Genomic DNA, 55,015 nt, shown 5'->3' on the forward strand with positions numbered 1-55,015 from the left:
GCTGATTTCACTGCTTGCAAAATCCCACGATTTTAAGTGTTTGATATCTCTGCATCTTTACTTCCTTCTTGATGTTGTACCCTTTCTTTCTAAAAGTGGAAGACGTAACGGTGTCTATAGTAACTAGATGTACTTTGATTACATTATGAAAAACGATAGATCAGATGTGCTTGTGTTTTAAAAGAGACAAAAGGAAATGTCTTACAATCCCCCTTTGACAGAGTGGTTTGTAAATGTTGTGTATAACGGTGTACTACGATGGTCTCATTTGTATTTCTGTATACACTTTGGTTATCCTGTCATATCTGGGTTTTATAAACCACGTTTATTTTTAAAACTGTCACCCTGGCTCTGGCTTTTTTATTTCTTCCATTACAGAGTAATAATAAGAAAAAAATACTTGTCTGTACCGAGATCTCCTAATGTTGAACATAAACATACTCGGGTGAGGAATTTTGTTTGCAAGTTCTTTGGAAGGAAAGTACAGATGCAATGTTTGACTCCCATACCTTAAGTTCATCAGCCCAACACAATCAAATGAAAGAAAAGACCAGGCTTTTCCAGGCAGTTTAGGAATTCACAACTAGGTTGTTTATTTTCATGATAACTGACAGGATAAATGTTATACATTCTTTTTTAACACTGATTTTGTTTATTTTAGTATGCAAAATGATGAAATCATGAATATGATACATAATTCCAAATGTTCCGTAAAATTAACACAATTGAATCAATTGTGAGCACTCGTCACCCTGGCAAATCATCCATTTTTAGATTAGTCACAAGACAAAAAGGAAATGACCCGAAAAAAATAAAGAATTGGGATGCCAGCAAACACTTAGATCCATGTAAATGTTCAATTTCATTCATCATATTCATGTAAATGCATATATAAAATGTGTACAGTTGTATATGCACATACAGTAATGCAATTACTTAAGTTGAGCTTACTGTACAAAAGACATGAGTATGACACATTTTTTCTAACCATTTCTCCCAGTACTTCAGTATAAACATATACAAACAAAGGCCCTCTGGCTTCAGAAGCTAAAAACTACAACGGACTTAGAAAAAGAGACATTCACATTTCTGAAACAAACTCAATGATTTTAATCTCCCGTCCCTCTGCTTGCACTGCGGACTGTGTGAACAGAGAAGCAACGTGGCTGAGTCAGGTGAAGATCTCCTGTGTTCCATGCTGGATTCCCCCAGGATGCCCCTGTCTCTCAGTCTCTCTCCATGTGTGTGTAGTGAGTGTGTGTGGCCTCTACGGAGAGGGAGGTTTCCTACTGTAATGCACCTGGTATCTGTTGACAGGCAGGCCTTTGACCTGTGTGTTGAGGCAGGTGGTCTTGCAGGGGATCATGTCCTCCTCCTCCTCACCTATGAGCCAGTCGTGGACCGAGCGCTCGGCCGCCGGGGTCACGTGCTCCACCAGCCAGCCCTGGTGCCACTTGTCAAAGCGCTCGTGCTGGTTCACAGCAACCCTGTGCTGGGACTGGGGGAGAGAGACAGAGGGGAAGAGCCTGTCATGGTCAGACCAACAGACAGTGCCTTAAAAGGGACAACATTGCACAGTGGAAGCACTGGATGACGAGTGCCATGACGATGTATAACTGATGCCAAAACAAGACATAACACTTTAAACATGTTGGAAGCAGCTATAACTATAAATACCTTTATAGAAATATTGTCCCTTCTCTAGTTCAATGCCCACCTTAACTTCTCTTCAACTCACACACGTGCAATCCCAGACATAAATTGGTCGTAGCTACCTTCCTGGCTTTGACCAGCGCTCCCCGGCGGTACATGTAGTCCTCAGAGTTCATGACGAACACCATCTTGTGGGTGTTGAGTTTAAAGCGGCAGTCCAGACTGCCAGCACTCTCCACTCCCAGCTGTCTGTGCCACTCCCGTCTGCAACGCATCGCCTCCACCTGGCGCACCTGCCAGCGTCTGAAGTGCCTCAGGTTCCTACACACACACACACACACACACACACACACACACACACACACACACACACACACACACACACACACACACACACACACACAGGGGACAGTCAGAGTATATCAGAGGGAAAATACTGTGGTTCAAACAGAGGACCACAGTGAAGCAAGGTACAGTAATATTCAAATCAGAGCCTGATATGCTTGGACTCATTTTGTGCTTGGCTGTTATGGCAAGCAGAAACAATCTATCTGCACTGCAGTGCTTTTGACAATCATTAGTTAAGGCAGTGAAATTACAAAATGTGAAGACGCAGGATTGCCGTGTAACGTCTCGGGAATTCAGGTGGCATCATATGACGGTCAATATATGGACATCACAACCAAAGTTAATTGCGTGAATCTCTCACTTACCTGGGCAAAAATACCGGTTTGAAAAAGTAGCCTTTGTTCTGCGAGCAAAGCGTTGACTCTGTCCCTACAAACTGTTCCATATAGCTGGACAGGCACTGGACAAGGAGAGAGATGTGTCCATATCAAAACAATACCATTACAAAAGGCCATATACTCAATCATAAGCAAAGCTTGATGAGTTGGTTATTTGATTCAGCTGTGTAGTACTAGGGCAAAAACCAAAATGTGCCCCCAGGGGGGAGTTTAAATATCACTGCCCTAAAGCAGGGTTTCCCAAACTATTTAGCGGGGACCCCAATTTTTTCCACCAGAATATCAGGGGACCCCCCTTTTTTTGCAATAATTTCTCACGGCCCCACCAAAAAAAGAATGACATCCTTAAAATCTGTATATTTTTACATCTAGAAGTACCCTTCAATTTATTACATTTTAATCTCTCATCAAAATAAACCAATAAATGTACTTTATCACATTTTATTTTTTAAATTATCTTTCTCAAAAACATTTGTATATTGTCCAATACAATAATCTGTACTCTTACTTTTTGGTTCCAGCCACTGAAGACCTATTGAGACCTCCAGTCAATAAAAATAAAAAATTGTGTGTGAGGGGGGGGGGCGACCCCACTGCCGTTCCCAACCCCAACTTTGAATACCACCACCTTGTGGTACGGCAGGTTGCCATACAAGGCCAGTCTATGTTCATGTCCAAAAGGGAATACTATGACATTCTAAAGGTGCTAAAAGTGCGACTGTCCGTACGATTCTTTACCTGTACATCCAATGGGTCATCAGCCTGGGCCTCCTCTGTGTCCAGCAGCTCAATGGTCAAGGTCACCTGGCCTTGGTTCTGAATGAACATTACCTACAAAATAATTCACATCCCAGCAAGCCATTAAACATCAATGGTTTCAGAATGCACAAAATCTCTATTACAACAAGCAGCAGCTGAACTCCTACCAACTATGAGCAAAACCATCCTACTTCAACCAAGTAAAATATACCTTCACATATACAAGGCTCAGCGTTTGTCCTCCCAGGGCAGGCCGTTACCTTAAAGCAGTTCTCCTCAGCCATGACCCTCTCCGACTTCCACTGGTAGCTGGTCTCCCAGGCTGTTCTCACACACTGGGACGACAGGTTAGCCCCCGCCGCGCCCCTCTTCCTCTCGGCCAGGTACAGCTCAGCCACCTGAAGACACACCTCATCACTCACCAGGTGCTGCAGCTGCAGGAAGAGAGAGAGAAATGACATGCATTCTGAGAACAATCAAACACTTCAGGATCGCTATATTATTGAGGTAAAGAATGAATAGGCAGTTAACGGATATGCATTTGGTTCTGTAGATTATGAAAACGGGCAACTAGAGACACCACTGACCTGTCTAATGATGTTCTGGATGAGCTTGTCGATGGTGAAGCCAATGTAGGCGTGGATGGTGAACATCTCCCGCAATGTGTCCTCATACTGTGTGGACTCCAGGTTCCCATCCAGAAGACTGCGCACCATATCCAGGAACGCTGGGTAGTACTCCTCCAGTTCTACCTCACCTGTAGAGCAAGTTCACAGGTCATTGAACAGACACTAGCTAGCTACAGAACTTCCCTCTAAAAAAAACATGGCAAACTTGAGCCCAATGTTCCCTCTCCTGTACACAGATACACAAACAAAGGCAGGCTACTAGATATGAAGGACGTTAGATCTGAGAGATTCATACTGGGCTGTTTGAGGCGGAGCTCCATGGCCAGGTCCCGGCACTCGGCCATTAGAAGCCTCTCACGGTTCTGCTCTGCCCGGTGGTCCAGCAGTTGCCTCTCCGCCTGCCGGTACACCCTCAGCAGCCGCTGGCACAGGGTCTGGTGAAGCCGCAGGAAGAAGTACCAGTTGTTGTTGACGAAGAACAGGTTGTAGACTCCGTCCAGCTCCTTCTGGTGCTCTGCCTCAGGGTCTCTTAGGTCCACCTTCTCCCCTCCCACTGGAGTCAGGCTATGGGACGAGGCTACACCCAGCTCCACTGTCTGGGGAGAGGCGCAGCGCCGCCGCCTCGACTCCCCGTTCTGCTGCTGATGCTGATGTTGCTGACTGCCTGATGTTGCTACGGCTCCTGGTATACTGCCACATCCTCCTCCTCCCCGGTCTCCTCTCTCCTCCACCTCCTCGTCCGTCCAATCCTCCGTCTCGCTGAGCTCGCCGCGGCGGGAGAAGAAGAGGTCGGGGACAAAGTGCTGGATGATGCGCTTGATGTGGTCCTTGTCGTCCTTGTGGATGGTGGGCTGGCGTTTGACGTGGTAGATGATGAGAGAGGCGGCGTCCTCCAGGATCTGCTTGTCCTCGTAGGTGAACACCATGTGGGGATCGCTGACCGCTGGCGCGCTGCTCCCGTCACGCCCCTGCTGGCCCACGCCCCCCTCCTCTGTGCTCTGCTCCTGACGCTGAAGGGGACAAACGCACAGGTTAGACAACATAGGAGAACATCTCCTTTCTAAAGAACCTTTAATGGATCGGTCGGGCAACTACAAAGGAAGTGGATTGAGTCAGAGTACACACCTCATCATAAACACTTTCAATCTCATTGAGCAGGCTTTTGGATCGAAGGGCCTTCATGTCATTCTGCTTGAAGTTGACCCCCTGGTGGTCCAGGGACTTGAGGTAGGCCTTCTCATACTGCTCCCTCCAGATCTTGTTGAAGCCCTGCTGGGCTTCTCTCCACTCCTCCTCCTTTGCTTTCAATCTACAGACACAGCAGAGAGGACATCAAAGAATTAACACACACAGAGAGATTCACATCGGTCAAGTAATTTGGGTCAAATCTCTGCATGTGTACGTGTGTGTACCCTGACCTCTTGAGCACCACAGGCACGGCAGTAGCAGGGCTCCTCTTCAGCCCCTCTATAATCTCAGGGGCCTTGTCGCCGTAGATACGGTAGATGGCTCGGCGCTGGATGACCTCAGAGGTGCCTCCCAGACAATCGTCCAGACGGAAGCGGTCCTGGTCCTCAGGCGACAGACGGGACAGCTTCTTCTGAACGCTCTCCAGGACCCGGATGGTGGCCAGGTTAGTCTCCAGGACCACATCCAACTGGAGGAAACAGGAAAATAACTAGGTCCTCAAAGGTGATTCTGCAGTGATGCTCTGGGTAGATAAGGGAGAACAGTCTGTTTGCATGTAGTTGGTGGCTGTAGTAGTACTTCTGACATCTCGGCTTACTCACCTCAAACCTTTCGTCCTCACAGCGATGAAGCTGCTCCTCATATGGAGTTTTCTTTGAGCTCACAAACGTAGAGTCCTCCGACCACGAGGGGAAAGAAACCCAGGTGTCATTCAGCACCTGGAAATACACCATTTTAGTTTTATTTTAATTGTCAACACAACTGAGAACATTATCATTGATGCCAACCAGAAGTCGTTGATGGGCGAAAAACAAAAAAACGGACACTCAATTCTGATTGATCTGCAATAATTAGCCCATCCTCAACCTCCTGATAAAGATATCAAAATAAAAGCGTCAGCTAAGATTAAATCTGAATAAATGTGGAAAATCACAAGGCCCTGGAATGCAGCAGCTCAAACAAGACATGCATGGAAGTAGATTCACAGCTATTGGAACAATAGTTACAACTTTGTAGTGTCTCCAACTAGACTCATAAAAGGGCTAAACACTTGATATAGAAATCAGAGGTGCTGGAATGGCAAATCTTACACACACATACACACACAACTCCTTTCATTTATGAGCACCTCTTTGCAGATAGCAGTGCGACCGCTGCACTTGGGCTGCTGGTAAGTCTTGGGTAGTGCTCTGTAGCTGGATCCCAGGCGCTTGCAAGAGGCATAGTCGACCTCCCTGCCCCCACCTCCTTCCATGTATCGGTCTGACAGGCCAGACACTGAATGAGAGAGCTCTTTGTCCCCCAGAAAAGACTTGAACTGGGTATATAGCTCTGGAAACTTCCTGGAGGAAATAATGAACATGTTCAAATTAATGAATGGCTCAAGAGGAGACTTGGCAAAACATACTGCCCTTCATACAGTACAATAATATCATTATGCATTTATTTACTGAGAAAGACATCTGTGACCGTTCTCTCTGAAATCTCCCACAATCCACTTACCCCAGAAAGGGAGTGACAAGCTGCAGCAGCTCTGCTCCCGAAACCACTTCCTGGTTAAACAAAGCAATACAGCGGAGGAAGTTCTCGTATACCTCCCGACTTTTGAAGAAACGGCGAAGCTGCAACAAATCAAAACACTATTATCGTCATTGGTGACCAAGGCTTTCATGATATTTGTCACAGCCAAAACACATGATGGAATAATTCCAACGCGGACACCTGGGCATTACCTTGTCAAAAAATGTGAACTCCCGCAAGACTCCATGCTTCCCAACTGAGGCAAAGGACTGGTCTTTGGAGCATGAAAACTTCATCTTTTTCTAAAAAACAAAAAAACATAACCAATCACATACAGTATAGGTCTTCTAGGAAAATAGTGACTTGTATAAATGTGTGATTAAGTCCAGACCTTGAGCAGCGGTGTCATGTGAGGCAGCAGCATGGGCCTGGGTCTCTTCTTGCTCTGTTTGCTCATGTCCTCGTCCTCTGCCCTCTTCAGATGGTCTTTCCCAGTCAGGGAGCTGCCAGTGAACTGAAAGGACAACAATGTAGGAACACAAATTGCACTGAAAGTGAACTGATCACAGAAAATGACCATGGGCAGGATGCTCTCAGAAAGGGGAAAATACTGACCAGTGATCTCTTAGCATCTGGTAAGAACTGTCCAAACTCAGCCAGTAAGTCCTCTTGGCCTTTGAAGAGGCTGGCCACTTTTGAAAAAACTTCATCCTCTGTCATTCCACTACTACCATGACCCCGGCTCTCCTTGACCTCAAGCTGCTCTTTCTGAAAAGACAAAAACAGAGAATTATTCCATCGGAGAAATCATGATATGATACACACTAATCTGCTACAATTTAAAGTAGCCTTGATGCTAGCAAACAACTTAACTTTAAGCAGACTTCACTTAAAGACTTCAGACATCACATATCAAACTAATATATTGTTTTCAATTGACAGAAAAACAAATCAATTACCATATTGATGACACAGTGTACCTGGTAAGTGTGTAGTATCTCAAGGAAGGATCTGTAGATCTCTGGATGGTCTAGGAAGCGGTTTTTGATTTTGTTGACATAGCTGATAGCACTGTCAAATTCTACTGGGCTGGGCTCTGAGGCAGGGGGGGACACTGAGGAGGACTGTGGCTGGGATGGGCTCTCTCTGCTGGGGAGTGGCAAGGACAGTCTACTGGGAGGCTCTGGGGGCCCTGAGGATGAGTAGATGCTTTCAGGCGATGCCACAGCTTCACTTTGGGCAGATCCAACTTCAGCAACAGATGAACCTGTGGCACTCACAGCAGGGCTTGTCATACTCTTCCCCTGACCTGGGGACACCTACCAAAAAGGGGCACTTACTGTTAACATAAATTAACTTCACAACATCCATCATGTGTGACCAGTGTGGTCTGCTATGGTGGAAAGGTTGTGGCAAACTCCACTTATATATAGGCCTACTACCAGTACTTGGTATAATGGTTGATTAATAAAATTGAGTTACAAATGTTGTGCATAGGCAGCCAGTATTAGAGTTTAATGCAAACCAAAATCAATACACATTTAGTGGGACCCACCTGGGCAGAGAATGGGGACTGGAGGAAAACCACACCATTCTTGGGAATCTCTATCCGATACCCTGGGGGCAGGAAGGCATTGAATCCTAAGACGAGGTCCGGGTGGCCATGGAAGAGCTGAGACACACGGTTTATAACACCCGGTGTGTCAATGCTATGAAGGAGAGAAAGATTTTAAGCTAATTTCGTAGGAACAGAGGAAGTGACCTTAAACGAGAAAATATGCTTCCCAACATAATTTAAGAGTAACTTCAACAGTATAAAAAAATATATACTGTATGTATCAAGAAATGGCAAACGGAAATGCTATACCTTTGTGATTTGAATTCTTTCATTATGTCAAGAAATTTGTTGTATATTCCAGGGTCATTCCCAAATCGTATTTTGACTTGGTCCAGGTATGATAGGGCATCTTCAACCTTAAGGGAAAGAGAATGGTGTGAAACCAAATGAAAACTCAGAGCATATAAAAATGTTATTTTTTTTCTCTCCATAAGATGCTAGATATTAAGGGTTCCAGGTTAAAGACCGATCATCAACAAGAATGCTAGCGTGTGAGTGATTTTATCACTGTTATTACACATTCACAAACAGGGGGAAATGAGTTATGTTGCTCCTCAATGAAGTCATGAGCTGAACAATTTATGGTATGATGTCTTAACCATAACTCATTTAGCTATCCATCCAACTCCCTAACACCATTTGCAGTTACACTGCAAACAATAAGCAGTTAACTAGGCTGAGGAAGAGATTACATTTTTGGGGGGGCTGTGTTAGCTATATCACATCGGAACACCTTGGACGCATTGTAGCTAAAATCTGGTCAACAAGGAAAACGTAGTTAAACTGCATGGTTAACGTTAGCTAGCTAACAAAACCGATGGTTCTGTACGGCATATGATCATCGATTTTAAAATCAGCAATACGAATAAACAATACAATATCTAACGTTAGCATGGCGTATTGAGAAACCCCTACTCATAAACTAGCTGGCAAGTTATCAAACGAGTAACGTTACTGTATGTCGCCTAACGTTAGTTAGTTGTCGGATTACAAACCAGCTAGCAAGCAATAGCGCGTATTTAAAGACAGGTCTCCCATTTTGTGCCAACAAACACCATCCCATTCTAGACAACTTAAATGTGACTTTTTTTCTGGCATTGCGGGCAGAAAATGTGAACAAGGAACCCCAGATGCCCAAAGTTATCCAACAATGGAAAGTAGCTAACTAACCAGCCAAAGAAACTAACATAGATATATGTTGTACTGTGCTGTATCTGGATGACCCAATGAATGATTATTAAAATCGTGTCTAACGCAATTGAAGAATCCAAGTTCTGGCGTCAGTTAACCTGCACTAAAGTACTGTTGATGCGACATTCTATTCACAACACCTTTATGGTGAACTGGCTAGCAAACAACTCCTGAGCGTGAAGAGAAAGACCATATCTGACGAACACAAAATGGTTCTGAGGAAGACTTTTCCCTTTTTGTTCCCGTCTCTTACCTTCAGTTTTTGAAAGTGCTGTTGTTGCACTTGCTTTTGTACAACATAGGCCTTGTCTTGAATTTGGTTTATTTGTTTCGTGTTGCTGTGTGCCTGAATTTTCGCCATGATCCCGGAGATAGTAACAGACATACAGCCACTACTTGGTTGATTATACGCTTTGGTATCTGGTTGTTGGCTAGCCGACAAAAATCTTGCCTTCGTCGGAAGCTAGCTAGCTAGCAACCCTTAGTTGGCTGGCTAGCTAGCTAGTAGATAACGTTAGCCAGAAACAAAATAAGGAAAATCCAGCCAAGTAACAATTATGGGAATAAGCTACGACTCGATGCGACTTTGATTAAAAGTCATTATCGGTCCAACAAGTAACTACTGCTGGTACGCTGTCAGAGTGAAGCCTCTGAAAAAAGCTTTGAGACAATGGTTGCTGATTATGATATTTTAAATAAACTATCGCCTGTCTCTTTAAATTCGGCGGCAGCTGTGCAGCCAGTCTTGGCGTCCGGGAGCAGAGACGGAGGAAGCGGCGAGACACCCCACTCCCTTATTTTTGCTGGATACATTACCGTCAAGGAACTAAACCGAGCAGACACAGCTGCTATTGCATTGTTGACTATGGAAGAACCACCCCGTTAAGCAGACCAGAACTGACCGTTTTCTTCCAAAGGCAAACGGCCTGAGTAAAAACTCTTTATTTATCCACCATCTTTGTCCGGAAGCACAGTCAGAGAAATTCCAATGCGCAGACGCATGGAGAAACGGGTGGAGCTTCACGAGCAAAGTAGGGATTTTTCTCCATCCTCCTTACAACAGTACAGTCCTTGTTAAATTTTCACACTGACTGGAGGAAACCTTTTTACAGAAGTGTATACAAGTTGCACGCAGAACTTGAATATTTATACGAATGTTAAAGCGTCTATTTGCATAGTTTGAGATGCGAGCACAGAATTTGACGGCCTGCCACTCACCAACACAGAATCAACCGGGAGGGAAAGTAATGGGCGTGCCAACAATGCGCATCACACAGAAGACCAAGACCTTAACATAGCTAGTGGCCTACTACAATACACACAGGATATGTATTAGATACTTTATTTGTAAATACAGACATACTTGGCATAGCACATTCATACTCTATACATTCTGTACATATCAGCTATGCATATTCGATTACTTATTGTTTTATTGTACTGTGAATTTGAGGTAGCACAAGCATTTCGCTGCACAAACTATATCTGTTGTGTGTACCCGATGAATACAATTTTATTTGAGAAGTATTCATACAACTCCAACCATCCAGACTGAGAAAAACCATACCATGGACAAAGTGGTCCTATTTATGGAATAACAAGCGAATTTATTTCAACAATCTACTCCTATTTACTTTTGTGTATGTATTGACGATATAACTACTAACATAACAGTCTTGTTCAAATAGGATTACATTTGTGATTGAGTTTAACAGTCAAACTCTAAGAAAAAGATAAAGTGCAGGCAAAGTTGATTTAATGGCATAAAGACAACAGCAATTTACTTGTGATATACACGGCACAGCTAAAATTATGTGGACACCTGCTCGTCGAACATCTCATTCCAAAATCATGGGCATTAATAGAGTTAGTCCCACCCTTTTTTTCTAACAGCCTCCTCTCTTCTGGGAATGCTTTCCAGTAGATGTTGGAAAATTGTTGCGGGGACTTCCATTCAGCCACAAGAGCATTAGTTAGGTTGGGCACTGATGTTGGCCAATTAGGCCTGGTGGGCAGTTCAAATTCATCCCAAAGGTGTTTGATGGAGTTGAGGTCAGGGCTCTGTGCAGGCCAGTCAAGTTCTTCCACACAGATCTCAACCAACCACTTCTGTATGCACCTCTCTTTGTGCACGGGGGCATTGTCATGCTGAAACAGGAAAGTGCTTCCCCAAACTGTTGCCACAAAGTTGGAAGCACAGAATAGTTTGCTGTAACAATTTCCCTTCACTGGAACTATGGGGCCTAGTCCGAACCATGAAAAACAGCCCCAGACCATTATTCCTCCTCCACCAAACTTTACATTTGACACTATTCTTTCATGCAAGTAGCATTGTTATTCATCCGTCAGACTGCCAGATGGTGAAGTGTGACTCATCACTCCAGAGAACGTGTTTCCAATGTTCCAGAGTCCAATGGTGGCGAGCTTTACACCACTCCAGCCGACGCTTGGCAATGCGCTTGGTGATCTTAGGCTTGTGTGCGGCTGCTCAGCCATGGAAATCCATTTCATGAAGCTCCCAATGATCAGTAATGTGCTGACGTTGCTTCTAGAGGCAGTTTGGAACTCGGGTAGTGAGTGTTGCAACCTAGGGCAAACGATTTCTATGCGCAACTCGCTTCAGCACTCGCCAATCCTGTTCTGCGAGCCTGTGTTGCCTACCACGGTTGGGCTGTTGCTCCTAGACATTTCCACTTCACAATAACAGCACTGTGTTGACAGGGGCAGCTATAGCAGGGCAGAAATATGAAGGGAAAAAATGACTTTTTGGAAAGTCACAGGGCTCTTCAGTACGAGCCATTCTACTGCCAATGTTTGACTATAGCAATTGCATGGCTGTGTGCTCGATTTCATACACCTGTCAGCAACGAGTGTGCCTAAAATAATCGTATCCACTAATTTTAAAGGGTGTCCACATACTTTTGGCAATGTAGTGTACATTGAATGGCAAAAAGGAGACGTGAAAAACTAACAATATAGTAAATTAACCTTAGCGGGAATACAATTGTAGTTTTAGACAAGTATTGTTGTCCATCTATGCACTTGTCTATTTTCCATGGAACTCATTAAGAAGCCTTGGCTGCAAATTTCCACCTCTGTAGCCACTGCTGAAAAGTCAGTCCCCCCTTGCGTATGTCAGGCAGAGCAAACTGAGAAGGCTGATCCCACCTGGAGACAGAACAAATACATGAATTGTCATTCGTCTAGCTGGTGAATAATATTGAGGTTTAATAAAAAAGGGAGCTCTATGTGGGAAAGATTTGATGGGAACACTTACCAATAGGAAATGGCTGTCTTGACCTGATTCCCGTAAGAAAGGCCCTGTGAGCAGCACTGGGTGAGCTCCCAAACCCTGGGTAACAAAGACTGAAGCAGCTCCTTATCTTCCTCCAGGACACGTAGCAGGAGGGCTAAGAAGAAATAAAGAAAATGGAGATTAAAGGGAGACGAAGATATCAGTCAGACATGTAAAACTGAATGGTTAACCAGGTAAAGAGCAGTGATAGTGTGATTGGAGTCTGATTTAATGGCATCTAGCTATCCCATTTGTTAGTTTGCAGCTTTGAACTCTATAGAAGACCTGTACCTTGTTGGTCAGGTGCAGGTAGCAGCGCTCCTTGCTTCTCTACATTTGCTAAAGAGGAGGAGTGAAATTGCAGCAAACGACGCAGAAAGCGAAGCTCCAAATGCTGGGATAGAGCTTGCGAGTACAGTTCCTCAGGGGCCTGGCAGAGAAACAGAGAATATATAAATAAACAGGATAAGAGCAAAAAGCAAACCTCTAGGTACATAAATGGTCATGGAATAATCTGTTAAGACTCACCCTGTACATTGGAAAAGCCATGCTTTGACACAGATTGTGGAAGGGCGAGGAATGCAAGCGATGGATAGATAACCACGCAGCTGGAATTCTCTGCTCGCTGAAATTTATAGCAGATGACAGAATTTAAACATCGGAAAAATCTCCCTCTGAGCATTTTTTCTCAGCCAGACCAATGACAAAAAACATGCTTTATTTTAATTAAATAGGCAAGTCAGTTACGAACAAATTTGTATTTACAATGACGGCCTACCAAAAGGCAAAAGGTCTCCTGCGGAGATGGGGTCTGGGATTAAAAATAAATAAAAATATAGGATAAACACACATCACGACAAGAGTTAACACAACTGTACATAAAGAGAGACCTACAATGACAACACAGCATGTTAGCAACAACATGGCAGCAGCACAACATGGTTGTAGCACAAAACAGGGTACAAACATTGTTGGGCACAGACAACAAAGGGCAAAAAGGTAGACATCAATATATCACACAAAGCAGCCACAACTGTCAGTAAGAGTGTCCATGATTGAGTATTTGAATTAAGAGATTGAGATAAAACTGTCCAGTCTGAGTGTTTGTTGCAACTCGTTCCAGTCGCTAGCTACAGCGAACTGAAAAGACGAGCGACCCAGGGATGTGTGTGCTTTGGGGACCTTTAACAGAATGTGACTGGCAGAACGGGTGTTGTATGTCTAGGATGAGGGCTGAAGTAGATATCTCAGATAGGGGGGAGTGGGGTCTAAGAGGGTTTTATGAATAAGCAACAACCAGTGTTGAAGGGTATACAGAGATGCCCAGTTTACAGAGGAGTATAGAGTGCAGTGATATGTCCTATAAGGAGCATTGGTGGCATATCTGATGGCTGAATGGTTAAGAACATCTAGCCGGACGAGAGCACCCTTACCTGCCGATCTATAAATTATGGTCGCCGTAATCTAGCATGGGTAGGATCGTCATCTGAATCAGGGTTAGTTTGGTAGCTGGGGTGAAAGAGGAGCGATGACGATAGAGGAAACCAAGTCGATTTAACTTCAGCCTGCAGCTTTGATGTGTTGAGAGAAGGACAGTGTACCATCTAGCCATACTCCCAAGTACTTATATGAGGTGACTACCTCAAGCACTAAACCCTCAGAGGTAGTAATCACACCTGTGGGGAGAGGGGCATTCTTCTTACCAAACCACATAACCTTGTTCTGAACACCTTCAAAACAAAGGTTAAGGGCAGAGAAAGCTTGTTGGACACTAAGAAAGCTTTGTCAGGGAGGGGCAAGCTGAGTAGAAGACTATCATCTGCATATAAATGGATGAGAGAGCTTGAGCTGTTGTTGATGTAAATTGAGAAGAGCATGGGGCCTAAGTTGGAGCCTTGGGGTACATCCTTGTTGACAGGCAGTGGCTGAGACATCAGATTTTTTGACTTTATACACTGCACTCTGAGGTAGTTAGCAAACCAGGCCAAAGAACCCTCAGAGACACCAGTATTCCTTAGCCAGCCCACAAGAATGGAATGGTCTACCGTATCAAAAGCTATGGCCAAGTCAATAAAAAAAAATCAGCACAACATTGCATAGAATCAAGGGCAATGGTAACATCATTGAGGACCTTTAAGGTTGCAGTGACACATCCATAATCTGAGCGGAAACCAGATTGCATACCAGAGAGAATACTATAGACAAAGAAAGCCAGTCAGTTGATTATTGACAAGTTTTTTCAACACTTTGATAAACACGGCAAAATAGAAATAGATCTCGCTCTTTAAATAAATGACGAAGAGTGGCTGCCTTCCAAGCAATGGGAACCTCCCCAGAGAGGAGGGACAGGTTAAAAATGGTCAGAGATAGGCTTGGAGATTGTAGGGGCAGCAACCTTAAAGAAGAAAGGGTCTAAACTATCTGACCCAGATGATTTTTGGGGGTCAATTTTAAGGAGTGCCTTTAGCACCCCGGACTCAGTGACCCCCTGCAGGGAGAAACTTTGTAGCTGGGCAGGAGAAAAAAAAAAATAGGGAGGAGCATCAGGGCTAGTTGCACTGGAAATGTTGGATGGGCAAGGATGCATGGCTGAGTTTAAATGGAATCCTGACTAATTTAAGTGGTGATTAAAGCACTCAGCCATGTGCTTCTTGTCAGTAACAACCACATCATTAACTTTAAGGGACATGGGCAGCTGAGGAGGAGGGTTTGTTCTCCAGGTCTTTAACCATTTTCCAGAACTTCTTGGGGTTAGACCCACAGAGAGAACTGCTCCTTAAAAAAATATCTTTGGCCTTCCGGATAGCCTGAGTGCACTTAGTTCTCATTTGCCTGAACAAGAGCCAGTCAGCCTTATGATCAGAAGATGTCAACTCACCCATCAAACACCAACAAATGGGAAGCTCTTACCCTTCAATGAGCCTGCGATCAAGTGTTACTAGTGACACGTTTCCAAACTGTCTGGCCTCCTGGGACACAGAGTTGCGAAGCCTATTGGCTGCTGAAAGAACTTCACCAAACTGGGGAGTCAGTTTTCCCTGGACAAACTGGCCAATCTGGGGTCAGACAAGAGAGGAACAGGTTGAGTTAGATGGCCACTGTTTACACAGTATGCATTAGAGTACACAGAAGCATATAGAGGGCCTACCTCCTTGTGCACGCGAGTCAGTTCAGTTTTAGCTGTTGAATTCCCCTTGATCAGACCCCTTGTCTGTTCCTGCCTGACATCCTATGAAGAAAAACATGACAAAAGTGTGTCACACTTATTTAGGTTAACATGTGGCAATTGTGAAATGCTGTGGTGTTGTGTGTGGAAGACAAAGGTAGAAATACAGACTGCAAAAAAACAGTACATTTCCTCACCACAAGCTGTCTGAAGTCCGTGATGCTCTGCCATTGTCTCCGCAGGTTGCGAAGGGCCTCCTGTCTGTCCCTGGCATGTTGCTCCATTTCAACACACTGGTTTCGCACACCATCTCGCACTGCTGCCTGTATCACACACTGCATCTCCAGCTCAAACACTGACCTGGGCAGGAGGGAAACATGTGAGAAAAGAAACCAGAGCATTTTGATGAATTGACATGACTTCATTAGAGGCTGAGCAAGTTTATTAATGACATAACAAAAATGTTGTGAAAAAAGCCAATCTGTAGTGCAGACTTACTGCGCCAGGGCTTGGGTTTGAGACTCCCCGCCAAGCAGCTCCAACTCTGCCTCATTCTTTCGGGCATGAAGCTGGGTCTTCAGCTGTTTAATTTGTGAACGCGTTTGAGCCAGTTCCATCAGACTCTGTTCCACCTCCTCCCAGGCTGACTGCAAAAGGATCAGACACAGATATCAACTACAGCAACAGTGAACTACAGTACTGTTCAAGCCTATGCAGTGTCTTTACCCCATGTTGATATTTTAGTGTAAACTGAAGTGTGTAAAGCACCTGTAAAAGACTCTTAACGGGTGGTAGCTCTTTCTCTTCTTTCGAGATGTCTAACAGGTGATTACTCTCGTAGCGAAACCTAAAACAAAACAGATACATTTGACCTTTAATTCCAATCTATGCAGATTTTTGTCCAGCCACATTTAATATAAAAAAAACAATTTACCGTAATGCGGCAACATCATGAGCCACATCCAATGAGGCAAGCTTCTCCTGCAATGTAATTTCCTGTCCCAAGGCCAGGTACTGCAAGGCTGACAGCACTTGGTTTGGAGGATAGCATCGCAACAAGTCCTGATGAGATAAACATTATAAAACCATTCTCACTCAACTGAAGCAAATATGAAACAGATCGTTATGTACATTGTCGCCGGGAAAATATTTTAGACCCCTTGACTTTTTCCACATTTTGTTACGTTAAAGCCTTATTATAAAATTGATTAAATAAAACATCTCAGCAATTTTGACACAATACCCCATAATGACAAAGCAAAAATAGTTCACATTTTTTAAAATATATATAAAAAATGAAATACCTTACATAGGTATTCAGACCCTTTGCTATGAGACTCTTAATTGAGCTCAGGTGCATCCTGTTTCCATTGATCATCCTTGAGATGGTTCTACAACTTGATTGGAGTCCACCTTTGGTAAATTTAGTTGATTGGACATGATTTGAAAAGGCACACCTGTCCTATATAAGGTCCCAGTTGACAGTGCATGTCAGAGCAAAACCCAAGCCGTGAGGTCAAAGCAATTGTCCGTAGAGCTCCGAGACACTATAAGAGCTCTAGGAGTTCCTCTGTGGAGATGGGAGAACCTTCCTGAAGGACAACCATCTCTACAGCACTCCACCAACCAGGCCTTTATGGTAGTGGCCAGACAGAAGCCACTCATTAAAAAAGGCACATAACAGCCTGCTTTGAGTTTGCCAAAATGCACCTAAAGACTCTCAGACCAGGAGAAGATACTCTGGTCTGATGAAACTATTTGGCCTGAATGCCAAGTGTCACGTCTGAAGGAAACCTGGCACCATCCTTACGTTGAAGCATAATGGTGGCAGCATTATGCTGTGGAGATGTTTTTCAACGGCAGGGACTGGGAGACAAGTCAGGATTGAGGCAAAGATGAAAGGTGCTATGGAGCAGGTTAGGACCTCAGACTGGGGTTACGGTGGGGTTAAGGTGTGTTAGGGTAGCCTAGTGGTTAAAGCGTTGAACTAGTAACCGGAAGGTTGCAAGTTCAAACCCCCGAGCTGACAAGGTACAAATCTGTCGTTCTGCCCCTGAACAGGCAGTTAACCCACTGTTCCTAGGCCGTCATTGAAAATAAGAATTTGTTAGTTAGTTAAATAAAGGTAAAATTAAATAAAAAAGGTTAACCGTCCAACAGGACAACAACCCTAAGCACACAGCCAAGACAACGCAGGAGTGATTCGAGTCAACTGAGTAAAGGGTATAAATATTTATGTACATGTGATATCTCTTCTAAAAACCTGTTTTCGCTTTGTCATTATGGAGTATTGTGTGTCGATTGATGAGGGGAAAATCAATTTAATCAATTTTAGAATAAGGCTGTAACATAACAAAATGTGGGAAAAGTCAAGGGGTTTGAAAACTTTCCGAAGGCACTAACTAGATGCAAACAATGAAACTTACCTCCACAGCACTTAACCAATGCTGAAATACTGCAGTTCTCTGTTCACGAGTCAAGCTGAAGACAGAGAGTCAATGATGATTTAGCAATAGAAGAATGCCATGGATGACTCTGGTTCCTATATAAACCATCTGATAATTCTTACTGTGTGGCAGTGGAGGATGCCATTTTCAGCTCACTCTCTTGTAAAGACTGGAAGAAGAGGAGTCTTTCATCACACAGCTCTCTCACATTACGCTAAGGAGGAAGAGAAAGACGATTAGTCCAATACAAAACCATCACAGATAATATCTTATAAAGCATCATCATAAAACATTAAGTAAAATCACTTACCAGAACCTGAGGCTCTGCTCCTGTTGGGTTGAGATAGTCCCCACTGCTATTGGAGGCTTCATTTCCAAACACCACCTCCAACTCTGCCTTCCTGCAAAACACACCAAAAGCAAAGAATGGATTTGGGCTGGGTTTGCGGCATTAGAATGTATGTATAAGTGTGTTAAGAAATGGTAAGGGTAAACAGAGGCTCTAGCAAGCACACCTAGACAGCTGCTCCAGAACCTGGGAGTGTCCACTGATCTTGCGGGTATCCTCTGAGAGAACCTGGCGCTCATTCATGCAGCGCTGCTTAAAGGCCTGTAAAAGCAGCTCCCTGCGTTGGTTCTCCTCCACCATTCCCCAGCTCCAGTTAATGGACTCTTCTACTCAATACAAAAGAAACGTTACAGCACAACATGTCACAGCAAAAGGGGGCATCAACATATCAGCATACAAACCATGCACAATTTAGGATGTGGAAAACCAAATTATACAGTGGGTTCCAAAAGTATTGACACCCTTGATAAAGATGATCAAAAGTGACAAACAACTCAAATAGGCTCAGTAACGTCATCTTCACAAGGTGAGATTATGAAAGGTATTGAAAACAGAGGTGTCAATTTTGACCCCTACCTTTTAGAGAAAGAAAATATGACTTGTTACAAAATCTTTGAGCAATTGTAGTTGTGTAATATAATTTCCCAATTTTTTTAGAGCATACAACATAGCTCAGTATTTGAATTATACATTTTTTACAGACATTTTTTGCCTATTTCAGACCCCACTGTATGCCTATTTGTTAAAAGGCTAACCTTCAGTAACTAGCTGTGCTTCAGTCCCATTGATTTGAGAGTCCAGGTGGTTGATTTCAGCTCTCAGCTCCTCTATCTGCTCCTGAAGCTCAAGCCGCTTAGCAGCATCACTCTGCCCCGCTACCTTTTTTAACTGCACACAAATACATAATGTAATAAAAATTATGTTCACACAGAAAACATAATGCTAACTGACAGTCTAAAAATGGTGATACTGTACCTACAGTGCATTAGGAAAGTATTCAGACCCCTTGATTTTTTACACAGTTACATTACATTATTTTGACACACAACACCCCATAATGACAAAATTAAAACAAGTTGAGAAATTTTTGCAGATGTATAAAAAACAACAACCCTTATTTACATAAGTATTCAGACCCTTTTCTGAGGCTCAGGTGCATCCTGTTTCCATTCATCCTTGAGATGTTTCTACAACTTGATTGAAGTCCACCTGTGGTAAATTCAATTGATTGGATATAATTTGGAAAGGCACACACGCCTATCTATATAAGTTGACAGTGCAAGTCAGAGCAAATATCAAGCCATGAGGTCAAAGGAATTGTCCGTAGAGCACCGAGACAGGATTGTGTCGAGGCCCACATCTGGGGAAGGGTACCCCAAAATATTCTGAAGCGTTGAAAGTCCCTAAGGACACAGGGGTCTCCATCATTCTTAAATGGACGAAGTTTGGAACCCCCAAGAGTCTTCCTAGAGCTGCCCGCCCAGCCAAACTGAGCAATCGGGGGAAGGGTCTTGGTCAGGGAGGTGACCAAGAAACTGATGGTCATTCAGAGAGCTCTAGTGCCTCTGTGGAGATCAGAGAAACTTCCAGAAGAGCAACCATCTCTGCAGCACTCCACCAACCAGGCCTTTATGGTAGAGTGCCCAGAAAGATGCCACTTCTTAGTAAAAGGCACATGACAGGGAGCCCAATCAATTGTACTGTTATGTTTTTTTTTTGCGTTATTTGTAACTTATTTCGTACATAATGTTTCTGCAACCGTATCTTACGGCAGAAAAGAGCTTCTGGATATCAGGAAAGTGATCACTCACCTCGGATTAGACAAATATTTTTTCACCAACAAGCAAGACTCACATAATATTCTCCAAACACCCAGCAGGGCCGACATCCCAGTTATTCACAAGAGGAAGCGACACAGGTACAGAAGACGAAGAGCCGGATGCCTCGTAAGGACCCACAGAAGGCGAGTAGGAAAGCTGCTGTTACCGTCAATATTACTCGCCAACGTGCAATCATTGGACAATAAATTAGACAAGGTACGATCACGACTATCCTACCAACGGGACATCAAAAACTAATATCCTACATTTCACAGAATCGTGTCTGAATGACGAAATGGACATTCAGCTAGCGGGATATACGCTGCACCGGCAGGATAGAACAGCATACTCCTGTAAGACGAGGGGGGGGGGGCGGTCTGTGCATATTTGTAAACACCAGCTGGTACATGAAAGTCTCTAGATTTTACTCAACTGAAGTAGAGGATATTGTGATAAATTGCAGGCCACACTACTTGACTAGAGTTCTCAGCTATAGAGTTCTTGCCTAGAGTTCTCAGCTATAATTTTTGTGGCTGCTTATTTACCACCACAAACAGATGCTGGCACTAAGACCGCACTCAGTCAGCTGTATAAGGAAATAAGCAAACAGGAAACCACTCACCCAGAGGTGGCGCTCCTAGTGGCCGGAGACTTTAATGCAGGGAAACTTAAATAAGTTCTACCAAATCTCTAACAACATGTTAAATGTGCAACCAGAGGGAAAATTATTCTAGATCACCTGTAATTCTAGATCACCTGCACAGAGACGCGTACAAAGCTCTCCTCCGCCCTCCATTTCGTAAATCCGACCACAACTCTATCCTCCTGATTCCTGCTTACAAGCAGGAAGCACCAGTGCCTCGGTCTATAAAAAAGCTGTCAGATGAAGCAAATGCTAAACTACAGGACTGTTGCTATCACAGACTGGAACATGTTCCGGGATTCTTCCTATGGCATTGAGGAATACGCCACATCAATCACTGGCTTTATCAATAAGTGCATCGATGACGTCGTCACCACATTGACTTTACGTACATACCCCATCCAGAAGTCGTAGATTACAGGCAACATTCGCACTGTGCTAAAGGGTAGAGCTGCCGCTTTCAAGAATACAAAGGGAAGCACAGCCGCGAGCTGCCCAGTGACACGAGCCTATCAGACGAGCTAAATCACTTCTATGCTTCGAGGCAAGGAACACAGAGGCATGCATGAGAGCATCAGCTCTCCGTAGCCGACGCGAGTAAGACCTTTAATTAAACAGGACAACATACACAAAGCTGTGGGGCCAGACGGATTACCAGGACGTGTGCTCCGGGCATGTGCTGACCAACTGGCAGGTGTCTTCACTGACATTTTCAACATGTCCCTGATTGAGTCTGTAATACCAACATGTTCAAGCAGACCACCATAGTCCCTGTGCCCAAGAACACAAAGGCAACCTGCCAAATTGAGTACAGACCCGTAGCACTCACATCCGTAGCCATGAAGTGCTTTGAAAGGCTGGTAATGGCTCACATCAACACCATTATCCCAGAAACCCTAGACCCACTCCAATTCGCATACCGCCCAAACAGATCCAAAGATGATGCCATCTCTATTGCACTGTCCTTTCCCAACTGGACAAAAGGAACACCTATGTGAGAATGCTATTCATTGACTACAGCTCAGCGTTCAACACCATAGTACCCTCAAAGCTCATCACTAAGCTAAGGAACCTGGGACTAAACACCATCTGCAACTGGAACCTGAGCTTCCTGACAGGCCATCCCCAGGTGGTGAGGGTAGGTAGCAACACATCTGCCACGCTGATCCTCAACACTGGAGCTCCCCAGAGATGCGTGTTCAGTCCCCTCCTGTACTCCCTGTTCAACCACGACTGCTTGGCCAGGTACAACTCCAACACCATCATTAAGTTTGCAGACGACACAACAGTGGTAGGCCTGATCACCGACAACGAAGAGACAGCCTATAGGGAGGAGGTCAGAGACCTGGCCGGGTGGTGCCAGTATAACAACCTATCCTCAACGTAACCAAGACTAAGGAGATGATTGTGGACTACAGGAAAAGGAGCACCGTGCACGCCCCCATTCTCATCGACGGGCTGTAGTGGAGAAGGTTGAGAGCTTCAAATTCCTTGGTGTCCACATCAACAACAAACTAGAATGGTCCAAACACACTAAGACAGCCGTGAAGATGGCACGACAAAGCCTATTCCTCCCCAGGAAACTAAAAAGATTTGACACGGGTCCTGAGATGCCAAGAGTCACATCTGGAAGAAACCTGGCACCATCCCTACAGTGAAGTATGGTGGTGGCAGCATCATGCTGTGGGGATGTTTTTCAGCAGCAGGGACTGAGAGACTCGTCAGGATCGAGGGAAAGATGAACGGAGCAAAGTAAAGAGAGATCCTTCATGAAAACCTGCCCCAGGGCACTCAGGATCTCAGAATGGGGCAATGGTTCACCTTCCAACAGGACAATGACCCTAAGCACACAGCCAAGACAATGCAGGAGTGGCTTCGGTACAAGTCTCTGAATGCCCTTGATTGGCCCAGCCAAAGCCCGGACTTGAACCCAATCGAACATCTCTGGAGATACCGTAAAATAGCTGTGCAGCTACACTCCCCATCCAACCTGACAGGGCTTGAGAGGATCTGCAGAGAAGAATGTAAGAAACTCCCCAAATACAGGTGTGCCAAGCTTGTAGCGTCTTACCTAAGACTCGATGCTGTAATCCCTGCCAAAGGTGCTTAAAGTACTGAGTAAAGGGTTTGAATACTTATGTAAATGTGATATTTCAGTTTTTGCATTGTCATTATAGGGTATTGTGTGTGGCTTGAAGAAAATAAGGCTGTAATGTACCAAAATGTGGAAAAAGTCAAATGTTCTGAATACACTATATATCAAATTATCTAGCTAATTGTTACGAAATATTGGGTGTACCTCCTTATCTTGTAGAACTTTGTACCTGAGAGATCACAATGTCAAGGAAAGGATTGTGGGAAATTCCATGGTAACGGAATTACGCATGAACTCATTTTTATTCATTTTAAAATTTATGCCAAACCAAAAAACATTGATTTCAAAGTTGTTTGTTTGTATTTTTTCCCCTTTTTCAACCCCAATTTCATAGAGCCAATTACGATCTTGTGTCATCGCTGCAACTCCCCAACAGGCTCGGGAGAAGCTAAGGTCGAAGCATGCGTCCTCCGAAACATGACCCGCCAAACCATGCTCCTTAAAACCTGCCAGCTTAACACGGAAGCCAAGCCACACCAATGTGTTGGAGGAAACACAGTTCAACTGACAACCCGAAATAAGCCTGCAGGCGCCCGGCCCGACACAAGGAGTTGCTAGAGCGCGCTGAGCCAAGTCCCACCAGCCAAACCCTCCCCTAACCCAGATGACGCTGGGCCAATTGTGCGCCACCTGGTTACAGCCGGTTGTGACACAGCCTGGGAATGAACCCGGTCTGCAGTGCCTTAGACCACTGCGCCACTCGAGGCCTGATTTCAAAGTTAAACCATACAACTCTATGCACAAGGACTGTTTAAACCATTTCTACTGAACAAATTTACCAAAATTATTTTGTGATTGAACCGTAAAGATGTGAAATTTGTTATTGGAATTATGGTAATCTTCCTCATGTTTTTATGTGACCACATTTTCCAAAAACTCTGGGGAGGGTCAGCTATGACATGGTACCTTGAGATTGGGGGAATATTTTTAATATATATTTTTTAACTTTTGGTTAAACTACAGTAAATTAAGTGGATTTACACCCGGTAACGGAATTACGGTTATGAAATTACATAATGACTCCCTGATCTGTACAACACAAATGCATATTTCTAGATATGAATGTAATTTCTCATGTTTCACAAGTATGGACAGTGCTGCACAGCAGAGCACAGTACAATACAGCACAGCAGACTAGGATTCTGTACATGCAGTACAGTTCAGTAGTTTAATATACTGTACTCTACTGTGCTCTACTCACTGTACTGTGCAATCCAAACTTGTGACAAGTCTATGATAGGTTCAGATTTGGTCCAGTCCGTCCGTCTTTGGATATTAACATCAAGGCCAGGGTGGACTGACCAAATTTTAACGTCCATTAACGTCCGGTGTCAGTCAGTGCTCAGTGGGTGAGGATGCTGGTCACAGTAAATGGAAAGAGAGGGGTTATCACGGGTATGTGTCAGTAAGAGCTGACAGAGGTGACATTAACTGGAGAGTGAGAGAAAGGCTGTCCAGACTTGGTTTAAAATGCCAGACAACAGAAAGGTTATCAGCTGAACATAACAGTATGCCCATGTAAGATGGGACAATGGCAGGTGACCCATCTGTGGTTTCTGACTATTATGATTTCCCCATTGTATCCAATTCAGTTGCATTACTGATTTGTGTGTAATTCCAGGAAATACACATTTGAATCACTTAATAAAATCACAAAGAAATATCAGCAAAATCACGAACTAATTGGCAGGTCTATCATTACTTGTTACATCTGTGAACTTTCATTATCCTCCCTCCTCATAAGGGAGAGAAATTATAAAATTACTTAATATGCGTGGGTTTTTGGTGACAGAATTACAATGCACAAGGAAATATTTCTTCAACTTAAAAAAGGTAAACAATTTCTCCAAAACTAAATATAAGTGTTGATATTAGCTGCCAGTGGTCTTTACTTGTGTTTCTATGCATTTCTGATAACTTTTGAAACCATTTCTGGTGGATGTTTTGCAAGACCCATTTTCCATGTTTATCAAGAAATCATAGTCTTTGCTTATGTGTAATTTTTAAGATGTAAAATTATTTTAAAATGTACCTATGCCTCCGTTGCCCAAAAATATAGACTTTAGCTCTTCCTTTGACACCCAATTTGATATGCTCCTTTGAACTTCACATGTTGGAGCTCATGGGTCCTTTTACATGGAAATGCCCTTGTACAAATGTCCATAGAACAAAACCTGTGAGAGTCATATTGGTATCAGAGAAATGAGGCAGTTACCCTGACAACAGAGTCGGTTTCATCTCCCAAGACAATGAAATTAACCGTTGTACATAGATCAAGAGAACAAAACCAAAGGATACCACTGAAGATTTCCACGCATAACCCTGACATTCCTGCAAAGAGAAAGGAATTACATCAAGATATTGGAAAAGCAAACTTATTACAAAACAAAGTCATCGTTGACCAACGAAGTATAGACACATGTTGTAAAAACCTGTCTGCATACCCACCTCTGATTGAAAACATGTTGTGTGACATATCTCCATATTGAGGCTCCTGGGCCAACACATAACCTGAATCAAAACAAACCATATACTTGTGTTAACTCACTGGTTGTCCATATTAGTTAACTTAGTCTGCCACGGTCGCTATGGAAAGCTGTAGCTGTGAAATAGCTAACGTTAGCTAGCTATTAGTCGACCAACTAAACTTCACGATGGTAGTGTGGCGAATAGTGTGGGCAGACGGGAACGCCGAAAAAATGATTTCAGCACCCAAATAGGCCGCAATTACACAGAACAATCGTAAATCGTTGAGTTTAATTGGCTAGACAACTATATTAATGGTTCCCAACAAAAATCAATTAGGAATAGCTCAACAAGGCCAAAAAGTAGCACGGCATAGGACATTGATGAATGACGTCGTTACTTACGTTTTAAAGTAGTTGTCGTTTGGGAGACTTTGGGGTGGTAGATTAAATTCTTCAATCGCCCACCGCTTTAGTTCCCGCAGGAGGGTCCTGTCCCCCATCCTTACCTTAGTCGAAACTAGCGAGGCGTTATCTAGCTAACGACGTTGGAAGGGTAACGTATTTATTTATTCTAAATAAAATGGCTCTGGCTGCCCGTATCTACAAGAAAGCTCGCCAAAAACGAATACTAATCACGTACATATGTTAGCTTGCCAGGTGCCTGTAATAAATGGTAAGCAGGCTAAGTACTTTGTTTTCAAGTGTATGACTGTCAAAAATATCACAAGAAAAGTTCGTCTTTGCTCTGTTAGTCATTTGTTATGATTTCCCATAAAATACTTTTCTGCCAGTAATTTACAAATGGTTCAACTTCCCGCTCGCTCTGCACCATATCCGGTGACTTATTCGATGAGGTTTAACGGTGGTTGGCATCCAATATGTTGCATTACCGCCGCCTACTAGACTGGAGTACAACTCCCTTATACTTTGCTTGAAAAAATAACAAATACCCTACCATCTAACACAACAATTACCCCCCAAAAAACAAAACTAAATGTTTTGAAATAAAAATAACACCACCCCACTACACGATTAAAGCAGGAAGCACCAGTGCCTCGGTCTATAAAAAAGTAGTCAGATGAAGCAGATGCTAAACTACAGGACTGTTTTACTAGCACAGACTGGAATATGTTCTGGGATTCTTCCGATGGCATTGAGGAGTACACCACATCAGTCACTGGCTTTATCAATAAGTGCATCGAGGACGTCGTCCCCACAGTAACTGTACGTACAACCAGAAGCCATGGATTCAGGCATAATTCGCACTGAGCTAAAGGGTAGAGCTGCCGCTTTCAAGGAGCGGGACTCTAACCCAGAAGCTTATAAGAAATCCCGCTATGCCCTCCGACAAACCATCAAACAAGCAAAGTGTCAATACAGGACTAAGATCGAATCGTACTACACCGGGTCCGAAGCTTGCCGGATGTGGCAGGGGTTGCAAATTATTACAGACGACAAAGGGAAGCACAGCCGAGAGCTGCCCAGTGACACAAGCCTACCAGACGAGCTTCGAAGCAAGAAACACTGAAACATTCATGAGAGCATCAGCTGTTCCGGACGACTGTGTTATCACGCTCTCCGCAGCCGAGGTGAGTAAGACCTTTAAACAGGTCAACATTCACAAGACCGCGGGGCCAGACGGATTACCAGGATGGGTACTCCGAGCAAGTGTCATCACTGACATTTTCAACCTCTCCCTGTCTGAGTCTGTAATGCCAACATGTTTCAAGCAGACCACCATAGTCCCTGTGCCCAAGAACAGTAACCTGCCTTAAATGACTACTGACCCATAGCACTCACGTCTGTAGGCATGAAATGCTTTGAAAGGCTGGTCATGGCTTACACCATTATCCCAGAAACGCTAGACCCACTCCAATTTGCATACCGCACCAACAGATCCACAGACGATGCAATCTCTATTGCACTCCACACTGCCCTTTCTCACCTGGACAAAAGGAACACCTACGTGAGAATACTATTAATAGAGTACAGCTCAGCATTCAACACCATAGTGCCCTCAAAACTCATCACTAAGCTAAGGACCCTGGGAGCAAACAGCTCCCTCTGCAACTGGATCCTAGACTTCCTGACCGGCCACCCCCAGGTGGTAAGGGTAGGTAACAACACATCCGCCACGCTGATCCTCAACACGGGGGCCCCTCAGTGGTGCGTGCTCAGTCTCCTCCTGTGCTCCCTGTTCAATCATGACTGCACGGCCAGGTACAACTCCAACACCATCATTAAGTTTGATGATGACAATAGTGGTAGGCCTGATCACTGACAACAATGAGACAGCCTATAGGGAGGAAGTCAGAGATCTGACCATGTGGTGCAAGAACAACAACCTCTCCCCCAACGTGATCATGACAAAGGCGATGATTGTGGACTACAGGAGAAAGAGGACCGAGCACGCCCCCATTCTCATCGACAGGGCTATAGTGGAGCAGGTTGAGAGCTTCAAGTTCCTTGGCGTCCACATTAACAACAAACTAACATGGTCCAAGCACACCAAGACGTGAAGAGGGCATGACAAAACCTATTCACCCTCAGGAGACTGAAAAGATTTGCCATAGGTCCTCAGATCCTCTAAAGATTTTACAGCTGCACCATCAAGAACATCCTGACGGGTTGCATCACTGCCTGGTATGGCAACTGCTCGGCCTCCGACCACAAGGCACTACAGAGGGTAGTGTGAACGGCCCAGTACATCCCCGGGGCCAAGCTTCCTGCCATCCAGGACCTCTATACCAGGCGGTGTCAGAGGAAGGCCCTAAAAATCGTCAAAGACTCCAGCAACCCTAGTCATAGACTGTTCTCTCTGCTACCGCACGGCAAGAGGTACAGGAGTGCCAAGTCTTGGTCCAAGAGGCCTCTAAACAGCTTCTATCCCCAAGCCATAAGACTCCTGAATAGCTAGTCAAATGGCTAACCAGACTATTTGCACCCCCCATGCTGCTACAGCTCTCTGTTATTATCTATGCATAGCCACTTTAACAACCCTGTCTGCATGTACATAATTATCTCAATTACCTCGATACCGGTGCCTCCGCACATTGACACATTGCTTCTGTATCGGTACCCCCTGTATATAGCCCCGCTATTGTTATTCACTGCTGCTCTTTAATTATTTGTTTTTCTTAGCTCTTATTTTTTTCTTAATTTTCATTTTCTAGGTATTTTCTTAACTGCATTGTTGGTTCAGGGCTTGTAAGTAAGCATTTCACTATAAGGTCTACACCTGTTTTATTTTTTTATTTCACCTTTATTTAACCAGGTAGGCAAGTTGAGAACAAGTTCTCATTTACAATTGCGACCTGGCCAAGATAAAGCAAAGCAGTTCGACAGATACAACGACACAGAGTTACACATGGAGTAAAACAAACATACAGTCAATAATACAGTATAAACAAGTCTATATACAATGTGAGCAAATTAGGTGAGAAGGGAGGTAAAGGCAAAAAAAGGCTATGGTGGCAAAGTAAATATAATATAGCAAGTAAAACACTGGAATGGTAGTTTTGCAATGGAAGAATGTGCAAAGTAGAAATAAAAATAATGGGGTGCAAAGGAGCAAAATTAATTAATTAATTAAATACAGTTGGGAAAGAGCTAGTTGTTTGGGCTAAATTATAGGTGGGCTATGTACAGGTGCAGTAATCTGTAAGATGCTCTGACAGTTGGTGCTTAAAGCTAGTGAGGGAGATAAGTGTTTCCAGTTTCAGAGATTTTTGTAGTTCGTTCCAGTCATTGGCAGCAGAGAACTGGAAGGAGAGGCGGCCAAAGAAAGAATTGGTTTTGGGGGTGACTAGAGAGATATACCTGCTGGAGCGTGTGCTACAGGTGGGAGATGCTATGGTGACCAGCGAGCTGAGATAAGGGGGGACTTTACCTAGCAGGGTCTTGTAGATGACATGGAGCCAGTGGGTTTGGCGACGAGTATGTAGCGAGGGCCAGCCAACGAGAGCGTACAGGTCGCAATGGTGGGTAGTATATGGGGCTTTGGTGACAAAACGGATTGCACTGTGATAGACTGCATCCAATTTGTTGAGTAGGGTATTGGAGGCTATTTTGTAAATGACATCGCCAAAGTCGAGGATTGGTAGGATGGTCAGTTTTACAAGGGTATGTTTGGCAGCATGAGTGAAGGATGCTTTGTTGCGAAATAGGAAGCCAATTCTAGATTTAACTTTGGATTGGAGATGTTTGATATGGGTCTGGAAGGAGAGTTTACAGTCTAACCAGACACCTAAGTATTTGTAGTTGTCCACGTATTCTAAGTCAGAGCCGTCCAGAGTAGTGATGTTGGACAGGCGGGTAGGTGCAGGTAGCGATCGGTTGAAGAGCATGCATTTAGTTTTACTTGTATTTAAGAGCAATTGGAGGCCACGGAAGGAGAGTTGTATGGCATTGAAGCTTGCCTGGAGGGTAGTTAACACAGTGTCCAAAGAAGGGCTGGAAGTATACAGAATCGTGTCGTCTGCGTAGAGGTGGATCAGGGACTCACCAGCAGCAAGAGCGACCTCATTGATGTATACAGAGAAGAGAGTCGGTCCAAGAATTGAACCCTGTGGCACCCCCATAGAGACTGCCAGAGGTCCGGACAGCAGACCCTCCGATTTGACACACTGAACTCTATCAGTGAAGTAGTTGGTGAACCAGGCGAGGCAATCATTTGAGAAACCAAGGCTGTCGAGTCTGCCGATGAGGATGTGGTGGTTGACAGAGTCGAAAGCCTTGGCCAGATCAATGAATATGGCTGCACAGTAATGTTTCTTATCGATGTCGGTTAGGATATCGTTTAGGACCTTGAGCGTGGCTGAGGTGCACCCATGACCAGCTCTGAAACCAGATTGCATAGCAGAGAAGGTATGGTGAGATTCAAAATGGTCGGTAATCTGTTTGTTGACTTGGCTTCCGAAGACCTTAGAAAGGCATGGTAGGATAGATATAGGTCTGTAGCAGTTTGGGTCAAGAGTGTCCCCCCCCCTTTGAAGAGGGGGATGACCGCAGCTGCTTTCCAATCTTTGGGAATCTCAGACGACACGAAAGAGAGGTTGAACAGGCTAGTAATAGGGGTGGCAACAATTTCGGCAGATAATTTTAGAAAGAAAGGGTCCAGATTGTCTAGCCCGGCTGATTTGTAGGGGTCCAGATTTTTCAGCTCTTTCAGAACATCAGCTGAATGGATTTGGGAGAAAGAGAAATGGGGAAGGCTTGGGCGAGTTGCTGTTGGGGGTGCAGTGCTGTTGACCGGGGTAGGAGTAGCCAGGTGGAAAGCATGGCCAGCCGTAGAAAAATGCTTATTGAAATTCTCAATTATGGTGGATTTATCAGTGGTGACAGTGTTTCCTATCTTCAGTGCAGTGGGCAGCTGGGAGGAGGTGTTCTTATTCTCCATGGACTTTACAGTGTCCCAGAACTTTTTTAAGTTAGTGTTGCAGGAAGCAAATTTCTGCTTGAAAAAGCTAGCCTTGGCTTTTCTAACTGCCTGTGTATAACGGTTTCTAGCTTCCCTGAACAGCTGCATATCACGGGGGCTGTTCGATGCTAATGCAGAACGCCATAGGATGTTTTTGTGTTGGTTAAGGGCAGTCGGGTCTGGGGAGAACCAAGGGCTATATCTGTTCCTGGTTCTAAATTTCTTGAATGGGGCATGGTTAAGATGGTTAGGAAGGCATTTAAAAAAAATATCCAGGCATCCTCTACTGACGGGATGAGATCAATATCCTTCCAGGATACCCCGGCCAGGTCGATTAGAAAGGCCTGCTCGCTGAAGTGTTTCAGGGAGCATTTTACAGTGATGAGTGGAGGTCGTTTGACCGCTGACCCATTACGGATGCAGGCAATGAGGCAGTGATCGCTGAGATCTTGGTTGAAGACAGCAGAGGTGTATTTAGAGGGGAAGTTGGTTAGGATGATATCTATGAGGGTGCCCGTGTTTAAGGCTTTGGGGGGGTACCTGGTAGGTTCATTGATAATTTGAGTGAGATTGAGGGCATCAAGTTTAGATTGTAGGATGGCTGGGGTGTTAAGCATGTTCCAGTTTAGGTTGCCTAGCAGCACGAGCTCTGAAGATAGATGGGGGGCAATCAGTTCACATATGGTGTCCAGAGCACAGCTGGGGGCAGAGGGTGGTCTATAGCAGTGAGAGACTTGTTTTTAGAGAGGTGGATTTTTAAAAGTAGAAGTTCAAATTGTTTGGGTACAGACCTGGATAGTAGGACAGAATTCTGCAGGCTATCTTTGCAGTAGATTGCAACACCGCCCCCTTTGTCAGTTCTATCTTGTCTGAAAATGTTGTAATTTGGATTTAAAATTTCAGAATATTTGGTGGTCTTCCTAAGCCAGGATTCAGACACAGCTAGAACATCCGGGTTGGCAGAGTGTGCTAAAGCAGTGAATAGAACAAATTTAGGGAGGAGGCTTCTAATGTTAACATGCATGAAACCAAGGCTATTACGGTTACAGAAGTCATCAAAAGAGAGCGCCTGGGGAATAGGAGTGGAGCTAGGCACTGCAGGGCCTGGATTCACCTCTACATCGCCAGAGGAACATAGGAGGAGAAGAATAAGGGTACGGCTAAAAGCAATAAGAATTGGTCGTCTAGAACGTCTGGAACAGAGAGTAAAAGGAGGTTTCTGGGGGCGATAAAATAGCATCAAGGTATAATGTACAGACAAAGGTATGGTAGGATGTGAATACAGTGGAGGTAAACCTAGGTATTGAGTGATGAAGAGAGAGATATTGTCTCTAGAAACATCATTGAAACCAGGAGATGTCATTGCATGTGTGGATGGTGGAACTAATAAATTAGATATTTGGCATATGTGACAAATAAAATGTGATTTGATTTTGATTTATTTAAATCTATTTACTACTACCTCATGCAAACAACTTAAAGGGATGGGACACCACCACTTAACGCACCCTGTTACTCTTCTGATGTCAAGTCTCACACAACCAAATACTTCTCTGCAGCTGCCACCACAACCTCAATTGTCTGCAACATTCCTGCAGTACAGTTGATAACCATTGCTATAAATGCTAAAAATCTAATCTTATTGAAACATATATCACTTGACGGCCTATCCCTCTGTACTGGTACAGATCTAATACTCACACCACTCCTCTCAGGATCCCTCATCCTTGACCCGTCTTCCTCTACTTTCTTCACTGCCTTGGCATATGACAACTTCTGCACTACTCTAACCCTGGAAACCTCAACCTGCCTCTCTCGCACAGGACATTTCTGAGCCCCAACCCCATGGGCACCCCTAAAATCAACAGATACCACTACTTTACCCAATGCTACACAGTCCTTTCTCTTGTCCTTCTGCACTCTTCTCACACCTAGGAACATCCCTGCTACACACTGCTGTCACATGCCCATAAGCTTGACACCTGTAACAACGTAATGTGTTCGGTACAAAAGCTTGTACAGGATAAATTATATATCCTAACATCACTTTTGTCAGGCAAAGACTCAACATCAAAACTCAAAATAACAGACAATGACTTATTTCTCCACTCTCTCTGCATCACACCAAACGACGAGCATCACATACACCGGGAATCTTCTCCTTCAGTTGGCCCTTTTCTCATATCCGGTGACGTTTGCTATTTTATAGGATCAACAGAACGTGCAACGATCTACAACAGAACTGTCAAAGGAAAAGGGATCACAGCCTGCATGCACTCCACTTCCTTCAATAAAAAGTCAACATTATACTCAGTGTCATATATTTAGATAAATCTGCTTATTCCATTCCATATAAATATGTACATATTATGGCAAATAATATCTATATAGGCCAAAACCAGATGGCTGTTGAGATTGACAAATGACAATTACTTGAAATTACAGAAGAAAGAAAATGATATGTATAAGTAGTTGTGTGTGGAAATGAAAACACTAGACATGTTTTGCCAATAGTCTTATTGTTGATTTGTATACATTCTGTTAATTCCCCACATTTTAGTTTAGTTTTTTACGACATACTATATTCAATGTAGTGCTTTGACATGTTTACTAGCAATTTAAAGAAACTGGACTTCCATGATTGTCCCATTATATTATGCATGTTGCCCAAGTCCATACAACAATAAAATATATATTTTTAAATGGCAAATAAATAAGACCTGACTGTAACATCATCAACTCAAAGTTTAGATCTTAACCCTCCTTTAACACAGTTTCATCATAGACATGGAAAAATCAAAACTGTAAATTGAACTGGACAAGAATTGAAAAAAAATCTAATAAAAACATTGATGACAAAAGAAAAAAATCTGTTAATGGTCCAGTTTCAATTGTTTCCACAGTTCTTTCCTCCTCTATGGTAAGATGCCGTGTCCATGTTGGTTCATTATTTTTGCATTATGTTGATGAATGTCCTGTGATGAATTCAAGGCATTCCATCATTAGTCTATTCCTTTTTAAAATGTTTATAATTGTATTTATTTTGATTTATCAATGGGTGCTGTGGCACTACTTCCCGCGGCTATGGCTCTCTGTACTCCACTTCAGACCACACACACCCCCTGCAGGTGACCCTGCAACCGACGCTCAGACTGGAGAGGTATGTGCGAATCATCTGCAGGATCATGAGGTCTCGACTGCCTGATGGCAACTGGTCTGCGTTCCATGCCAAAGAGACTGATGAAATGAACAACCAATATGCAACATCTATAATGTACATTTCCACAGAAGGGTGTTTTTCCCCCCTGAATGATCACCAACTCTAGCAGTGTGTCCCTCTAGTGTAAAAAGCTTTTTGCCAGCTGCTGCATCCCAGATCTGTACGTAGCCTTTGTGAGTCCCGACTGCCACATGATTGCCCCTAAATCAGGAACACACAGCATTAGAGTCAGCAAACCACACAAAAACACCAGATGTAAAAGGTGTTATGGTGGGACTGACAAACTGCAGATTATATGGAGTTGAATTTACTCACTCTGACCAGCCCACGGATGTAACAGAATCTCCCTCCACTGCTAAATCACACAGACAGGTTACCTGGAAAAATAAATCAATGCACTTCTGGGGGCTTGTATAGAAATGAACAGGCACTCCAGAGATAGACAAGTGCCCAAGCTTGCTTAGCACCATTAGAGCAGACCAGTCCACGAGGTTGAGGTAGAAGTCATCCTGTAGTTCTGGAGCATCCAAGACCTTGAATGGAATCTTTGTGATTGTACGAGTCAGCTTCCAGGGTTACAGTAGAAACTTCTGACTGCAAAGACACAAAACAAACCAAATGAAATTAACATTGATTTGTAGTTAACAGTAACCACTCTGCATCTTTACAGAGAGGCTGCCATTTGATCCATTCCCCTTTTACTACTGACAGCAAGTTGAGAGACATTCTGTTGTCCTCATCTAGTGTGGATCTCTAAGCACTGAGAGAGTACTGCACATAAAAGATAGATTTGGGTCAGACCTTGCTCCAAATAACTCCATGTAGCTTGGAAATGAGAGATACAGTGAGACATTCTTACACCAAAGAGACTCATATTTTCTGGTGTGGAGGACTGCAACTGTTTGTCCTCTGTCTGGGGGTCCTTTGTTGATGTCTGCTCCGAGCAGCTAATTTTTCAGCAAAGCAGATAAGACCAGCCCATCCGCTAATAGAGAACCACAGTACATGAATATACACTTACCAAATAGTTTATTTGGTACACCCATCTAGTACCTGGTTGGCCCCCCTTTTCCTCCAGAACATCCTGAATTATTTGGGGCATTCTACAAGGTGTCGAAATGTTCCACAGAGATGTTGGTCCATGCTGACACGATGGCATAACGCAGTTGCTGCAGATTGGACGGCGATACATGCCAGCAGCTCGTTCCATCTCATCACAAAGATGCTCTATTGGGTTGAGGTCTGCGGACTGCGCAGGCCACTCAAGTAAATTGAACTCACTGTCATTTTCCAGGAAATGTTTTTCCACTCCTCAAAATGAGCCGTTTCGACCACACCGGGTTCGTCTGCTGCAATAGCCATCCATGACAAGAACGGACGAGTTGTGTGTTCCAAGTTGCCGTTCGGCACACCACTGTTGTACTGAGCCGGTATTTGTTTGTTTGTGGCCAGCCTTTCAGTTTGCGCAATTATTGAAATTATACACTCACCGGCCAGTTCATTAGATACACCATCCCATTCACGAAAATGAATCGCCCTACAAACCGTGAGTCATTTGGCCATGGCTTGCTATATAAAGCAGGCAAACAGGCATCAAGGCATCCACTGTTCGAGTGAACCTTAAAATTGGCCAAACGAGTGACCTAAGCGACTTTGAACGTGGCATAATCGTCGGTGCCATGCTTGCCGGATCCAATATCTCAAACTGCTGCACTCCTGGGCTTTTCATGCACAACAGAGTCTAGGATTTACCGAGAATGTTGCGACAAATAAAAAACATCCAGTCAGCATCAAACCTGTGGGCAAAAACAGCTTGTTTGAAGAGAGAGGTCGAAGGAGTGCACACTGTATGCCTTTCTTAGGTGCTGGTAATTCCCTATGATGTGGCTTAGTTTGTCATGTTACTTACCTTGGTTGCTCTCGGATGTTGCATCCTTTCTTTTTCCATTCCGACTTGGTGATCTCTCATTTTCCTAAAAACACAAATGACTTTTTTTTTTTATGATCCATGAGCTGACTAAATTTGTCAAATAAAGCTATAGGGAGTTAATGTATCAGGGGAAATCTATTTAAATTCATAGACTTTTTGACAGCATTCCTTTTGATATTAAAAAAAAAGAAGAAAGTATACTGCACATGCTTGGCCATGGAAAAAGTGTCCAGAAAGTAAACATTTTTTTTTACCTGAATACCAAAACATTTATGAGATAAAGGTGCTTAAAGTAGACCCTTTTTGCATACCCCACCATATTATGTGACATCCATGTTTTTATCACTGGAAAAGATAAACGGTTGAGTTTGATATCATTTAAAAGCTTTAAAATAGGGTTGTAAAACAATTGTATAATTTCTTAAAATGAAGCACATTAGTAGTTAAAGGGAAAGAGTCTGCAATGGACCTAACCCTGGTATCTCATGTGATGGCAGTAATCTGTGAGTGTGAGGAATGGGAGGAGTCAACAGTAGGGAGTGATCATTACCCCATAGTATGCACAGTAGGCCAGAGGGAGGTGGAGGTGTCAGTGGATGGGGTAGGCAGGTGGGTGTTTGAAAGGGCAAAGTGGGATCAGTTTCAGGAGTTAAGTGAGCGGGTGATGACTCGGGTGGATTTGAGAGGGGAAGTGGATAGTATGAATACCTGGGTGAGAATAGCGTTAGTGGGAGCAGCTACTGAGGCGATACCTAAGAGTTCAGGGAGGAGGAGGAAAGCAGTCGCATGGTGGACGGAGGAGTGTGGGGCAATGGTGAGGAGTAGGAACAGGGCATTTAGAGTACTGAAAAGGACACAACATCCAACATCAGATTCAGTATAAGCAGGCTCAGGCTCTGGTGAGAACTATTCGTCAGGCAAAGAGGTCATGTCGGTGTCGGTTCTGTGACACCATTGGAAGGACGACACCAGTGGGAGAAGTGTGGGGGATGATTAAGCGGATGAGTGGGGTCAGAAGGGAGTGGGATTATCCAGTGTTGACGACTGGGGAGGATGTGGTCGTAAAATGAGGAGATGGCAGAGATGATGGTCGAAGCGTTTGTCCAAGGAGAGAGAGAACAAGAGAGGAGCATCCTGGAGTGCTGGATAGGAGGGATGATGTAAATGATGTGTTGAATGCACCATTTACAATGGTAGAGGTGAAAAGGGCAGATCTAGACAAAAAATATCTAGAAGTAGACATTACAATGTTGTTAATGTTTCAGCTGCACACAGGGAACATCCTACTAAGGCGCACTTCCTCAGTGCTAACAGTGTAATAACTCTGGTTCATATACACTGCTCAAATAAATAAAGGGAACACTAAAATAACACATCCTAGATCTGAATGAATGAAATATTCTTATTTAATACTTTTTTCCTTACATAGTTGAATGTGCTGACAAAAAAATAACACAAAAATGATCAATGGAAATCAAATTTATCAACCCATGGAGGTCTGGATTTGGAGTCACACTCAAAATGAAAGTGGAAAACCACACTACAGGCTGATCCAACTTTGATGTAATGTCCTTAAACAAGTCAAAATGAGGCTCAGTAGTGTGTGTGGCCTCCACGTGCCTGTATGACCTCCCTACAACACCTGGGCATGCTCCTGATGAGGTGGCAGATGGTCTCCTGAGGGATTTCCTCCCAGACCTGGACTAAAGCATCCGCCAACTCCTGGACAGTCTGTGGTGCAACGTGGGGTTGGTGGATGGAGCGAGACATGATGTTCCAGATGTGCTCAATTGGATTCAGGTCTGGGGAACGGGAGGGCCAGTCCATAGCATCAATACCTTCCTCTTGCAGGAACTGCTGACATACTCCAGCCACATGAGGTCTAGCATTGTCTTGCATTAGGAGGAACACAGGGCCAACCACACCAGCATATGGTCTCACAAGGGGTCTGAGGATCTCATCTCGGGACCTAATGGCAGTCAGGCTACCTCTGGCGAGCACATGGAGGGCTGTGTGGCCCCCTAAAGAAATGCCACCCCACACCATGACTGACCCACCGCCAAACCGGTCATGCTGGAGGATGTTGCAGGCAGCAGAACGTTCTCCACGGCGTCTCCAGACTCTGTCACGTCTGTCACGTGCTCAGTGTGAACCTGCTTTCATCTGTGAAGAGCACAGGGCGCCAGTGGCGATTTTGCCAATCGTGGTGTTCTCTGGCAAATGCCAACCGTCCTGCACGGTGTTGGGCTGTAAGCACAACCCCCACCTGTGGACGTCGGGCCCTCATGGAGTCTGTTTCTGACCGTTTGAGCAGACACATGCACATTTGTGGCCTGCTGGAGGTCATTTTGCAGGGCTCTGGCAGTGCTACTCCTGCTCCTCCTCGCACAACGGTGGAGGTAGCGGTCCTGCTGCTGGGTTGTTGCCCTCCTACGGCCTCCTCCACGTCTCCTGATGTACTGGCCTGTCTCCTGGTAGCACCTCCATGCCCTGGACACTATGCTGACAGACACAGCAAACCTTGCCACAGCTCACATTGATGTGCCATCCTGGATGAGCTGCACTACCTGAGCCACTTGTGTGGGTTGTAGACTCCGTCTCATGCTACCACTAGAGTGAAAGCACCACCAGCATTCAAAAGTGACCAAAACATCAGCCAGGAAGCATAGGAACTGAGAAGTGGTCTGTGGTCACCACCTGCAGAACCACTCCTTTATTGGGGGTGTCTTGCTAATTGCCTATAATTTCCACCTGCTGTCTATTCCATTTGCACAACAGTATGTGAAATTTATTGTCAATCAGTGTTGCTTCCTAAGTGGACAGTTTGATTTCACAGAAGTGTGATTGACTTGGAGTTACATTGCGTTGTTCAAGTGCTCCCTTTATTTTTTTGAGCAGTGTACATATGATTACTGCATGCAATAGCTGTAGGATCGACAGAGGCATTCAGGGGAGTTAGAGGGACAAATTAGCTTACTTACATTGTGACTGCCAACGCCCCTAAGATAATGTACATTTGCTGCAGAATTACGTCAACTCAGCGACACAATGGTAGGGATTATCTGAGCTGGGCTTGGGTCATTGATATGTCAGTCTAAACGAAGCCTTGAAATGCATAGACAGAGTCCAGGATCCAAGATGATTTGGATGGACTCTTGTCATTCCGGTAGAGCACCGTCTGTTTCCAGAAGGTGTCAAAGTAATCTATAAAAGTTGATCCAAAAGAGCTAATCTTTTAGCCCAGTGTGTAATGCCAGTAGCCTGCTGAATCTTTCACACCTGCGGCCCAACATTGGTACCGGACCTGAAATAAATGTAACGCTTTTTGGAATCTTTCAGAGCTAAAATCAGTTATTTTAAAAATTCAGCAGTTCTGAGCTAGCCCTCCTAATGTCATTTGACTCCACATGGACTACAACAGCTGCAGCTCCTGAAGCAGCCTCGTAATGTCCTGTGCTCGTGCCCCAGGATAGCACAGGGCTTTTGCCCTGAGACCCAAGATGTTATTTACCATAGAGCTGCCAATGACGACATCTGGTGCAATGGCTGAGGAGGTCCAGCCGTTCTTCCGCCTCGAGTGGGTTTGCAAACCCCCACGAGGAACCAAGGGCGGTGGGACTCGATGGACCCGAGCCAGCTGCAGTATCCATCGTGGATGATGAATGGGCCGGAGTCTCAGACAACCTCACAGTCCGATGATGGGGAGCTCTGAGGATCTGAATCCGAGGTAGAAGCCATCCGAGAGGGAGACAATAGACAGCAGGTGGGGGCGGGAGGTCCTGTATAACCAAAGTCACTTCCTTGACAAATTCCTTCACAACGGCTCTGCAAAAGATGTTTATAACTAACCCAACATAGTAAATCTGTGTCGTTTACAGTGGGAGCAAATTAAGCATAGTGGACAGAAGAAGCAAGGAGGTTGGAAAAGCCAAGTACGAGCTAGCGAGATCCTATTGGCGCGTCGTAGCATGTATTTGCATATTTCCGTTAGGGAACGCCACTTTCATGAAGTGCGCGTGTGAACAAACTCAATTCGACCTTGCACTTCTTCTAAACCCCAAAAAATGGTATACTGAAAAATATAAATGCAACATGAGCTGAAATTAAAGATCCCAGAAATGTTCCATATGCACAAGAAGCTAATTTCTCTCAAATTCTGGGCACAAATGTATTTACTTCCCCGTCAGTGAGCATTTCTCCTTTGCCAAGATAATCCACCACCTGACAGGTTAGGGTTAGGTGGTGGACCCTAACCCTTAACCCTAACCCTGGCATATCAAGAAGTTGTATTGTATGGCTTTGTGTGGGCGTGCAGTTTGTGGATGTCAACGTTGTGGTGTTATGGTATGGGCAGGCATAAACTATGGAAAACAAACACAAATGCATTTTATCAACAGCAATTTGAATGCACAGAGATACTGCGATGAGATTCTGAGGCCCATTATCGTACCATTGATTCGAAGTCTTCAACTCATGTTTCAGCATGATAATGCATGGCCCCATGTCGCAAGGATTGTACACAATTCCTGGAAGCTGAAAATATCCCAGTTGTTCTATGGCCTGCATACTCACCAGTCATGTTACCTATTGAGTATGTTTGGAATGCTCCGGATCATCGTGCACGACAGCGTTCCAGTTCTCGCCAATATCCAGCAACTTCGCACAGCCATTTAAGAGGAGTGAGACAAAATTCCACAGGCCACAATCAACAGCCTGATTAACTCTATGCAAAAGAGATGTGTCGTGCTGCATGAGGCAAATGGTGGTCACACCAGATACTAACCAGTTTTCTGATCCACGTCCCTACTTTTTTAAATTTTATGTACAGTATCTGTGACCAACAGACGTATTCCCTGTCACATGAAATCCATAGATTAGGGTCTAATTTATTTAAATTGACTAATTTCCTGTAACTCAGTAAAATCTTAAATTGTTGCATGTTGCATTTATATTGTTGTTCAGTACATATATCATATAGATATATAGATATATATATATTATTTTATTTTTTTCTTACAAAAATATATGATATATATACACATTTTAAGATTCTGATTTTTAAGAGGGTGATGCAACACCCATACTTCTTGCAGCTATGGCTGAATATCAACTGTCAGGTGGCAAGAGCACACAACTCCTCACACAGCTGATTGCTGTGCAGAAATAAATGTGTTCTAATAAGCACAGTCACTGCACAACATTCCGAAATGCATTCTCAGTAAAAATGCAAGTTTTGAAGACAATTATTGTGAAGAGAAATGATTTATTTCTCAACAACAATTCATCCATTTTTGCACAAGAGGGCAGCGTTTTACAATATCAAGTGTCTGGCATGAGAATTTGAAAAAAGTAACCACGTGAAGCCTTCAGCCATTCGAAGGCATAAGCGGTCGGCCTATACTCAATTCATTGTAAAATAAATCTGCATCATTCCTGGGGGACAATATGTTTACTGGTACCTTGTTGGACGTTTAAGATGAAAAGCATTATTTTAAAGAAATTATAAAATAGTTTGACAACACTGTTTGTATCAATCCCAATTGTTAACTTATATTTTCCAGTGATTAAGACAATATATGTCTTATAATATGGTGGGGTATGCAAAATAGGTAAACTTTGACACCTTTATCCCTTGAGTGTTTTGGCATTCAGGTCCAATAAGTCACTTTCTGAGCACTTCTACAATAGGCAAATATGTATGGGAGTTTTTGTTCAAATCAAAAGGGGTGCTTTCAAAAAGTGCTTGAATTCAAATAGAGTTACCCATCATAATTCACAAGGCAGGATGTTAAAGTGACATACTTTACAAGTTGATGCACCAGTTGACCCCTGCACGGGAGGGGTTGGACCTGTCACCATGCATGCTGGGAGAGGACATTGGGGAGTTGTTGGGCATCAGGTTGTGAATCTCCTTCTGTGCAATGACACAAATTAAAAAATAATAATTGATGAATCATGACAGGTAAATGGAGAACCAGTGCCCTTTCAAACAAATCTTTGCTCCTTTTGGTATCGTCATTATTGCACCACCTAAAAGTTAGCAGAGATGCACCTTCCTTATCATAACATCTCAGAAAGTTTCCCTATCATGGATAAACGGTCCTTCTGTAGCTCAGTTGGTAGAGCATGGCGCTTGTAACACCAGGGTAGTGGGTTCGATACCAGGGACCACCCATACGTAGAATGTATGCACACATGACTGTAAGTCGCTTTGGATAAAAGCGTCTGCTAAATGGCATATATATATATATATATATATATAAATGGAAATCGAACGACATTTCAGACATAAAATGTAGCTATATCCTCAACAAAATGAAGAGGCGTCTGCATACAGTGCAGTCAGAAATGGACATATCACGTGTCTGTATCAAGAGAATGCATGCAGTATTTCAAAGGCAGAATCAAATAGGTGATTAAATATAAAGTGGGAATTCAAATATTTAACTGCTATCTATATATCTATATATATCTATATATATCTATTCTAATTTCAGCCACCACCAAGCTCCCTCACGACTACTCACCTGTAGATCCTGTCGGGAGAGGGTTGTGATGAAGTTCCAGCCTCAAGACTGGCTCGACACATTCCACCAACTCTGTGACAAACTCAGACCAGAAGTAAAATACCCTACCTGGATAAACGTGTGGCAATAGTTATGGTTTGCCACCAACTTAGACTCTCTATCAGCGAACTACTTGGCACGAACAGCCCCACAGTAATCACATTTATACGATATATACATTATCGTTGTGACAGTACTGAAGCCACTCATTCATCAGCCAAGTGAACAGGAGCTGGTGGAAATTGCTGCCATGTTCAACACAGTGGGATTTCCCTTATTGTGCGGATGTCATTCATTCCCTTCACATTTCTGGGAAATATCAACGCCAAACAGCAAAGGAAAGCCCTCCACGTTGATGCACTGCATTATGAATGGACATGGTCGTGTAGGCTTTAAGGCAGCACTGGTGATGCAACCATGCTGCAGGGCTCCAAACTATGAATGTTGGTAAGGGTAGTTGTCACCACGGACACCTCACAAACTCATGGGACAACCTCTCGGCTATGCGCTGTTGGGTGATGCAACCTTCCCTTTACGGAGCTGGCTGCTCAAACGTTATCAAGAGTCACTTCAACGAACATTCAATGCTCATCTGAGCACAAACACCTATTGAGGCTACCTTTTCGTGCCTGAAAGCCTGCTGGTAGTGCTTGAAGCGCAACTGCCAAGCTGCCCTGATCCCTGTGCTGGCCCAGGCATGCCGTTGTCATCCTACGCAATATTTGTGAGATGAATAGTGATCCCTGTATGGAGAAGTGGCTCAAAGAGACGAGGCAAGGCCTTTCTCAGCCTTGCGATGTAGCTGCTGCATGTCTGGATGACAAAAAAATGTGACTACCTCCATCAGCTACTGTACCAGAATCGAAGAAACAGGGCAGTGCACATATGTGAAATCACAGTACTTTTTAATGAAACTGACCCCTGAAGTATGACAGCACTGATTAGCAAATAGAGTAAGGAAAACATTTAGATTAATGAGTAAAAACATGTATAAAAAAAAGCAGTTGGTTAGGATGTAAACGTAGAGGAGAGGTTGTAGGGTCAGTTACTCTGGGTGGCTTGCTGCAAGATCACAGAACACAGACTCAGCAACTGCAGGTACTCATCTGCACCATCCACTAGACACTTATCAACCACCTGGAAGTAGAAGACAAATCAATAAGCCACTACTACTGTAGGCATCGTAATCACAACATTATTGAAAGAATAATATTACCACAATGCAAGTTATGCCCTTTTGAAACACCTACTGCCATTTTTTCCGTGATGGCAGACTTCTGCTTGTCGTTCAGCTCTTCCTCTATGACGGCTTCGTGTAGCTGGTTGATGATCTGAGTGGCGGCATAGCCTTCATCTACCAGGTTCTGTAAGAGGCAGAATGGCTTAGTGAATAGTCTGGTAGAGAGCAGTGTACAAAACATTAAGGACACCTTCCTAATATTGTGTTGCACCACCCCCCTTTTGCCCTCAGAACAGCTTCAATTTGTCAGGGCATGGACCCTACAAGGTGTTGAAAGCATTCTACAGTGATGCTGTCCCATGTTGTCTCCAATGCTTCCCAGAGTTGTGTCAAGTTAGCTGGATGTCCTTTGGTTGGTGGAACATTCTTGATTACACGCGGGAAACTGTTTAGTGTGAAAACCCCAGCAGCTTTGCAGTTCTTTACACAAACCGGTGCACCTGGCACCTACTACCATACCCTGTTCAAAGGCACTTAAATATTAGTCTTTCCCATTCACAATGCATGTCTCAATTGTCTCAAGGCTTAAAAATCATTCTTTAACCTGTCCTCCTCACCTTCAGCTACACTGATTGAAGTGGATTTAACAAGTGACATCAATAAGGGATCATAGCTTTACCCTGGTCAGTCTGTCATGGAAAGGAGTTCTTCATGTTCTTCCATATGTATTGAAGGAGCAATAGAAAACCAATGTACATACCCGAACAGCAATCTCTAGTTTTTCAAATGTGCCCTTGTAACAGATTTGAAGCAAATTGTCTATCATCTTGGGGGGAACAACCTTAAAAAGATGAATGTGAGAATGGTCAGCAAACGTTTGATACCTCTCCATTGACAGGATTGCACACAGCGCATAAAACCGGTAACTATTACTGATGTTGAGTGTAATACATTTGAAGCACTCACCCCTGCTATCTCTATGACCGCGCTCTCCGTGATCTCATTATCTGTGTTCAGCCGTGCAGCACTTTGAAGAAAGGTTATGGCTTTTCTCAGATCCCCCTCTGAAACCTTCACCAACGCTGCAATTCCCTGCAGGAAAACAGCATTTTAAGGACAATGGAAGATGATTCATTTAAGTAAAAAGGTGTGTACAGAGCATTTCTTTGTAAAAAAAAATATTAGACAGTTGCCAGTTTGCAATCCTCACCTCCTTCGAGTACTTGAGATTCTCCTTGTAACAGATTTCTAGCAGGCGCTCTTCTTGGACCCGATTGGCCAGAGGTTTGAAGCGGAATTTTGAGCATCTGGATGTCAAGGGCTCAATAATCCTGAAAATCAAATCACATTCAAGTTGAGTTAGCAACAGATTTAACATTTATTACAGCACGTTGTAAAGTGTCTTAAAGAGTTTGTGTTGTTATGTATTGGACCCCTAAACCAACCCCCAATATTAATGTAATATTCTAGATTGCCTCTTGGAGTCTGAAACCCAATTGACCTGCTGACATAGTTGCAGATGAGACAGAAGCGGGTGGTCCGGGACTCCTTCTCCATGGTGCGTCTGAGAGCAGCCTGAGCAGCGTTGGTCATTGAGTCAGCCTCATCCAGGATGATGATCTTAAAGGGTGGGCATGGTTTCCCACTGTCAGAGGTAAGGAAGGGAAAGCAACTTTAATGTCATCATTTAACATGAACAAGATGCTGACAGTTATATGGGGTAAGGAAAGGGCATGAGTTATAGGATCTGATCTGTTGTGTAGATTTTACACTTGTGGAAATGGGCTCCCTCTTCTTACAGAAGAAATATATGCATTATAAATGGTAGCAATTGTAAGGGAACAGTTTAGAGATTATGGCAAAATTATTAGACCAAAGGTGAGGACAACAATTCACCTGACAAGACTGAATCCAAACATTACACTGTTGATTTCATGCTTTTCACATGTATTTTTAAGTTGATAACGAATTCCCAAAATTCTTCAATTTGAGCAAAATAAATATTAACTTTTTTATTTGTTGAAAATAAAACTTTAAAAAGACCAGCAAATCAGCTCCAAGTGATTTATAAAAATATATATATATAAAAAAATAAAAAAAACTGTTCCAAAATATTACCAAGCATAATATAAAGATGTACTGTATGTAAATGTATACAAATGTACGCAAGGTTTGAAGTGATTATGTTTTAGTCATCTGTTTCGGCTTCTCGCTGTCAATTTGCAGTCTATAAATTATTTGTAATTATGTTCCAGCCCCCTGACAATCCCCTCAAAAAACCTAAAAACATTACATTTTGTTTTTTTTTAAATTGGCCTGCAGCTTAATCTAATTGATGATCCCTGAGCTAAGTTCTAAACACAATATTACAGTATTAGGCGTTCACAACGCAATTCACGATAACAGATCATACATTTTGGAGCGCATATGAAGGAGTCATGAGTGCATTCCGGTGCGCATTTCTTCACAGAGAGACAGACTCATTCTGTTCAGAACAACCCAGAGTATGACGACATGTCATCTTGTAACTGTACATCAAACAGTGATCATAAAAGTTGACACTGTATATGACACGAGTTTTATGATTTGGAATGTGTCAAGTGCACATTTGGTATTTCGTTTGCTTGTTTGTCATCAAAGATATATTTATTATAATCCTCAACGTCTCATCTTTCAAAATACATAGTCCTCTTAAATTTACAGCATTTCCCACACTCAAACAAAACATTTTTTCGTAAAAGTTGGCAAATTAACAGGAGGGATGTGGGCAAATTCTTGTCGTGCGAGGTGCTCAAATTCAGAACGGCTGTCCGTCCAACCCATACAGAGCTGTGAAGCGCAGAGCCAGCGCTCTGACGTCATGTATAGCATGTTACTGTTGATGGATTCTAACAAAATGTAACATGTTTTATGTTCAACTACAGTTTGTTTGCTTCCTGTGTAGAGAATGATTACGGTGAGTATTAATGGAGTTCAGGCCATGAAACTGTGTGTACGCCAATTTAGAAATGTTGACCTAATCAGATAAGAGGCAATTGCCCAGGATCAGAGAGCAGGGTCAGGCCCAGAACAGAAGACGGATGGGGATTCTGACATCTGGCTAAACAAAGAGCGGACCATGGACATTCCACAGGAGCCAGAGGGAAACTCATTGGGGTCATAAAATGTATAGTTGGGGGGGGTGACACCTACAAGAGGGGTGTGACCAAAAGGAGGGAAGAGTATAAAATGTGTTGTGAACTTTCTAAATGCATGCACTCAGCTGACTGTATCCTTGGTATTGAAACACTTGAAACTTCAAGCTTTTAGTGTCAATTCCTTATTGCAAAGAGGTTGCAATAGTATTTTTCCTTTTTAACACGGTACACCGACTGCGTTTCAATTTAGGCTGTTTATCAGTGCCCAAATATGCCATTTTTTAACCAGTATACAGGTATGAGAGTGTAAAGGGTTAAGGAAACTGGTACTTGCTCAGTGCGGTGTCCTGCTACAGTCAGCTGGGCAAATCTCTTGACTTTCTCTCTGACCACCTGAATCCCTCTCTCATCAGAGGCGTTCAGTTCCAGGACTCTCTGTCGGTACAGCTCTGGCCTGTGGAGAGGAGCAGACAGGGAAAACTGACTGTGGTGTATACAAGCACTGTACAGCTGAAACCCACAAACGCAGTGTCTGCATAAACTGGGAGTTGGCATGCAGTAATCTGGAAAGCTGGTGAGTCACTCTCACCCATAAAGTTCCCTGGCTGCAGCCAGGATGGTGGAGGTCTTTCCTGTTCCAGGTGGTCCATAGAACAGCAGATTGGGGAGCTGCAATGGAGATTATATAATATAAGGTGTCCAATCAAAAATGTATCTTTTGATCAATGGGTAAAACAATGTTAATTGTGTAGATAATCCTTTAAGAAAACCAATGATCCAAACCTCATGTTTCTATCATAATCCATTCAATTTTGGGGGGAGTTCTTACTCTTACTCAGAGAGGGATTCAGGTCAAAATTAGTACGACTAAATCAATGGAGGCCAGATAAATGTTTGTCATAAAAACAGGAATATAGCATCGTGTCAGCTAAGTTGTTGTGAGAATTAAGGCTACCTGACAGGCTTAGCATTGAACTCATCTTCTCAAATCCAGAAAAACATGAAACAATAGGAGGTAAGATAGTAACAGTTCAAACCCACGGTTTGGTACATATTGCGGTTTTGGGGTCACGGTGCGGTTTTGGGGTCGTGGTTCGGTTTAGCAGGAAAATGAAATGCCAACAGTTACTGTAGTTCATTTTTGTTTTGGCAAAAGATGTAAAACTAACCCAGGAATACACCATGAGCCATAATGTAGGGCCTTATTAAATTATTATATAAATATATTTCTATTTTTGCCTAATTCCATTTGGTTTTTCCAGGTTTCAGATTTGTCCCTGTTTGTCAGGGTTTCACACTCAGAAATGACACAAAATGTCATGTTCACAACGCTTAAACCACATCAGGAGACCATTTGAGGACTGGGAAAAATATAAGAAATGTACATCTTTGGGTGTAGATATACCATTTAATTTAGGTGAACACCAGCAAGAGCCTTGCTTGGTTAGCAGTGTTTCTGTAGCCCACGTGATCGCAAATCACCACTGGAGTGAGGGAGGCAAATAATCATGATATCATTCTGTCATGTATGCATAGGCTACTTTGTAGTTAACCTTTAATTGAGGTTTTTGGGAAAGCCTTTCCATCTACCAGAAGACTGTTGTTATTAACATCATCGCTAAGGGCTACACCGTGGCAGACAAACGCACACACACAGACAGGGGCATTCCCACACCGTTGCTTCTTCAAAAAGGTGAAGGAAAATAAGAATGACTTATCCATTTTGTTCATGTGTTATCACCATCAAATTAATTCATGTTCTAATAAAATCAATACATTTAGTTGCTTTCCTACTAAGTTAAATACATTTTTGCTTCTACTGGGAAGCCAAAATGGTCCTGAAGTGGAGATTTAAATGATGAGGATCCTCCAATTCTTGTTTATCGACCCCAATACTCACAATCGTAGAGAACTAGTTTCTGGCTGCGCCTCCCAAAAGGAAAGTATGAAATTAAGCAATTGAGATTATAATTACAACGTGCACATAGGCTATTCCGTTAAAACATCTGGAGCCTACAATGTTTTTTAAGCTCAGCTTTACAGTACTAAAAAGAGGCATACACTGCAGTTCGGATGTTTTATCTATTTATACATCCATTCGGGTTCATAGTGCGGACCGAACAAGAGGTCCACAAATAGAATGGTTCATTACTAATGTGTACCGTTGCACTCCATTAAGATATATATTGATTTGGGACATATGTAGTATTTTCATATTTTAGTATTACGCAGTTCATATTAATACCAAGTTCCTGTTCTTTCTCAAAGACTACTCACAAAAAACATTGTGAAATGTCAGAGCACTGAGTGTACCCCAAGCTTTTAATTTTAAAAGCATTTTACATTTAATTCAGCTCATGTCATGCTAATTTTGCCATTTGTGAAACAACTTGAAGACGACGACCACAAAATGTAAAATCATCAAACGTTTATTATTATCAGATGTGCAGTTGAAGTCGGGCGGCAGGTAGCCTAGTGGTTAGAGCATTGGAATCGTAACTGGAAGGTTGCAAGATCAAATCCCAGAGCTGACAAGGTAAAAGTCTGTCGTTCTGCCCCTGAACAAGGCAGTTAACCCACTGTTCCTAGACCAGTTAACCCACTGCTCCTAGACCAGTTAACCCACTGTTCCTAGGCAGTCATTGAAAATAAGAATTTGTTCTTAACTGGCCTAGTTAAATAAAAAAGTAAAAAATAGATATATTTTTTTAAACTTACATACACTTAGGTTGGAGTCATTAAAACTTGTTTTTCAACCACTCCACAAATTCATTGTTAAACTATAGTTTTGGCAAGTCGGTTAGGACATCTATTTGTACATGACACAAGTAATTTTTCCAACAATTGTTTACAGACAGATTATTTCACTTATAATTCACTGTATCACAATTCCAGTGGGTCAGAGGTTTACATACACTAAGTTGACTGTGCCTTTAAACAGCTTGGAAAATTCCAGAAAATTATGTCATGGCTTTAGAAGCTTCTGATAGGCTAATTGACATCATTTCAGTCAATTGGAGGTGTACCTGTGGATGTATTTCAAGGTCTACCTTCAAACTCAGTGCCTCCTTGCTTGACATCATGGGAAAATCTAAAGAAATCAGCCAAGACCTCAGAAAAAAAAATTGTAGACCTCCACAAGTCAGGTTCATCCTTGGGAGCAATTTCTAAACGCCTGAAGGTACCACGTTCATCTGTACAAACAATAGTACGCAAGCATAAACACCATGGGACCACGCAGCAGTCATACCACGCAGGCAGGAGATGCGTTCTTTCTCCTAGAGATGAACGTACTTTGGTGCGAAAAGTGCAAATCAATCCCAGAACAACAGCAAAGGACCTTGTGAATATGCTGGAGGAAACAGGTACAAAGGTATCTATATCCACAGTAAAACGAGTCCTATATTGACTAAAACTGAAAGGCTGCTTAGGAAGGAAAGAGCCACGGCTCCAAAATCGCCATAATAAAAGCCAGACAACAGTTTGCAACTGCACATGGGGACAAAGATCGTACTTTTTGGAGAAATGTCCTCTGGACTGATGAAACAAAAACAGAACTGTTTGGCCATAATGACCATTGTTATGTTTGGAGAAAAAAAAGGGAGGCTTGCAATCCGAAGAACACCATCCCAACCAGGAACCACAGAGGTGGCAGCATCATGTTGTGGGGGTGCTTTGCACTTCACAAAATAGATGGCATCATGAGGATGGAAAATGATGTGGACATATTGAAGCAACATCTCAAGACATCAGTCAGGAAGTTAAATCTTGGTCGCAAATGGGTCTTCCAAATGGACAATGACCCCAAGCATACTTCCAAAGTTGTGGCAAAGTGGCTTAAGGACAACAAAGTCAAGGTATTGGAGTTGCCATCACAAAGCCCTGACCTCAACCTATAGAAAATTTGAGGGCAGAACTGAAAAAGCTTGTGAGAGCAAGGAGGCCTACAAACCAAGCCAAAATTCACCCAACTTATTGTGGGAAGCTTGTGGAAGGCTACCTGAAATGTTTGACCCAAGTTAAACAATTTAAAGGCAATGCTACCAAATACTAATTATGTGCATGTAAACTTCTGACCAACTGAACATAAAGTATCATATTTGTCTTGGTAAAATGTATTTTACCAGTGAAATGTCATCAACAAAGTGTGTTTTCATCCACTCTGGGCATATGTAAAATTCAAACAGAACTCCCAGCAGAGAGTATTTACCCTCGACATACGAGTCGTCACTCTCATGGATTTGAAGAGGGTACTTACATCGGCGCCCTCTATAGTCTTCTTCAGCACAGCAACCACCTCCTCTTGAAATGCCACCTCTTCCATACATTTTGGTCTACTGTAAACAGCCAAACAATGGATTTCACTGTGCAGTTGGTTATATTAACGCAGGGTTTTCTTTCTGACTAAACATAGCAAGCTACTTATCACAAATATATTTGCCTGCCGCTTGCATGAATTGTTATTATTTGTTCACCTTTATTTTACCAGGTAATGTTAGGCCAGTTGAGAACAAGTTCTCATTTACAACGGCGACCTGGCAGTTTAAGGGAAGAATAGCAACTGTTCATTGTGCGTCTGGATTTAAATTTTATGAAGGAAGATTCACAAGGGCTTTCATTACAGCCGCGGAGAAATTGAACTTACTATTTCTCAACCCAGGGGACAGACTTCTGCTTCTTCTCTCCACTGGTCCCGGCACCTTTCTCTTTCAGAGGTCTGGTGCCTTGAGTAGATGTTCCTTTCAAAAACGCCTGCATGGCTCTCTAAATAGGAGTTAGAAAACAGACCACTGCCCATTAGTCACTGAGCGATACTTGCGTGTCAAAGAGGGCGACGTTCTCTTTCTGTGACAAGCAAGTTAGCTAGCTGGCTAAACAATAACAACCACCACTTTGCGAGATCCCTACTGTAACGAGATCGCAGAACAGTTTGCAAGTAAATTAGTTACAGATTATCAGTTGCTTTCAAGCTTTGGTTACCTGTAGCTATATAAAATGCGTTAACATTCGAACTGTGTTAGTTGTTGACATGTGTGGTAGATTTCCCGCCCTGATGAAAATGCGACGCCCCTTTCCGTCTACGACGTCAATCTTTTCCCTCCAATCAGAGAGTTCTTCTTCTTCTCTTGGTAATCATTATAATGGCGTTCGCTACCTACTGTGCGGGTAGATAATAAACAGCCGCAACAAGTAAATAACGCGTGGTAAAAAATATTAATATCAGAAATAATGCTAAACTAATTAAGTTGTTTTTCTGTTAACATTACAAATCAGGTCCTTACAGAGACCCAGATGGATCCTGTGAGGGCGGGACATTTTCTGGTGACCCACAAAAGTCAGTCTTGGAGCCCCAAAAACGTTTTGTCTACAATTTTGTCCAGCTTCTTGGACTCTTGTGCAGTACAATTAATAACGGTGACTATATGCTACAAAATCCACCTTCTTCACAATGAGTGTATCCAGATCACTTCTTCAGTATGTGGCCTCTTGCCCCTTCACCTCCTCCACATATGAGATCTGCTGTACAGCCCTGATCCTTGACACCTCGACCTCTTGCACACAAATGGGGGACTCAAGGAAAGTCCGGAGTATGATCTGCTCCACAGTTGCAACATTTCCCATTCACAGATTCTTTAATAACATAATTATCCCATCTGCAAACATTTGACAAGTGGCCATATCTTTTACAATCCCCACAGCAAATGCTCTCAATGCACACCTCTAGGAGGCATTCTGCCTTGCAGTATTTCTCCCTATAGTTCTCAGCCATTAGCTTCCCCCACGATTGCCTAATGCGAAGTAGGGTACAATCCCAACTAGAGGTCAACCAATTAAACAGAATAGCCAATTAAGTCGGGCCGATTTCAAGTTTTCATAGCAGTCAGAAATCTGTATTTTTGGACACCGATTTGGCCATTTTTTTTACACCTTTATTTATCCTTTATTTAACTAGGCAAGTCAGTTAAGAACACATTCTGATTTTTAATGACGGCCTAGGAACGGTGGGTTAACTGCTTTGTTCAGGGGCAGAATTACAGATTTTTACTTTGTCAGCTCGGTGATTCAATCTTGCAACCTTACAGTTAACTAGTCCAACGCTCTAACCACCTGATTACATTGCACTCAACGAGGAGCCCGCCTGTTGCGCAAATGCAGTAAGAAGCCAAGGTAAGTTGCTAGCTAGCATTAAACTTATCTTATAAAAAACAATCAATCAATCATAATCACTAGTTAACTACACATGGTTGATGATATTACGTGTCCTGCGTTGCATATTCTAGCGAACGGCACAGACAGCTGTGTTATGTGTTAGGCTAGTAGGTGGTTGTGTTGTACTTATCAGTACCCAGTGTTCGCGGGGTCCGACATGCCAATCAACCTGCTATCTGCCAATCACGGGAATGCCTGGAATGTTCTGATGCCGGGCATACTGCTGGTTGGCGGAGTGGGGTTGGGCAGGGGGGTGGAGCATTGGTCCTTCTGTAGCTGGAGAGCATTGGAGGGTAGTTAAGAGAATGTATGCACACTGGTTTAGCCTGCTAAATGGCATATATTATTATTATTATATTAGCATTGGAAGTTAAGACCAGGTTTAGCCTTTGTTCTCTCTCTTACGTCTGGGCTTCACAAGAGAAGGTCACGATTGGCTTGTGGGTTATCTTTCATTTATTTGGCCTGGGCTACGGCTTAAGTTGGTTTAATAAACCGTCAATTCGTAAACTCAATTGTTCCTTTATGATCTAGTCAGGTCATTACATTGGTGTCAGAAGTAAAAACGTTGATAAAAGTTAGCCAGCTAGCTAGCTGACTTATGTGGCTAGCTACTGTAGGTGAGAACCGGGGTTGAAAATGCTTAGAGGGAATCCGAAAGTGAAGGTGGAGGTACGGGACAATTATGGCCAAGGAGGTGCGTGTGCATGGACATCGGGGGATTTGGCTGAGGAGATCGCCAGGGCGTCGGAGCCCAGAAGCCGCTTTAGGGCGTATTCTGGTGGGCGGACCGAAAGGGTGACGTCGACGTGGCGGGACGAGGAATATAGGGCTCAGGATGTTAACAAACAAGGCGGCGCCCAGTTCCCGGCTGCGTCCGTATCTGTTAAGACCCCGAAGTATTCCGGTAAGGCGGATTGGGAAGCTTTTCATGCTCAGTTTGAACTGTTAGCTTATTTTAGAGGGTGGTCGGATGAAGAAAGGGCACTGCAGTTGGCTTTATGCCTCACGGATGAAGTTCTGGCCTGTTTGATAGTGATTATCCCAGAGGACAGACATGATTATGGTACTTTAGTGGGAGCACTGAGGATGCGCTATGGACAGTGTGTACAGCCAGGGCTACTGCGCTCCGAACTGAGTAATAGACGCAGGCAGCCTGGAGAGCCTCTACGGGTGCGAGCTAATGACTTTGAGAGCCTCTCACAGCGGGCATATGCTCACATGCTCCCCTCCGTGCAGAGCGAGCTAGCACGGGACCAGTTCATACAGGCGCTCTCTCCTACGGAGCTGCGCATTCAGGCCCAGCTAGCTCATCCTGAGTCATTGCAGATAGCCTTGGAGATGGCTTTGGAGAGGGAGCTGTTCTGGGCTGGGCTGGGGCTTCAGCTGGGGCTTTGGTGGGGGTGCAGGGAGACACACCCACTGTGCGAACTGGGGGGCATAGCAGCCCAGAGACAGAAAAGCCTGCATGGGTGGCTGAAATGATAGAACTCATGCGTGCTGTGTCACTACAGGCAGCACAAAACACACGCCCTGGTCCCAGGGTCTGCTGGGGTTGTGGCCAGCCAGGCCATCTGCACCAGGTTTGCCCCATGTCCCCCAGAGCTCAGGGAAACGGCTCGGGGTCCGCATAGACCGGGTAGTGCAGACCCCTTGCTTTCTATCTCAACCACCATCTTCTCCAGGAGGAGCCCACCGGCACAGA

General features: G+C 43.6%; 3 protein-coding genes across 6 annotated transcripts; all 3 read right to left on the reverse strand.

Moving 5' to 3' along the window:
- Positions 1-568: 568 nt before the first annotated feature.
- Positions 569-10,273, reverse strand: LOC124037784 (paired amphipathic helix protein Sin3b-like). Of its 3 annotated transcripts, none has more exons than XM_046352833.1 (19): positions 10,208-10,273; positions 8,364-8,470; positions 8,052-8,205; positions 7,456-7,815; positions 7,112-7,264; positions 6,888-7,010; positions 6,709-6,798; positions 6,479-6,597; positions 6,105-6,318; positions 5,578-5,694; positions 5,206-5,444; positions 4,913-5,096; positions 4,083-4,797; positions 3,746-3,915; positions 3,419-3,592; positions 3,138-3,230; positions 2,367-2,461; positions 1,776-1,974; positions 569-1,498 (listed from the first exon to the last, which is right to left on the reverse strand). In XM_046352833.1, the coding sequence occupies exons 2-19, from the start codon at positions 8,384-8,386 to the stop codon at positions 1,268-1,270; spliced, it is 3,453 nt and encodes a 1,150-aa protein (XP_046208789.1). In that variant the 5' UTR covers positions 8,387-8,470; positions 10,208-10,273; the 3' UTR covers positions 569-1,267. The 3 variants fall into 3 exon arrangements, with proteins under 3 accessions (XP_046208789.1, XP_046208788.1, XP_046208787.1); XM_046352832.1 differs by lacking the exon at positions 10,208-10,273 and adding an exon at positions 9,559-10,201 and having other exon boundaries at positions 7,477-7,815; XM_046352831.1 differs by lacking the exon at positions 10,208-10,273 and adding an exon at positions 9,559-10,201.
- Positions 10,274-11,766: 1,493 nt separating this feature from the next.
- Positions 11,767-26,472, reverse strand: LOC124037785 (HAUS augmin-like complex subunit 5). Of its 2 annotated transcripts, XM_046352834.1 has the most exons (19): positions 26,051-26,472; positions 25,629-25,691; positions 25,479-25,511; positions 23,325-23,349; positions 19,318-19,450; positions 18,729-18,888; positions 18,524-18,614; positions 18,336-18,427; positions 18,193-18,247; positions 16,701-16,828; positions 16,535-16,613; positions 16,265-16,413; positions 15,964-16,126; positions 15,749-15,829; positions 15,511-15,656; positions 13,129-13,225; positions 12,892-13,030; positions 12,583-12,715; positions 11,767-12,473 (listed from the first exon to the last, which is right to left on the reverse strand). In XM_046352834.1, exons 1-19 carry the CDS (start codon positions 26,146-26,148, stop codon positions 12,371-12,373), a joined length of 1,968 nt encoding a protein of 655 aa, XP_046208790.1. In that variant the 5' UTR covers positions 26,149-26,472; the 3' UTR covers positions 11,767-12,370. The 2 variants fall into 2 exon arrangements, with proteins under 2 accessions (XP_046208790.1, XP_046208791.1); XM_046352835.1 differs by lacking the exon at positions 25,629-25,691.
- A 17,199-nt stretch (positions 26,473-43,671) lies between these two features.
- On the reverse strand, positions 43,672-52,216 carry LOC124037786 (replication factor C subunit 4-like). The gene is made up of 11 exons (XM_046352836.1): positions 52,081-52,216; positions 51,746-51,864; positions 51,359-51,437; positions 47,690-47,769; positions 47,435-47,554; positions 45,465-45,608; positions 45,174-45,294; positions 44,930-45,055; positions 44,724-44,804; positions 44,034-44,147; positions 43,672-43,920 (listed from the first exon to the last, which is right to left on the reverse strand). The coding sequence occupies exons 2-11, from the start codon at positions 51,856-51,858 to the stop codon at positions 43,825-43,827; spliced, it is 1,074 nt and encodes a 357-aa protein (XP_046208792.1). The 5' UTR covers positions 51,859-51,864; positions 52,081-52,216; the 3' UTR covers positions 43,672-43,824.
- Between the last annotated feature and the right edge of the window lie 2,799 nt (positions 52,217-55,015).

Source organism: Oncorhynchus gorbuscha, linkage group LG06 (genome assembly GCF_021184085.1).
Source record: "Oncorhynchus gorbuscha isolate QuinsamMale2020 ecotype Even-year linkage group LG06, OgorEven_v1.0, whole genome shotgun sequence".
NCBI lineage: Eukaryota > Metazoa > Chordata > Actinopteri > Salmoniformes > Salmonidae > Oncorhynchus > Oncorhynchus gorbuscha.

Excerpts from the sequence above, each read along its gene's own strand:
- LOC124037784 (XM_046352831.1), bottom strand. The coding sequence starts at position 9,690 with ATGTCTGTTACTATCTCCGGGATCATGGCGAAAATTCAGGCACACAGC. Across the intron at positions 7,011-7,111 it reads CAGATGCTAAGAGATCACTG|TTCACTGGCAGCTCCCTGAC; the intron begins GTCAGTATTTTC and ends TTGTCCTTTCAG. Across the intron at positions 3,916-4,082 it reads GCTCCGCCTCAAACAGCCCA|GTGAGGTAGAACTGGAGGAG; the intron begins GTATGAATCTCT and ends CTTGCTCTACAG.
- LOC124037785 (XM_046352834.1), bottom strand. The coding sequence starts at position 26,148 with ATGGGGGACAGGACCCTCCTGCGGGAACTAAAGCGGTGGGCGATTGAA. Across the intron at positions 25,512-25,628 it reads CAACATGTTTTCAATCAGAG|GAATGTCAGGGTTATGCGTG; the intron begins GTGGGTATGCAG and ends TTCTCTTTGCAG. Across the intron at positions 13,226-15,510 it reads GATCGCAGGCTCATTGAAGG|CGAGCAGAGAATTCCAGCTG; the intron begins GTAAGAGCTTCC and ends TATAAATTTCAG.
- LOC124037786 (XM_046352836.1), bottom strand. The coding sequence starts at position 51,858 with ATGCAGGCGTTTTTGAAAGGAACATCTACTCAAGGCACCAGACCTCTG. Across the intron at positions 47,555-47,689 it reads GCAGCCAGGGAACTTTATGG|GCCAGAGCTGTACCGACAGA; the intron begins GTGAGAGTGACT and ends TCCTCTCCACAG. Across the intron at positions 44,148-44,723 it reads AACTAGAGATTGCTGTTCGG|AACCTGGTAGATGAAGGCTA; the intron begins GTATGTACATTG and ends TGCCTCTTACAG.